At 45.0% G+C, this 72089-nt stretch overlaps 3 protein-coding genes across 3 annotated transcripts; all 3 read left to right on the forward strand.

Moving 5' to 3' along the window:
* Nucleotides 1–11370: 11370 nt before the first annotated feature.
* Nucleotides 11371–12742, forward strand: LOC119449004 (histone H1-gamma, late-like). The gene is made up of 2 exons (XM_037712204.1): nucleotides 11371–11525; nucleotides 12520–12742. The coding sequence occupies exons 1-2, from the start codon at nucleotides 11371–11373 to the stop codon at nucleotides 12740–12742; spliced, it is 378 nt and encodes a 125-aa protein (XP_037568132.1).
* Nucleotides 12743–30347: 17605 nt separating this feature from the next.
* LOC119449005 (histone H1-gamma, late-like) lies at nucleotides 30348–31718 on the forward strand. The gene is made up of 2 exons (XM_037712205.1): nucleotides 30348–30502; nucleotides 31496–31718. The coding sequence occupies exons 1-2, from the start codon at nucleotides 30348–30350 to the stop codon at nucleotides 31716–31718; spliced, it is 378 nt and encodes a 125-aa protein (XP_037568133.1).
* Nucleotides 31719–53216: 21498 nt separating this feature from the next.
* Nucleotides 53217–71779, forward strand: LOC119449006 (histone H1). The gene is made up of 2 exons (XM_037712206.1): nucleotides 53217–53276; nucleotides 71546–71779. The coding sequence occupies exons 1-2, from the start codon at nucleotides 53217–53219 to the stop codon at nucleotides 71777–71779; spliced, it is 294 nt and encodes a 97-aa protein (XP_037568134.1).
* Nucleotides 71780–72089: the final 310 nt, after the last annotated feature.

The raw sequence follows: 72089 nt of genomic DNA on the forward strand, positions 1-72089 counted from the left end.
CTTATGTGTCGTCTGATTCTCAGATACTCTTTAGGTTCTCCCCATATCTAGGCTGCGTCACTAACATCGGGTGGTTTTCGCAGACTGATATCCCGCGCTATAAATTCATTAAAGCTTCTCGTTCATTTACAATGTGTGCCAGATACTCTGTGCCCACCCAGTCCTTTCCAGGCGCTATATGCCTGGGCGGCCGAGCATATATGCGTACGTCATTAGTGTATTGATAGCCTTGACATATGACCGGAACAGACAAATGTGCCCTAACATGTGCGCAGGTATCCCATTTGGTGGTACGTTGGAAGCTATGCTAGAAATGCACTGCATTACTCATCGTCGTTGGCCATAATGCAAGCGCCTGACGTGCGTGCTAACGGTTTTTACAAACAGGGCGTTCATCCAAGTGTGCGCTCCTGCTCCATGCGATAGCCCACAGCGTTTGTAATACAGCGCGCCAAGGCATTTCCTTCTTCTACGGAAAGAACTGAAAAATGGAAGGCAAAAGCACCCGGTTTCGCGCGCATGGAACGCAGAGAGAGAGAGAGCGCGACAATAAAAAAAAAGAAAAAGAAAATGGCAAAGGCGCTCGGATTTCTCGGAGCACGCCCGCCTTCGTCGGGCTGGCGCCTGCGCATGCGCAGCGGCAACAACGGCGGCGCGCCATCTCTCCGCGTCGATTTGAATTCTCAACAGCTGCGCCAGGCAAGTCAACGCTTGTTGCTGCTGGTGAGCTGCCTGCACCTTGGCGTCTGTGTATTCATCTCGACTTTGTGGCATCGCACCTCAACTACACTGAACGGTAAGTTTTAGCAAAGATGTTTTCCGTCACTAGCTCATGACTAGGTGAGCGTATTTCGTAGCGCGAACCGGCTGCATGTAATGTAGGCGACCCGGGCGTAGTGCCGATTTGTCGTTTGGTTTGTAAACGAGCTCGGGTTCTCGATTCTTCTATAGGGAATGTTTAACCGCAAGCGATCGCTCGCGCTTGTTCATTTTACCGTCATAGTCAATGTCCGTGAAAAAGGAAAAACACCACGTTTAACGTGGATACTGAGCAGAAATAAGCGCGGATTGTGTTTGTTAAGCGGCGTACTGTGGGCAGGTCTCGATTTGTGACGCTTGACCGGCGGCCATGAACGCTGCGATGCCTGTCTAATAAAACTCATCTAAAGCGCTTTATGTATATACCTCGTAATTGTGCTAGAGTGACGAATTGTCTAAAAGTGACGTACAGTTGAATAAATGCTACCGTACTCAGATGAAAGGCCGTGTTTGCGGGGCATGCATCAGCAACGTGTGCTGCCGTTTTCGTAAGTCAAAAGTAAGAGTATTTATGGGTCTCCTGGCAACCAGTATAAATATATATAACCGCAAAAGCTTTCAGAGCACGAAACTCGCGATAAGCTCAGTCAATCGCAGCTTCGCAACTTAACCGAAAGAATTGGAGAACAATAAATTAGTGGCTCGGGGAAGCACCCTTTACACGTTTGAAACTGAAGCCATTGAGTTTGAGGAGAGTTTGAAGATTTTCTGTGCTTTGCTCGTGTTGCCATGAATTACGAACTTGGCCAAGCCCTTGTCAGCTTTATTAAACAAGTGCTTCAATTCAGCTGAATCTAATAGTGCATTTCAAGTTACTGACGTGTTATTAGTTATAATTACAATTATGTACTGGCAGTAATTTGGCAAGCAATAAACAACAATATTTTTTTGCCCCTAAACTGCGGTTGTCATAGACTGCCAGGGAATTTTCATGAAAACAGCCAGGGAAAGCTCGGAAAAACATCAGGGAAATTGAAAATGTCAACATAAGTATGCTGTCTTGTTATTACCATACAATGTTTCCAGAGAATCGCTGTCTTAAACATAGTTTGGAAGCATTTCACCTCCCCCCCCCCAAAAAAAATTACAAATTGCGACCATTTTCTGAGAAAGAAATGAAAGGGAAGCATGCTGACATGGCATTTTTTACTCAATCTTTTTGCATTACCTAAGTGTCCTGAACCTCGAAACTCTAGAAGAAATACTTATGTTATAGAGCGCCTTCAATTATTTACTATGATAGCATTCATTGTAATAACAGTTCCAGTTTTGTTTCCCAGAAGGTGCATATGTGTCGTGCCACAACACAGAAAGTGCTCACGGGATATTTCTGGTGCTCATGTGGTATACCTAACTTGCAACCGTGTCAGCATGCCCAAAAGATATGATTATCTATAGGAAACTAAGTGACCATATCAACACAATCAATCCATCTGCCTTCTATTGAAGTTATGGCCAATGATGTATCAGTTAAGAGTACGAGAAAGACATTTAAACGTGTATTAAGGAAAATAAGTTAAAGTCATTTGCATGATACGTTCAATACTCCAGTCACTCTTCTGAGCATATCACTCCGCGTGGGTATATTTATCACTCCGCGTGGGCACCAAGATCTACTCGATGCTGTCGAGAAAACAATGTTTGAAGATAAGCTAGGCATAAAAACCGCTGGCATCGAAAGAATCCACCGTCTTGGGCGAAAGCAAGCTGACAGTCCCAAACACAGGCCTGTCATTCAGAAGTTATTTGACTACCGGGATAAAGTCAACATACTTTGTAATTGCAAAAAGCTCAAGGGAACGGAATATTCAATTAGCGAGGATTTTTCGCCCGCAGTAAGAGAAATTAGAAAGAAGCTATGGGAAAGAACGAAAGTGCATCGAAACCGGAAAGATAGAGTTTTTCTGTCTTACGATAAAGTCAAAATAAATAATCGCCTCTACACCTGGGATGACCAAACCAATGACATAGTGGAAGTTACAAAAAACGAAAGCATGAACAACGGACCAGCCAAGCGAACTCGAAACCGCTGTCGGCCCTAGTTGTTGTCATTGTTAATGCACGCAGCCTTTTGAACAAAACCGAACAGTTGGAGGCGACTGCGATCGCTCTTGAACCTGACATTGTCTGCGTGACAGAGACATGGTTACATGCTGACATTGGAAACCATGAAGTGGCTCCACCGGGCTACTCCATCGTCCGAAAAGAGAGGGCCACTAGAGGTGGCGGTGTTGCTTTGCTCCTACGCCAATGCATAAATTACTCAGTGATGCCGGATGTCCCAGTTGTGGAGGCGGTCTGGTGTAGGATTCAGTTGGGCCAGAGCCACGTCTGTGTTGGCGCAGTGTACAGACCCCCCCCCCCCCCCAAGCTGACGTATCGTATCTTCCGCAGCTTTTAGAGTACATGCACGAACACATGGTGGGGAACGCCATAATAATGGGAGGGGACTTTAATCTCCCAGATATTAACTGGAGCTCTCTGAGTGCAACCAATGTAACAAACAATACCATGCTGAGTATTCTGTTTACCTTTAACCAGACCCAAATAGTTTCCAAGCCTACCCGTGTACAGGGCGCTTCAAGCTCTATCTTAGATCTTATCTTCATTAGCGATTTCTTTTTGAAAGGAAAAAAAACGTCGATATTCTTGAAGGATTATCTGATCATGACATGGTTCTTTGCACGCTAACTATTCCAAATCAAATGCGCCATAGTGGTACTAAAAAGCGCGTATACGCATTCAATAAAGCAGACGATGATGCTATTATGACCTACCTAGCCCACGAGTACTATGACTTCCACAAGCTAGTCACTGAAGGAGCGGCTGGCATTGATGAAATTTGGTTACTGTTCAAGGCACATGTTATGCACTGCTTGAGGCAATTTGTCCCACAAATACAAAAGAACACTAATAAGCAGAACCCATGGATAACACGCGAAATAATTCATTTAAAACGCAGAATAAAAAGGTTGAGGAAATCTAACAAATTAGGCCCAGTCTCAGACTTCTGCCATAAAATAAACTCGTTAAACAGACTGCTAAAGGAAAAAAAAAACGAAAGCAGGAAAACAGAGCTTCTGCAGTACAACGCTCAGCAATTTTATCAAGGAATCCCCCCAGAAATTCTGTCGTTACGTCAAGCACAAAGATAACCCTCCAAAACCTTTATCGCCGACCGAAGAAAAGCAACAAGCAGACGCGTATGACGCATTCTTCCATTCTGTATTTGTCCCGGACAATGGTATTACGCATGCTTACAGGCCAGATAATATGGAGCAAAACGAGGCGCTGAGCGCACCAGTCGTAAGCGAAGCAGGTGTTCTTTCACTATTACTAAATTTAGACGATAAAAAGTGTAACGGTCCAGATGGAATCCCGAACTGCTTCCTGAAACGCTATGCCGAGCCTGTAAGCAAATACTTGTGCCTTGTGTACAATAAATCTATCTCTGAACGATGCCTTCCGGCAGAATGGAAGATTGCAAAAATAGTGCCAGTCCATAAATCGGGTGATACCTCTTGTCAATCAAATTATAGGCCTATTTCTCTCTCATGTATTTGCTGCAAAATCTTGGAACATATTATTTTAAAATCCGTTACAGAGTTCGTTGAGGCAAATAATATTCTCCATCCCTACCAGCATGGCTTCAGGACTGGTCGGTCTACAGTTACCCAACTCGCTGAGATCCTACACGATTTCGCCAAAGCAATTAACGACCAAATACAAATAGATGTAATTTACCTTGACTTCTCAAACGCATTTGGCCGTGTTTGCCATGCTAAACTGCTTTTAAAGCTTAAACTTATACTAGGAGATGGGCCAATTTTTCGTTGGATTAACTGTTACTTATCTGATCGTCGCCAGTTTGTCCAGTTACGCGCCTACACTTCTGAAGTTATGCCAGTCGTTTCTCGTGTACCCTAGGGTGCCGTTCTGGCCCCTATGCTGTTCCTTCTGTTCATAAACGACATAACTAGTCAGGTGGAATCCAAGATTAGGTTATTTGCAGATGACTGCGTGTTGTATAGAAAAGTATTAAGCCGACAAGATCAAATTAGTCTTAACAAGGATTTTGCTTTGATAGACCAATGGTGTGAGAACTGGCAAATGGTCATCAACTTTGATAAAACAGTTTCAATGTCGGTAACAAAAAATAAATCCAAACTTAGTTTTCCGTACGGCTATGATAGTATCATCCTTAACACTGTCACTCAGTATAAATACTTGGGCGTCGTCATATCATCAGATCTAGGGTGGCCGGCTCATGTAGAGCACATGGTAAGCAAAGCGATGCGAAAGCTAATGTTTCTAAAGCGGGCTTTGCGATACTCTACGAAGGAAGCCAAGCTCTTGGCCTATGTGACGTTCATACGTCCTATCTTAGAATATGCGAGTGTGGCGTGGTTTCCGTTCGCGCAAAATCGAATAGCTACGCTTGAGGCTGTCCAGCGAAAAGCGGCGCGTTTTATCTGTAATAGATACAGATGCATCGACTCGCCTACGCAAATGCTGTCCGAGATCGGCCTTCATACACTAACCAGTCGTGCGATGCTGTACCGACTCAAATTTTTGTATCTCATCCTGCATAATAAGGTTAAAATGGATCCTGACACCTACCTTTCATACAATACGTCTAGAGAAACCCGTCATAAGCATCACCTTAGACTTCAAGAATATTTCTGCACTAACAATACATTTAGTTATTCGTTCTTCCCGCGAGCTATTCGTGATTGGAATGCTTTAGCACCGACGGTGGTCGCACAGCCTACCGTTGAAAAATTTGTTGAACTTGCTGGCCAAATTTTGCTGTCAGCAACGAGTACGTGATTCTATCATTACTGTATTTATCATTGTTTTACTTATCAATTAAATTGGAAATCTGGGATGTGATATTGTGGATGATATTAATTCTTATATCTCATGTGCTTTTCCTTTTCTTTTTTGCAGTACATAGTATGTAACTGAAATAAGTTATGTGTTGTCATTTTACCCTACTCACTGGTGTTATCATAGGTTCGTTACCTTTACCATATTCTGTGTAGTTACCCTATTGTATACTTATGTGACTGCCTGTTCCACAATGTATACAAACCCTTGTAACCCACTCCTGTAAAAATCCCTGATGGGATTGATAGTATCACGAAATAAATGAAATAAATAAAAATTTAATTACCAGCCAAAAATGTAAATAGTCCAACTGGGTAGCCTAGTTTCAGCAATTATATAGAGATCATTTGGGTTAATTAAGTACATTAATGCGTCATATGGCCTTGTCATAAAATGCAACATACTGTTGCTGTCGCCAGCAGCAATTGTAACAGTTTAATTGTTCATCATACGGTAGAGTGAAACATTACGCGATAGTATTGTTTTGTATTGACAAGCAGCCATTAGCCATAGTTAAACCGTATTAAGGATGGACTTAAGTGGTTTGAGCGAATATGTTAAGCTGCTTAATGAACGTACAAAGAATACACATTTGTTATTTTCCCCTCACATTGTTGTATCTACATATTTGCAGCATGCACCTGCAGCACCTTCGGAACGGCTGACACGAAGGTCAAGGCCAGCCTGGCAACCATGCTTGCCAAGGGGAAGCAGCTGTAACTATGTAAATATTCTCTTTTGATGATAGCATAAGACATGTATTTTATTAAAATAATGTATTATATCGTTCAATAAAAACAGTTATTTGAATATCAGTGCACTTGTTCTCTTTTTTGCACTGCATGAATCTGGACTAGTGGAATTGCTTGAAATATTTGTTTCTGCAACATATGAGAGTGCAGCGGGTTCAGGATCATTATTAATCCATTAACATGAATGCATAAATGGAGATGGGAAGCAACAGGTGCACATGCATAGTATACGTTCAAAATTTTGTTGCCGCCATATGTAAACAAAAATTTTAACTAACTTGTAGATAGCATATTTCATTCAAGCGAATGCATTGCATGCGACTAAACTTTCTTCAATGTGCAATTACAAAAATTCTCATGCTGCTTTACATAATGATTCACGGCTGCATACATTTTAGATTTTGACTGCTTCCATCTGCATGCATGCTTTTATGTACAGTTCCCTATGTATGTTCCCATATGCATACTGGATACAATAAATTTTTATGGACATTTGCAATAAAGTGCTTATTAGCAAACCCCAGCAGCGAGCGTTTATAGAATAACATTGCCTGCCGAAACATAGTTGGCAAAATGTGGTGTATTATCTAGTATATATGGTGTGACAGTAATTTTAGCCAAGCTGATCAATGAAAATGAAAGGTTACAAAACAACACGATGCAATATATATGATCATAAAAAGACCTACAGGTCAGACCTCTCAATTCAAGGCCGAATGCACGCCATAGGTGTTAAAATCGAATCTTATTGCACCGTCTTTTATTAATATAATTTTTCATTGAACAGCTTCACTAAATTTAAGTTAGCTGGGACACCCTGTAATATTGTAAGGCTGAAGTCTATAAATTAGCTATAGACTGATGTACAGTAACTCTCTGTAGGCAGACTGTACAACATTCTACAAAAAGTGTAAGGCCATAAGTCCATAGACATACTATAGACTGGTCTATAGGAATGGTTTATAGTCTATAGACATTTCATAGTGTGATGAAGAAGACGTGCAACATGTTGTGTAGATGATGCACACCACCAGCAGTAGCAGCATCGTGATCGCTCCGCAAAAGACGACGCCGAAGTTACCGCTAAGAGCGCTGCCCGACGTAACTGTTTAGCCACCCGTTCTGTGCCAGTCTATCCGAAGGACCTACATCTACGCCTGCGTCAATAAACCTCATTTCAATTGGTGGAGGTGCTGGGTACGACCTGCCAAGCTTCCATCCTGGAACTCCGCACCCGTACGCTTCGTCCCGCTATGCCCGAAGACGCAACCACGCCCCCACCGTCCACGGCCCTGCCATCCACGGCCCCGCCGTCCACGGCCCCTACGTTCACGGCCCCTCCGCCCGTCATCTGCTCCGGGGTGCCTTACCTGAGGGATCCGGTGGTCTTCAGCGGCACCGACGACAGTGATGTGGAGGACTGGTTATCGACTTATGATAGGGTAAGCGTCCCCAACCGATGGGATGACACCGCTAAACTGAACAATGTCATCTTCTATCTTTCAAATGTGGCTCATCTGTGGTTTAAAAACCACGAGAAAGATTTTACCACCTGGTCTGCATTCAAGGCCGCCCTCATAGATGTGTTCGGACGCCCCGCGGTGCGCCAGTTACGCGCTGAACAGCGTTTGCGCCAGCGCGCCCAGCAGCCGGGCGAGTCGTTCACAAGCTACATTGAGGACGTTCTTGACCTCTCGAAGCGCGTCAATGCCTCGATGCCCGAGTCTGACAGAATCAAGCACATCTTGAAAGGCATTGACGATGACGTCTTTCAGATGCTTCTTGCAAAAAACCCGACCAGCGTAGCGGAACTCATCAAACTGTGTCAGAGCTACGATGAACTCCGGAAACAGCGGGCCTTGACTCGTCGCCTGGTTACTAACGACGACAGCCTCGCAGGCCTGGCCGCCCACTCGGACCAGTCAACACTGCTGCCACAGCTCCAGGCGTTCATACGCGAGGAAGTTGCTCGGCAGCTCTCACTGGTGCAGTTTGCTCAGCAACAGCCCCAGCCCCGTCCTGCTCCTTACCTGTCACCCGCTATTCGGCAAGCGATCGAAGCAGAAATTGCCGACGCTGTGCCAGTGTCCCCTCAGTCGCATCCAGTAGCTGCTCCTCTAACGTACGCCGACGTCGTCGCACGGTCTCGAACGCACCCTGCTTTCACACCGCGTCAACCACTGCACGCGCCGACCCCACCCCGCGCCCCTGGCGCTGGCCCCATGGCCACAAACCCTTGGCGTACTCCTGACGACAAACCAATTTGCTTTGCCTGTGGCCGCCCCGGACATATCGCTCGCTACTGTCGCCGCCGCATGCCGTTGGCCGTCTCATATGGCTATGAACCAACGACTCGCTATGCCGACCAGCAACCGCTCTGCTACACTCCAGGATCACCTCCAAGAGCTCCTGATCGTCAAGCGTCCTTCGACCGACGCTCTCCGTCACCACGTCGGCGCTCTCTCTCCCCAATGCGTCGTCGTCCCATGCCTTCAGAAGAGGAAAACTAAACGCCGCAGTTCATGAGGCAAGAACTGCGTCGCCGTCACAGCGTCCAAGTCCTCACAATTCTCCGTCGAATGTACTTGCTGTTTCTGTTGAGGGAGTGTCAACTCTTGCCCTTGTGGACACTGGTGCCGCCGTTTCTGTAATAAATGAAAGACTCTGTCGCTCCATCCGGAAAGTTACGACGCCAGTTGCGGGTGTAGCCCTCCGTACCGCAACAGCGCAGCATGTTCAGCCGTTAGCAGCTTGTACGGCCCGAGTTGTAATTGAGGACATGATGTACATTATTGAGTTCATTGTGCTGCCATCCTGCTCTCACGACGTCATTCTTGGATGGGATTTTCTCTCGCGACACAAAGCCATCATCGACTGCGAGCGGGCCGAAGTCGAACTTTCTCCTTTGTGCGACCTCCATTCCGACGATTCTCCCGAACATCCCCCTAAATTAGTCGTCGCTGAGGAGACCGACATTCCTCCGCACGCCGCTGTTGTTTTACCTGTGTCTTGTGGAAGCATCTCTGACGCCACTGTTTTGTTCGCCCCTTCTGAGACCTTCATCGCAAAAAATACTGTACTGCTTCCCTTCGCGACCCTCGATTTTTCGGCTGGTTTCAGCCATATTTTCGTATGCAACCTTTTGTCTGCTCCGCTCACATTGCTCCGTGGCCAGTGTCTCGGCCATGTCCAAGCCATTCAGTCCCTGTACATCGTCGACGTGCCCGATGCTACTTCTCGCGATGACCTTACTGACATCTGCACTCTTTCTGCTTCCGACAAGTCCTGCACCGACATCTTTAGCCCATCCATCGCTGACGGCCTTACACCAGAGCAGCGTTCGGAGCTTATCGCCGTCCTGTACCATTTTCGTTCTTCTTTCGACGCTATTCAGCCTTCCCTTGGACGCACGTCAACTGTCACGCACCACATCGACACGGGCTCCCATTCACCACTGCGGCAACGCCCATACCGTGTGTCTCCTACGGAGCGCCGTGTCATTAGTGAGCATGTCGACGACATGCTTCGCCGCAACATCGTTCAGCCCTCTCACAGTCCGTGGGCCTCGCCGGTCGTTCTCGTTAAGAAGAAGGACGACTCTGTCCGCTTCTGTGTTGACTTTCGCCGCCTAAATAAGATCACCCGCAAGGACGTGTACCCTCTACCGAGAATAGATGATGCCCTTGACTGTTTACAGGGGTCTGAATTCTTCTCCTCACTCGACTTGCGCTCAGGGTATTGGCAGGTTCCCATGGCCGCCGCTGACAAGCCCAAAACTGCATTTGTTACCCCTGATGGACTTTATGAGTTCAACGTGATGCCCTTCGGCCTCTGTAATGCCCCCGCAACGTTCGAGCGAATGATGGACACTGTTTTGCGTGTCTTATGTCTACAAAAGTAAAACTATATAAGCCTATAGACTTTTGTCTATAGACACTCTGCAGACATTTGTCTAGGAAAGTGAACTTTCAGTGATCTATAGACTGCCTAAGTCAGTCTATAGAATCAGACATTTTGTAGACTAGTCTACAAAAAGTGTGCGGCCATAAGTCCATAGACTGTCTATGGACTGGTCTATAGGAATTGTCCATAGACAGTCTATAGCATTTCTAGATATTTTATAGACTTACGTATACAAAATTAGAACTAAATAAGCCTATAGAGTTTTGTCTATAGACATTCTGCAGACATTTGTCTACAAAAGTGAATTTTCATTGATGTCTAGACCGTCTATAGTCAGTCTATACACTCAGACATTTTGTAGACTAGTCTTGAAAAAGTGTAGGGGCATAAGTCCATAGACTATCTGAGACTAGTCTAAAGAAATGTCTACAAAAAATCTGTTGACTTCATAGACAAATGTCTATACACTTTATTAGACATTCTACAAAAATTTTTGTAAGGGTATCGCCAGACTTCCCCCTAGTGTTTATTGCATGAAACTCTATGGCTGCCCGGATTGCGGCAGACGGGATGAAATGGCCGCATTGCGGTGCGTGTTAACACGTTCTGTTTTAAGCACACAATACTTTTAGCTCCCGTTGTAGGTGACCTTCAAGTGACCTTGAGCCAAAAGTCAGAGCAGTTATCCGGGCATCGTTGCGAGAAGAAAACGAGATCATCCGGGTAACCAGCCTAAACTTTAGAAAATGCGGTATCTGTCCCTGAACCGTTTGTACAAGACTGCATTACATACTCTAGTTACTTCCCAAACAAGTTACAAAAAATATTGCTTCCAATTTCTTCCTAGTGTTTGTTCACATATCACTCAAACTGTAACTTCTAGTACTCTGAAGCTTTATTTGCAATTTGCAATAGCAATATTCACAAGGAATGCGACTAGCATTCTTCTAACTTTTTCTTACCAGTGACCCAAGTTATGTGCTAGCTCCAGCCACTGGCTGCTGTAATGCCGAGCAGGCAACAAGCTTCACACCGCGGCCAGCCACCCCAAGGTGTCGTGCCTGGTGAACGGGTCCATTGGCGAGCTGAGGGAGCGCAGAGGGTCGTCGCTGCTGGCATGCGGGAAGAAAAACAGAGGAGGGAGCATTACGTGACGCAGAGGCAAGCGAACGCATCGTGTATCCAACAGCGGTAGCCGAACACGTGACCTCTTGCGTCGCTATCACGGAATCTCACGATTTGCCGAGACGTGCGGTAACTCGTAGTTTTTATTCAGTACGCGATCGGCCAGCAGCTACTCACATGCAAGACGGAAAAAGATTGTTGCATGTTTTGTTTATTTTCTTGGTTTTGTTTTTGCTTATTTCAAGAGTTTCAAATTGTTTCGATTGGGCATTCAAAAAAAATAATCACCCGGGAGTATTAAAACCTACGGCACGCTCTGACGTGTCCTCCGTATTCGGGCGCTTTCATCACGTATTGTGCCTCCACAGCTGGCGACAATCGCGTTGCGGTATGCTCGCTCCTATATTTTTCTTACTCCACGTCTGCAGGCCATCAAGAAGGACATCAAGAATTTATCCAAAATACCAAGAGCAAGGTTGCGTTGGTTCGTTCAAGCTGGCTGCAGGCAACTCTGTGGTGAGAAGAAAAAAAATTCAGTGGCGATTACGATACTCCCTAATACGAAATTTGAGCGCTGCTCTGTACTTGTGTTCCTTTCGCGATATATTGGCCGGCATGGACAATCAATGTCGTGCGGCACGTTGCGAACGGATCCAAGTGTGGTGCGACTGTGTTGCTAACCTGAATATCGAGAGAGCTATCGTGTGGGTGACGCGTGGGTGCGATTCAAAGCAGCCGCCGCCGCTGACAGACCTCCCAGAAGATACGCGGTACTCCGGCGCCATCTCTTAGCCATCGTCGCCGCGCTACACTTTTGTTACCACGTCTTCACCATACCCTCCTCCGCTTTACGCCTCATGGTACCGCTGCACACTCCTCTGCGCTTTCCGCCTCGCGACTTTCATCTCCCGCTGAGGTTGCCGTTAGCTTTAATCTTTCGCTGTGCTTGGTCGCTCGGTTACGCAACCGACGCCAACGTTCACCGCAGGAACGTGCGTCTAATAGATGCTCGCTAAAAGCACAATGCTAGAGGTGTGAAGAAGGCCAACGGAGACAAGAATGCAGCCGAGAAGTCCGCAAGCACCAGGTATACTTACAAGAAGTCCACGACGAAGTCTCTCAAGAAGGGGGCGGCCAAGAAGGCCCAACCAGCAAAGAAGCCAATGGCCGAGGAGAAGGTGTCGCTGCCCAAGAAACCCAAGAAGCCGGCGGCCAAGAAACCGGTCACTCCCAAGAAGACACCCAAGAACTAAAGCTCGGCGTCCAGGAGTCGGCGTCAACACCCACAGACACAAGGGCTTGAGTCGCTGGGTATGTGCTACTCGGTAGTTGGCCGAACATGGGCACTGCGAATGGGCGCGTACCCATTTATACGAGCGATCCTCCAGAATGGATGTTTCAAGGGGGATAAACGCTACGTAGCCCCAAATAAAGGCTATAACGGATAATCTACGACACGCAAATCCTCATTGGACGTGGTGGCTTCATGGAGGGCCATTGCAACAAAGCTGCAACCAGAATTCTGTCCGATTACGGAGTTTCAAATGAGCTGCGGTGAGTACACGATGTAGTGGTATCATTTATCAGTGTGGTTGGCAGCCAGATTGCCACTTGGTGTGCCTTGTTTTACGGTGAAGCTTTTTAAGCCAGTCATAAAATGTGCGCCTTTCACGAAGTCATCATCATCAGCATTGGCTCGAACGTGGTTGTCTTCCGCAGCTGGCTCGCTGCCGCCCGTCGGTTAGAGCTCGTACTCGCGGTCGTTTGGTTTGGTTTGGTTCCTATAGAAATAGCACATTCCACTACGGGGGATTGGCCATGAATCAGGCTTGTGCCACTGTTCCCATGTTCGTCGTCATCTTCCACAACTGGCTGCGTGGCCTCTTATCATACCTGCGTGCAATTTCACTACTCTTCTGTCGTCGTAATGCGGAGGCAAAGCTTGCACTAGGCCGCGCAAAGCTTCTGACACAACGAAGCTGGCCGTTCTATTGTGTCTCCTGGTATTAGCTAGGCTGAACTTAGCTATGTCGAGCTTGAACTTGGATGTATCTACGTTGAACTTGGTAGCGACTACCCCTGTGTTGAGCTTCGTTATGCCAGGTATCTCATAGGTTGTGACGCAATCGATCAGCCAGCTTCGCTGTGTCTGAAGCTGTGCGCGGCCAAGCGCAAGTTTTTTTTTTTTGAAACAGTTCGTTTTTCACCACAGAATGTATTAATTGAGCCAACAATGGAAAACGCACACGTTGAATACTAGGACTAATAATTGCCAAATATACTCAAATATGTCTCCTGACTGAGCTCGTCCAGCAGCAGCCAAATATAACCGATAGCTTCACCGGCGACTGCCTACACAGTACAAGCGCCCAGGTTCCCTCTTCTCGTTCACTTGGCCGCGTATTTACAACCGCAATATCAATTTCACCGAGCCGCCATATGTGCGTTTTCTTTCATAACCTAAGACTGATGCCAGAAGTTATTTGTCTTGATTAGAAGACAAACGTAGCATTAAGATATATGAAAATTTGCATCAAAGCAGGTATCTTATGCCAATAATACTTCAATTACGTATACTTCTTTTAAAATAAATGTTTGCTGCAAACAATTATACCGACACCGCCCGAAAGTGAAGCGAGCGTTATATAAGCATGGAAATGGTGTCGTCCCAGGACGACAGCATAAAAGCGGCGACATACTAGCTTCTCAGACACCATAGGTATAATATGGCCCAGCGCTAATTGCTGCATAAGCCGTAGCTTGTCGCACCACAAACAATGTCGAGAATTTTCTACAACGGGCGCTAAATGAAGCGCTACACATCATTAAAATGACGCTGATGAAAGTGGCCTACTAGTGACATATTCACGGAATGTTTCAACAGCGATCAACTATCTAAGATTGGTGCAATCGTAGCACTCCACAAATGTACCAAATTTTCTTACTATATTGCACTGGTTCTTTTTTTAAGGCTCTAATACTGCATAAAGCTGCCAAGAACGAGAAAAACAGTTCACTTCGAAAAATTAGTCAGCGCCACATAACGGTACCTCATAATGAAAATAAGTAAAAGGAGCGCATTTTCAATAATTGCATTTCCCTGAAGAAACTCAGAATAAAAGTATCCTGCCAGCAGCCGATCAGATAGTGACATTTGCAGATAATGGCGGCCGTGCAGCTTCCATGCCTATCCAAAATAAAAACTCAGATCTGAGAATGCGTCTGTTTGCCGCACGCTTCGACTCACCCCACAGCGTTATCAGTGTGCAATGCCTGATATCTCATCTGGTGATGATAAAACAGTCAGGGTCTGGTTGCACCTTCGCTGCCATAGCATCGCTTATCAATTGTATTCACTGTAACCGAATGAAAAGATGATTTGAACTACAGAAATGAAATCACCAGAGAAATGTGGTAGGGGAAATAGTGCCTGCGACAACACGTTTCCACCGAAGCCGTGGCCTAGTGGTTTGAGCGTCCGCCACGGCTACGGGAGGTGGTTGGTTCGATTCCCACCGACGCATACCCAACGGGAACGTGCCAATTGCGCGTTGGGGAAGGTGCCCCCTGCCTGGCGCTCGGTGTTGTCAGGGGTGTGCTACGCCTGCGGGCATAGGCTTCCAGTGTCACATTATGTCCCAGGGAATTTCCCAGAATCGAACCGCAGCCCGTAAGGGTGGTTCACTCTCAATATTGCCAGATGTAAATAATTTCAAGAACACTAACTGATTGTACTTATACCACCAATTCTACACTCATTCAGGTGCATACGCAACTTTACGTGTAAATATGTTCAAGAACACTCGCTCATTGTAATTATCACATTCCTTAATCTTGTATATAATATATTGTTCCAGCTGCATGACTTTACCCACAGATGCGTCGGTGATGGCATGAGTGGCACTCCGATCACTGTGATTCCAGCCTTTTTTGCTGCAACCTCTAAAGGTGACCGAACTTTTGTTGAAACCTTCTGAAAGCTCCGAATAAAAATCCGTAAAATATGCTCACATTCCTCTACGGGGGATTGGCCATGAATCCGGCTTGTGCCACTGCTCCCGCGTTCGTTGTCATCTTCCACAACTGGTTGCGTGGCCGCTTATCATACCTGCGTGCAATTCCACATCTCTTCTGTCGTCGTAATGGGGAGGCAAAGCTTGCACTAGGCCGCGCAAAGCTTGTGACACAACGAAGCTGGCCGATCTACTGCGTCTCCTCGTACTAGCTAGGTTGAACTTAGCTATGTCGAGCTTGAACTTGGTTGTATGTACGTTGAACTTCGTAGCGACTATGCCTGAGTTGAGCTTCGTTATGCCACCACGAAAGAAGTATGCATCCGACTCGCCCACTATCAGCATACAACTGGAGGGACACACCATCGTTCCGTCTCAGAGCGTAAAGATATTGGGAATGGTTTTCCAGTCGGATCGCACCAACACAATATTAATTAACAAGCTTAAAAATACAACAGCCCAAGTTAACCACATGATCTGGCGAATAACAACCAAGACAAGAGGCATGGGGGAGGCGGACACGCTTCGGCTTGTCCAAGCCTTCGTCGTGTCTCGAATAACTTACGCTATTCCATACGCACTACTGAACGCAACGGAATTCACAAAAATCAACACAATGATCAGAAAGGCATATATGCCGGCGATGGGCCTGGCGATCAGTACGTCCACAGAACGCCTACTACGACTAGGCGTGCACAACACGGCCGAGGAGCTGATCGAGGCACATTTATCCAGCCAGCGAACAAGGTTGGCGGTTACGGAAGCGGGGATGTCCATACTCTTACGCCTGGGGCTATCTGCTCCTCTCAGCCATCCGCCGCCTCAGACTGTTAGCTTACCCCATGCCATCCGGAGCAACATCACCGTACCTCCTCTACCTCGCAACATGCACCCAGTGCACCACGCACAGCGAAGGGAGGCCCGGGCTCGGGCCATACACAAGCGATACGGGATTTTGCCCTCTACAGCCTACACGGATGCGGGGTCTTACCCAGACGCGCAGCCACAACAGCCACTTTAATCGTCAACAAAGAACATCGGAGCAGCATTTGGCTCACCCGATACAATCCCCTCCAAGCCGAGGAAGCGGCCATAGCCCTCGCGCTCTCCCAAACACAGGTTGAAGTCGTAGTTACCGACTCCCAACAGGCGTGCCGCAACTTCGCTAGCGGCAGAATTCATGCCACTACGCTCAAGATAATAAATCAAAAGCCTCCAACCAGATCAGTCATAATCAACTGGCCGCCAGCTCATCACGGCATTCCTGGCAACGAGAACGCGGTCGCCAACCACGTGGCTGGACATATGACCCACCGAGCCTACGCCGAGGAATCTGAACCCGAGCGCATGCACCCTCTAGTCTCATACTAAGACATCACACAACACTACAAGCTAACCCGCAGAACATATGCACCCCCACACAAGTCACTACATAGAAAGCAGGAGCGATTCCTCCGAGCTCTACATGTTAACACATTCCCCCACCCAACCAGAAACCACCTCATAGCCCCTACACAATTCTCTCCGCAATGCCGCTTCTGCGCAGAGCCCGGGTCCCTCAGGCACATAGTAGGGGGCTGCAGAAAGGCACCACTTAATCTTCCGAACCCTTACCACACCAACGAGCTTTGGGAGAGAGCCTTGGCCAGCTCCGACCTCGAAGATCAGCAACGGCTGATTGCGAGGGCCCAGGACGCGGCCCGAGCTCAAGGCATTCTGGAATGAGGACGCCTCTCCAAAGCTGCATTTACACATTAAAGATGTTTATTCTCTCTCTCTCTCTCGTTATGCCAGGTATCTTTTAAGTTGTGACGCAATCGATCGGCCAGTTTCGCTGTGTCTCGAGCTTTGCGCGGCCCAGCGTAAGCTTTGCCGTTTTTTTTTTTTTTGAAAAGTTCGTTTTTCACCTCAGAATGTATTAATTAATCCAACAATGGAAAACCGCACACGTTGAATACTAGGACTAATAATAGCCAAACATACTCAACTAAGTCTCCTGCCTGAGCTCGTCCAGCAGCAGCCAAATATCACCGATAGCTTCACCGCGACTGCCTACACAGTACAAGCGGCCAGGTTCCCTCTTCTCGTTCACTTGGCCGCGTAGGTACAACCGCAATATCAATTTCACCGAGCCGCCATACGTGCGTTTTCTTTCATAACTTAAGACTGATGCCAGAAGTTATTTGTCTTGATTAGAATACAAACGCAGCATTAAAATATATGAAAATTTGCATCAAAGCAGGTATCTTATGCCAATAATACTTCAACTACGTATACTTCTTTTAAAATAAATGTTTGCTTCAAACAATTATACCGACACCGCCCGAAAGTGATGGAGCATTATATAAGCATGGCAGTGGTGTCGTCCCAGGACGACAGCATAAAAGCGGCGACATACTAGCTTCTCAGACACCATTGGTATAATAAGGCCTAGCGCTAATTGCTGCATATGGCGTAGCTTCTCGCACCACAAACAATGTCGAGAATTTTCTACAACAGCCGCTGAATGAAGCGCTACACAACATTAAAATGACGCTGATAAAAGTGGCCTACCAGTGACATATTCACAAAATATTTCGACAGCCATCGACTAAGATTGGTACGATCGTAGCACTCCACAAATGTACCAAATTTTCTTACTTTATTGCACTGTTTCTTTTTTTAACGCTCTAATACAGCATAAAGCTGCCAAGAACGAGAAAAACAGTTGACTTCAAAAAATTAGTCAGCGCCACATAACGGTACCTCATAATGAAAATAATTAAGAGGAGCGCATTTTCAATAATTGCATTTCCCGGAAGAAACTCAGAATAAAAGTATCCTCCCAGCAGCCAATCAGATAGTGACATTTGCAGATAATGGCGGCCGTGCAGCTTCCATGCCTATCCAAAATAAAAACTCACATCTGAGAATGCGTCTGCTTGCCGCACGCTTCGACTCACCCCACAGCGTTATCAGTGTGCAATGCCTGATATCTCATCTGGTGATGATAAAAACAGTCAGGGTCTGGATGCACCTTCGCTGCCATAGCATCGCTTATCAATTGTATTCACTGTAACCGAATGAAAAGATGATTTGAACTACAGAAATGAAATCACCAGAGAAATGTGGTAGGGGAAATAGTGCCTGCGACAACACGTTTCCACCGAAGCCGTGGCCTAGTGGTTTGAGCGTCCGCCACGGCTACGGGAGGTGGTTGGTTCGATTCCCACCGACGCATACCCAACGGGAACGTGCCAATTGCGCGTTGGGGAAGGTGCCCCCTGCCTGGCGCTCGGTGTTGTCAGGGGTGTGCTACGCCTGCGGGCATAGGCTTCCAGTGTCACATTATGTCCCAGGGAATTTCCCAGAATCGAACCGCAGCCCGTAAGGGTGGTTCACTCTCAATATTGCCAGATGTAAATAATTTCAAGAACACTCACTCATTGTACTTATACCACTACTTCTACACTCATTCAGGTGCATACGCAACTTTACGTGTAAATATGTTCAAGAACACTCGCTCATTGTAATTATCACATTCCTTAATCTTGTATATAATATATTGTTCCAGCTGCATGACTTTACCCACAGATGCCTCGGTGATGGCATGAGTGGCACTCCGATCACTGTGATTCCAGCCTTTTTTGCTGCAACCTCTAAAGGTGACCGAACTTTTGTTGAAACCTTCTGAAAGCTCCGAATAAAAATCCGTAAAATATGCTCACATTTCCTCTACAATTTGGTGTATTATTTATTGCACTCGTATGCCTGAATTTTATGTTCGATAAAGCAAATTCTAACTGCATCTTCTAACACCACCTTACTAAAATATTTTGTCGCCCTGGCTTACACCTTCCGTTATGTTTGGCTAGCATACACTCCATCTTAAGAAGTGTTAGCTTTTCCCTCTTCGCAACTGGCTTGGCGGGAGCACGCACCATTCCCCTCAGCGCGTTTTGTCGCCTTCCGTCGCCCAAATCCGACCTACCACCGATGTACCAGTGACCCCGAAAACAGCCGAAAAAGGCCCAAAAAGCTATTGGGTTTAACATTCTGCTTCGAGTGCATTCAGAACCGTTTTTTACGTATGAAAGGAAAGTGATGATATTGTTCCGTATCGATTTGTTATATTACACATCTGAGTCATATTATTGACCTCCATTTTCCAATGATCATACGGACACAACTAAGGAGGCTGATTTTACATACCTTCAGTGTAGTGAATTTCAAAGCAATTTATACTTTCCGAAGAGCAGTATACGCCGCGAACACACGCAATCGCTACTAATTGCAACGATTCAGCTTGTCGATGTGGCCAAATCGAAACGCGCCAAGCGTCTCAAGGCACCGCAGTAAAACAATAAAGGCTTTTTATGTCGCCTGTCGATGCACGTGCCCGTGGTATAATGCATGATTTCAATGCCGGGCTTCTATGCTAGTGGTCCTGTGTTGGAATCCCGCCGTCGGGGAACATCAAAAGGGTTTATTTATATATTTTTACAGTGTACATCGACGAAAATGACCACTTTACAAAGTTCCGAAGCCGTTTGAAGCCAGAGGGACGAAGTTTAGGGAATTCTATGTACTGCCCACAATTCCCATGCTGCTTAACCGCCCCCATTGGAGCTCCCGTAGAGACTATCCCTTACAAAAATGAGTTTAGATTGTCTGTAGAATGTCTAAAGACTTCTTGTAGACAACTTTGCCTTTCTGTAGCTTTGTTCTTTCGTTGATAAATAATATATAGACTGTCTATAGACAAAAGTTGATAAGATTTCTATTTCTTTTTGTCTACTCACATCCTATAGACAGTCTATAGATAAAAGTCGATAAGATGTTTGTTTTTTCGTGTCTATTTCCTCTCTATAGACAATCTATAGAAAAAAGTCGATCCAGTCTCTATTCTTGTCCATTCATTCTCTATAGACTGTCTATAGACAAAAGTTAGTAAGATTTTATTTCTTTTTGTCTCCTCCAATTCTATAGTCGGTCTACAGGAAAGAGTCGATAAGATGTCTGTTTATTTTTGTCTACTTCCTCTCTATGGAAAACCAATAGAAAAGAAGTCGTTACGGTCTCTATTTATTCTTGTCCATTCATTGTCTATCGACTGTCTATCCACAAAAGTTAATAAGATTTTTATTTCTTTTTGTCTAATTGCATTCTATAGTCGGTCTACAGAAAGAAGTCGATAAGTTGTTTGTTTCTTGTGATATTCCGCTCTATAGACTACGTATAGACTAAAGTCGATACCGTACTATATATTCTTGTTCATTCTGTGTCTAAGGACAGTCTATAGGCGACAGTCGATAAGGTGTTGATTATTTTTGTACACGCCCGGTTTATAGATTTTCTATAAGCGAAAGTTGATAAGGTGTCTACTTCTTTTATCGATTCCCCGTCTATAAATTTAGTCTTGACAAAACTCGTTACATTGTGTTTTTATGTCTATATTAGCTGTCTATACGCCTTTTATATGCAAAAGTTTTTCTGTTTGCTATTTCTTTAGCCGATTGCCTGTTTATAGAATGTCTGCAGAGAAAAGCAATAAAGGTCACCATGGCATCTCTGTCATTAAATTACGCAGCCCTTAATTATTATTTTACCAGATAATTAGGTGTTTAAGAGCCTGCTCACCGAATTTCACCCAGTATTGCACTGGTTTTTAACATGTAACCTCTGGGCCCGGAACCCTAGTTAGTCGGGAATACATCCCCGACAAAAATTTTTTCTTGCGAACCACACGGCGGCGGAATATATACTTCTATGTGATTGAAATTATTTTTTAATGGTTTCCTATATCCCCCCCGCTGAAGGCTATAGGGTGGGAGATCACCAAAGATCATGTTAACTCGAGCGAACAGACCGTATACCGATTGCGGTAAGCTGTGAGATAACTAAAGGACAGCCGATATTGTAAAAGTCTTATTACTTCAGGTTTACTTGCCCTCTATAGACAAAAGTCGTTAAACTCGGCCCAACCCGTGTATCCTGCAACCAAGCGGAGGTACAGGCGGATAATACGGAGCTTCGTTTGATATAAGCCACTGGGATTGTATATACTGCTGACATTTCTTTAAAGCCTTTTTGTAGAGTTTATTATAGACATGGTGTATATACTTCCGCATTTGTTCGCCACATTATATGACCTCCGTAGTGGCTCTCGGCAATCCCAAGACAGTCTTTACAGTTGTTTTTCATAGCATTACTTTTGCAGCAGTAAAATAAAGAAAGCAAAATGCCGATCCAATCACGTAAATAGAGGTTATGAATGCCAGTTTTAGCGAGAAGCGGATTACAAACAGGCATCATGGTAACAGCACAGAGACTTGTAATATGTATAGCTGACAACGCAGAATTTGCTAGTGTGCGATGAACCGATGTCGCGTATGTGGTGTGCGCCTTATGTGTCGTCTGATTCTCAGATACTCTTTAGGTTCTCCCCATATCTAGGCTGCATCACTAACATCGGGTGGTTTTCGCAGACTGATATCCCGCGCTATAAATTCATTAAAGCTTCTCGTTCATTTACAATGTGTGCCAGATACTCTGAGCCCACCCAGTCCTTTCCAGGCGCTATATGCCTTGGCGGCCGAGCATATATGCGTACGTCATTAGTGTATTGATTGCTTTGACATATGACCAGAACAGACAAATGTGCCCGAACATGTGAGCAGGTATCCCATTTGGCGGTACGTTGGAAGCTATGCTAGAAATGCACTGCGTTACTCATCATCGTTGGCCAAAATGCTAGCGCCTGACGTGCGTGTTAACGGTTTTTACAAACACTGCGTTCATCCATCTGTGCGCTCCTGCTCCATGCCATAGCCCACAGCGTTTGTAATACAGCGCGCCAAGGCATTTCCTTCTTCCATGGAAAGAACTGAAAAATGGAAGGCAAAAGCAACCGGTTTCGCGCGCATGGAACGCAGAGAGAGAGAGAGAGCGACAATAAAAAAAAGAAAAAAAGGGCAAAGGCGTTCGGATTTCTCGGAGCACGCCCGCCTTCGTCGGCCTGGCACCTGCGCATGCGCAGCGGCAACAACGGCGGCGCGCCATCTCTCCGCGTCGATTTGAATTCTCAACGGCTGCGCCAGGCAAGTCAACGCTTGTTGCTGCTGGTGAGCTGCCTGCACCTCGGTGTCTGTGTATTCGTCTCGACTTTGTGGCATCACACCTCAACTACACTGAACGATAAGTTTTAGCGAAGATGTTTTCCGTCACTAGCTCATGACTAGGTGAGCATATTTCGTAGCGCGAACCGGCTGCATGTAATGTAGGCGACCCGGGCGTAGTGCCGATTTCTCGTTTGGTTTGTAAACGAGCTCGGGTTCTCGATTCTACTATAGGGAATGTTTGCCCGCAAGCGATCGCTCGCGCTTGTTCATTTTACCGTCATTGTCAATGTCCGTGAAAAAGGAAATACACCACGTTTAACGTGGATACTGAGCTGAAATAAGCGCGGATTGTGTTTGTTAAGCGGCGTACTGTGGGCAGGTCTCGTATTGTGACGCTTGACGGGCGGCCATAAACGCTGCGGTGCCTGTCTAATAAAACTCATCTAAAGCGCTTTATGTATATACCTCGAAATTGTGCTAGAGTGACGAATTGTCTAAAAGAGACGTACAGTTGAATAAATGCTAGCGTACTCAGATGAAAGGCTGTGTTTGCGGGGCATGCATCAGCAGCGTGTGCTGCCGTTTTCGTAAGTCAAAAGTAATAGTATTAATGGGTCTCCTGGCAACCAGTATAAATATATATAACCGCAAAAGCTTTCAGAGCACGAAACTCGCGATAAGCTCAGTCAATCGCAGCTTCGCAACTTAACCGAAAGAATTGGAGAACAATAAATTAGTGGCTCCGGGAAGCACCCTTTACACGTTTGAAACTGAAGCCATTGGGTTTGAGGAGAGTTTGAAGATTTTCTGTGCTTTGCTCGTGATGCCATGAATTACGAACTTGGCCAAGCCCTTGTCAGCTTTATTAAACAAGTGCTTCAATTCAGCTGAATCTAATAGTGCATTTCAAGTTACTGACGTGTTATTAGTTATAATTACAATTATGTACTGGCAGTAATTTGGCAAGCATTAAACAACAATATTTTTTGTTGCCCCTAAACTGCGGGTGTCATAGACTGCCAGGGAATTTTCATGAAAACAGCCAGGGAAAGCTTGGAAAAACATCAGGGAAATAGAAAATGTCAACATAAGTATGCTGTTTTGTTATTTCCATACAATGTTTCCAGAGAATCGCTGTCTTAAACATAATTTTGAAGCATTTCACCTCCCCTCCAAAAAATAACAAATTTCGACTATTTTCTGAAAAAGAAATGAAAAGTGAAGCATGCTGACATGGCATTTTTTACTCAATCTTTTTGCATTACCTAAGTGTCCTGAACCTCGAAACTCTAGAAGAAATACTTATGTTATAGAGCGCCTTCAATTATTTACTATGATAGCATTCATTGTAATGACAGTTTCAGTTTTGTTTCCAAGAAGGTGCATATGTGTCGTGCCACAACACAGAAAGTGCTCACGGGGTATTTCTGGTGCTCATGTGGTATACCTAACAGGCAACCGTGTCAGCATGCCCAAAAGATATGATTATCTATAGGAAACTAAGTGACCATATCAACACAATCAATCCATCTGCCTTCTATTGAAGTTATGGCCAATGATGTATCAGTTAAGAGTACGAGAAAGACATTTAAACGTGTATTAAGGAAAATAAGTTAAAATCATTTGCATGATACGTTCAATACTCCAGCCACTCTTCTGAGCATATCACTCCGCGTGGGTATATTTATCACTCCGCGTGGGCACCAAGATCTACTCGATGCTGTTGAGAAAACAATCTTTGAAGATAAGCGAGGAATAAAAACCGCTGGGCATCGAAAGAATCCACCGTCTTGGGCGAAAGCAAGCTGACAGTCCCAGTCACAGGCCTGTCATTCTGAAGTTATTTGACTACCGGGATTAAGTCAACATACTTAGTAATTGCAAAAAGCTCAAGGGTACGGAATATTCAATTAGCGAGGATTTTTCGCCCGCAGTAAGAGAAATTAGAAAGAAGCTATGGAAAAGAAAGAAAGTGCATCGAAACCAGAAGGATAGAGTTTTTCTGTCTTACGATAAAGTCAAAATAAATAATCGCCTCTACACCTGGGATGACCAAACCAATGACATAGTGGAAGTTACAAAAAACGAAAGCATGGACAACGGACCAGCCAAGCGAACTCGAAACCGCTGTCGGCCCTAGTTGTTGTCATTGTTAATGCACGCAGCCTTTTGAACAAAACTGAACAGTTGGAGGCGACTGCGATCGCTCTTGAACCTGACATTGTCTGCGTGACAGAGACATGGTTACATGCTGACATTGGAAACCATGAAGTGGCTCCACCGGGCTACTCCATCGTCCGAAAAGAGAGGGCAACTAGAGGTGGCGGTGTTGCTTTGCTCCTACGCCAATGCATAAATTACTCAGTGATGCCGGATGTCCCAGGTGTGAAGGCGGTCTGGTGTAGGATTCAGTTGGGCCAGAGCCACGTCTGTGTTGGTGCAGTGTACAGACCCCCCCCAAGCTGACGTATCGTATCTTCAGCAGCTTCTATAGTACATGCACGAACACATGGTGGGGAACGCCATAATAATGGGAGGGGATTTTAATTTCCCAGATATTAACTGGAGCTCTCTGAGTGCAACCAATGTAACAAACAATACCATGCTGAGTATTCTGTTTACCTTTAACTTGACCCAAATAGTTTCCAAGCCTACCCGTGTACAGGGCGCTTCAAGCTCTATCTTAGATCTTATCTTCATTAGTGATTTCTTTTTGAAAGGAAAAATAACGTCGATATTCTTGAAGGATTATCTGATCATGACATGGTTCTTTGCACGCTAACTATTCCAAATCAAATGCGCCATAGTGGTACTAAAAAGCGCGTATACGCATTCAATAAAGCAGACGATGATGCTATTATGACCTACCTAGCCCACGAGTACTATGACTTCCACAAGCTAGTCACTGAAGGAGCGGCTGGCATTGATGAAATTTGGTTACTGTTCAAGGCACATGTTATGCACTGCTTGAGGCAATTTGTCCCACAAATACAAAAGAACACTAATAAGCAGAACCCATGGATAACACGCGAAATAATTCATTTAAAACGCAGAATAAAAAGGTTGAGGAAATCTAACAAATTAGGCCCAGTCTCAGACTTCTGCCATAAAATAAACTCGTTAAACAGACTGCTAAAGGAAAAAAAAACAAAAGCAGGAAAACAGAGCTTCTGCAGTACAACGCTCAGCAATTTTATCAAGGAATCCCCCCAGAAATTCTGTCGTTACGTCAGGCACAAAGATAACCCTCCAAAAGCTTTATCGCCGACCGAAGAAAAGCAACAAGCAGACGCGTATGACGCATTCTTCCATTCTGTATTTGTCCCGGACAATGGTATTACGCATGTTTACAGGCCAGATAATATGGAGCAAAACGAGGCGCTGAGCGCACCAGTCGTAAGCGAAGCAGGTGTTCTTTCACTATTACTAAATTTAGACGATAAAAAGTGTAACGGTCCAGATGGAATCCCGAACTGCTTCCTGAAACGCTATGCCGAGCCTGTAAGCAAATACTTGTGCCTTGTGTACAATAAATCTATCTCTGAACGATGCCTTCCGGCAGAATGGAAGATTGCAAAAATAGTGCCAGTCCATAAATCGGGTGATACCTCTTGTCAATCAAATTATAGGCCTATTTCTCTCTCATGTACTTGCTGCAAAATCTTGGAACATATTATTTTAAAATCCGTTACAGAGTTCGTTGAGGCAAATAATATTCTCCATCCCTACCAGCATGGCTTCAGGACTGGTCGGTCTACAGTTACCCAACTTGTTGAGATCCTACACGATTTCCCCAAAGCAATTAACGACCAAATACAAATAGATGTAATTTACCTTGACTTCTCAAACGCATTTGGCCGTGTTTGCCATGCTAAACTGCTTTTAAAGCTTAAACTTATACTAGGAGATGGGCCAATTTTTTGTTGGATTAACTGTTACTTATCTGATCGTCGCCAGTTTGTCCAGTTACGCGCCTACACTTCTGAAGTTATGCCAGTCGTTTCTCGTGTACCCTAGGGTGCCGTTCTGGCCCCTATGCTGTTCCTTCTGTTCATAAACGACATAACTAGTCAGGTGGAATCCAAGATTAGGTTATTTGCAGATGACTGCGTGTTGTATAGAAAAGTATTAAGCCGACAAGATCAAATTAGTCTTAACAAGGATTTTGCTTTGATAGACCAATGGTGTGAGAACTAGCAAATGGTCATCAACTTTGATAAAACAGTTTCAATGTCGGTAACAAAAAATAAATCCAAACTTAGTTTTCCGTACGGCTATGATAGTATCATCCTTAACACTGTCACTCAGTATAAATACTTGGGCGTCGTCATATCATCAGATCTAGGGTGGCCGGCTCATGTAGAGCACATGGTAAGCAAAGCGATGCGAAAGCTAATGTTTCTAAAGCGGGCTTTGCGATACTCTACGAAGGAAGCCAAGCTCTTGGCCTATGTGACGTTCATACGTCCTATCTTAGAATATGCGAGTGTGGCGTGGTTTCCGTTCGCGCAAAATCGAATAGCTACGCTTGAGGCTGTCCAGCGAAAAGCGGCGCGTTTTATCTGTAATAGATACAGATGCATCGACTCGCCTACGCAAATGCTGTCCGAGATCGGCCTTCATACACTAACCAGTCGTGCGATGCTGTACCGACTCAAATTTTTGTATCTCATCCTGCATAATAAGGTTAAAATGGATCCTGACACCTACCTTTCATACAATACGTCTAGAGAAACCCGTCATAAGCATCACCTTAGACTCAAGAATATTTCTGCACTAACAATACATTTAGTTATTCGTTCTTCCCGCGAGCTATTCGTGATTGGAATGCTTTAGCACCGACGGTGGTCGCACAGCCTACCGTTGAAAAATTTGTTGAACTTGCTGGCCAAATTTTGCTGTCAGCAACGAGTACGTGATTCTATCATTACTGTATTTATCATTGTTTTACTTATCAATTAAATTGGAAATCTGGGATGTGATATTGTGGATGATATTAATTCTTATATCTCATGTGCTTTTCCTTTTCTTTTTTGCAGTACATAGTATGTAACTGAAATAAGTTATGTGTTGTCATTTTACCCTACTCACTGGTGTTATCATAGGTTCGTTACCTTTACCATATTCTGTGTAGTTACCCTATTGTATACTTATGTGACTGCCTGTTCCACAATGTATACAAACCCTTGTAACCCACTCCTGTAAAAATCCCTGATGGGATTGATAGTATCACGAAATAAATGAAATAAATAAAAATTTAATTACCAGCCAAAAATGTAAATAGTCCAACTGGGTAGCCTAGTTTCAGCAATTATATAGAGATCATTTGGGTTAATTAAGTACAATAATGCGTCATATGGCTTTGTCATAAAATGCAACATACTGTTGCTGTCGCCAGCAGCAATTGTAATAGTTTAATTGTTCATCATACGGTAGAGTGAAACATTACGCGATAGTATTGTTTTGTATTGACAAGCAGCCATTAGCCATAGTTAAACCGTATTAAGGATGGACTTAAGTGGTTTGAGCGAATATGTTAAGCTGCTTAATGAACGTACAAAGAATACACATTTGTTATTTTCCCCTCACATTGTTGTATCTACATATTTGCAGCATGCACCTGCAGCACCTTCGGAACGGCTGACACGAAGGTCAAGGCCAGCCTGGCAACCATGCTTGCCAAGGGGAAGCAGCTGTAACTATGTAAATATTCTCTTTTGATGATAGCATAAGACATGTATTTTATTAAAATAATGTATTATATCGTTCAATAAAAACAGTTATTTGAATATCGGTGCACTTGTTCTCTTTTTTGCACTGCATGAATCTGGACTAGTGGAATTGCTTGAAATATTTGTTTCTGCAACATATGAGAGTGCAGCGGGTTCTGGATCATTATTAATCCATTACCATGAATGCATAAATGCAGATGGGAAGCAACAGGTGCACATGCATAGTATACGTTCAAAATTTTGTTGCCGCCATATGTAAACAAAAATTTTAACTAACTTGTAGATAGCATATTTCATTCAAGCGAATGCATTGCATGCGACTAAACTTTCTTCAATGTGCAATTACAAAAATTCCCATGCTGCTTTACATAATGATTCACGGCTGCATACATTTTAGATTTTTGACTGCTTCCATCTGCATGCATGCTTTTATGTACAGTTCCCTATGTATGTTCCCATATGCATACTGGATACAATAAATTTTTATGGACATTTCCAATAAACTGCTTATTAGCAAACCCCAGCGGCGAGCGTTTATAGAATAACATTGCCTGCCGAAACATAGTTGGCAAAATGTGGTGTATTATCTAGTATATATGGTGTGACAGTAATTTTAGCCAAGCTGATCAATGAAAATGAAAGGTTACAAAACAACACGATGCAATATATATGATCATAAAAAGACCTACAGGTCAGACCTCTGAATTCAAGGCCGAATGCACGCCATAGGTGTTAAAATCGAATCTTATTGCACCGTCTTTTATTAATATAATTTTTCATTGAACAGCTTCACTAAATTTAAGTTAGCTGGGATACCCTGTAATATTGTAAGGCTGAAGTCTATAAATTAGCTATAGACTGATGTACAGTAACTCTCTGTAGGCAGACTGTACAACATTCTACAAAAAGTGTAAGGCCATAAGTCCATAGACATACTATAGACTGGTCTATAGGAATGGTTTATAGTCTATAGACATTTCATAGACTTATGTCTACAAAAGTAAAACTATATAAGCCTATAGACTTTTGTCTATAGACACTCTGCAGACATTCGTCTAGGAAAGTGAACTTTCAGTGATCTATAGACTGCCTAAGTCAGTCTATAGAATCAGACATGTTGTAGACTAGTCTACAAAAAGTGTGCGGCCATAAGTCCATAGACTGTCTATGGACTGGTCTATAGGAATTGTCCATAGACAGTCTATAGCATTTCTAGATATTTTATAGACTTACGTATACAAAATTAGAACTAAATAAGCCTATAGAGTTTTGTCTATAGACATTCTGCAGACATTTGTCTATAAAAGTGAATTTTCATTGATGTCTAGACCGTCTATAGTCAGTCTATAGACTCAGACATTTTGTAGACTAGTCTTGAAAAAGTGTAGGGGCATAAGTCCATAGACTATCTGAGACTAGTCTAAAGAAATGTCTACAAAAAGTCTGTTGACTTCATAGACAAATGTCTATGCACTTTATTAGACATTCTACAAAAATTTTTGTAAGGGTATCGCCAGACTTACCCCCTAGTGTTTATTGCATGAAACTCTATGGCTGCCCGGATTGCGGCAGACGGGATGAAATGGCCGCATTGCGGTGCGTGTTAACACGTTCTGTTTTAAGCATACAATACTTTTAGCTCCCGTTGTAGGTGACCTTCAAGTGACCTTGAGCCAAAAGTCAGAGCAGTTATCCGGGCATCGTTGCGAGAAGAAAACGAGATCATCCGGGTAACCAGCCTAAACTTAAGAAAATGCGGTATCTGTCCCTGAACCGTTTGTACAAGACTGCATTACATACTCTAGTTACTTCCCAAACAAGTTACAAAAAATATTGCTTCCAATTTCTTCCTATTGTTTGTTCACATATCACTCAAACTGTAACTTCTAGTACTCTGAAGCTTTATTTGCAATTTGAAATAGCAATATTCACAAGGAATGCGACTAGCATTCTTCTAACTTTTTCTTACTAGTGACCCAAGTTATGTGCTAGCTCCAGCCACTGGCCGCTGTAATGCCGAGCAGGCAACAAGCTTCACACCACGGCCAGCCACCCCAAGGTGTCGTGCATGGTGAACGGGTCCATTGGCGAGCTGAGGGAGCGCAGAGGGTCGTCGCTGCTGGCATGCGGGAAGAAAAACAGAGGAGGGAGCATTACGTCACGCAGAGGCAAGCGAACGCATCGTGTATCCAACAGTGGTAGCCCAACACGTGACCTCTTGCGTCGCTATCACGGAATCTCACGAGTTGCCGAGACGTGCGGTTACTCGTAGTTTTTATTCAGTACGCGATCGGCCAGCAGCTACTCACATGTAAGACGGAAAAAGATTGTTGCATGTTTTGTTTCTTTTCTTGGTTTTGTTTTTGCTTATTTCAAGAGTTTCAAATTGTTTCGATTGGGCATTCAAAAAAAATAATCACCCGGGAGTATTAAAACCTACGGCACGTTCTGACGTGTCCTCCGTATTCGGGCGCTTTCATCACGTATTGTGCCTCCACAGCTGGCGACAATCGCGTTGCGGTATGCTCTCTCCTATATTTTTCTTACTCCACGTCTGCAGGCCATCAAGAAGGACATCAAGAATTTATCCAAAATACCAAGAGCAAGGTTGCGTTGGTTCGTTCAAGCTGGCTGCAGGCAACTCTGTGGTGAGAAGAAAAAAAATTCAGTGGCGATTACGATACTCCCTAATACGAAATTTGAGCGCTGCTCTGTACTTGTGTTCCTTTCGCGATATATTGGCCGGCATGGACAATCAATGTCGTGCGGCACGTTGCGAACGGATCCAAGTGTGGTGCGACTGTGTTGCTAACCTGAATATCGCGAGAGCTAGCGTGTGGGTGACGCGTGGGTGCGATTCAAAGCAGCCGCCGCCGCTGACAGACCTCCCAGAAGATACGCGGTACTCCGGCGCCATCTCTTAGCCATCGTCGCCGCGCTACACTTTTGTTACCACGTCTTCACCATACCCTCCTCCGCTTTACGCCTCATGGTACCGCTGCACACTCCTCTGCGCTTTCCGCCTCGCGACTTTCATCTCCCGCTGAGGTTGCCGTTAGCTTTAATCTTTCGCTGTGCTTGGTCGCTCGGTTACGCACCGACGCCAACGTTCACCGCAGGAACGTGCGTCTAATAGATGCTCGCTAAAAGCACAATGCTAGAGGTGTGAAGAAGGCCAACGGAGACAAGAATGCAGCCGAGAAGTCCGCAAGCACCAGGTATACTTACAAGAAGTCCACGACGAAGTCTCTCAAGAAGGGGGCGGCCAAGAAGGCCCAACCAGCAAAGAAGCCAATGGCCGAGGAGAAGGTGTCGCTGCCCAAGAAACCCAAGAAGCCGGCGGCCAAGAAACCGGTCACTCCCAAGAAGACACCCAAGAACTAAAGCTCGGCGTCCAGGAGTCGGCGTCAACACCCACAGACACAAGGGCTTGAGTCGCTGGGTATGTGCTACTCGGTAGTTGGCCGAACACCCAACATGGGCACTGCGAATGGGCGCGTACCCATTTATACGAGCGATCCTCCAGAATGGATGTTTCAAGGGGGATAAACGCTACGTAGCCCCAAATAAAGGCTATAACGGATAATCTACGACACGCAAATCCTCATTGGACGTGGTGGCTTCATGGAGGGCCATTGCAACAAAGCTGCAACCAGAATTCTGTCCGATTACGGAGTTTCAAATGAGCTGCGGTGAGTACACGATGTAGTGGTATCATTTATCAGTGTGGTTGGCAGCCAGATTGCCACTTGGTGTGTCTTGTTTTACGGTGAAGCTTTTTAAGCCAGTCGTAAAATGTGCGCCTTTCACGAAGTCATCATCATCAGCATTGGCTCGAACGTGGTTGTCTTCCGCAGCTGGCTCGCTGCCGCCCGTCGGTTAGAGCTCGTACTCGCGGTCGTTTGGTTTGGTTTGGTTCCTATAGAAATAGCACATTCCACTACGGGGGATTGGCCATGAATCAGGCTTGTGCCACTGTTCCCATGTTCGTCGTCATCTTCCACAACTGGCTGCGTGGCCTCTTATCATACCTGCGTGCAATTTCACTACTCTTCTGTCGTCGTAATGCGGAGGCAAAGCTTGCACTAGGCCGCGCAAAGCTTCTGACACAACGAAGCTGGCCGTTCTATTGTGTCTCCTGGTATTAGCTAGGCTGAACTTAGCTATGTCGAGCTTGAACTTGGATGTATCTACGTTGAACTTGGTAGCGACTACCCCTGTGTTGAGCTTCGTTATGCCAGGTATCTCATAGGTTGTGACGCAATCAATCAGCCAGCTTCGCTGTGTCTGAAGCTGTGCGCGGCCAAGCGCAAGTTTTTTTTTTGGAACAGTTCGTTTTTCACCACAGAATCTATTAATTGAGCCAACAATGGGAAACGCACACGTTGAATACTAGGACTAATAATAGCCAAATATACTCAAATATGTGTCCTGACTGAGCTCGTCCAGCAGCAGCCAAATATAACCGATAGCTTCACCGGCGACTGCCTACACAGTACAAGCGCCCAGGTTCCCCCTTCTCGTTCACTTGGCCGCGTATTTACAACCGCAATATCAATTTCACCGAGCCGCCATATGTGCGTTTTCTTTCATAACTTAAGACTGATGCCAGAAGGTATTTGTCTTGATTAGAAGACAAACGTAGCATTAAGATATATGAAAATTTGCATCAAGGCAGGTATCTTATGCCAATAATACTTCAATTACGTATACTTCTTTTAAAATAAATGTTTGCTGCAAACAATTATACCGACACCGCCCGAAAGTGAAGCGAGCGTTATATAAGCATGGAAATGGTGTCGTCCCAGGACGACAGCATAAAAGCGGCGACATACTAGCTTCTCAGACACCATAGGTATAATATGGCCCAGCGCTAATTGCTGCATAAGCCGTAGCTTGTCGCACCACAAACAATGTCGAGAATTTTCTACAACGGGCGCTAAATGAAGCGCTACACATCATTAAAATGACGCTGATGAAAGTGGCCTACTTAGTGACATATTCACGGAATGTTTCAACAGCGATCAACTATCTAAGATTGGTGCAATCGTAGCACTCCACAAATGTACCAAATTTTCTTACTATATTGCACTGGTTCTTTTTTTAAGGCTCTAATACTGCATAAAGCTGCCAAGAACGAGAAAAACAGTTCACTTCGAAAAATTAGTCAGCGCCACATAACGGTACCTCATAATGAAAATAAGTAAAAGGAGCGCATTTTCAATAATTGCATTTCCCTGAAGAAACTCAGAATAAAAGTATCCTGCCAGCAGCCGATCAGATAGTGACATTTGCAGATAATGGCGGCCGTGCAGCTTCCATGCCTATCCAAAATAAAAACTCACATCTGAGAATGCGTCTGTTTGCCGCACGCTTCGACTCACCCCACAGCGTTATCAGTGTGCAATGCCTGATATCTCATCTGGTGATGATAAAACAGTCAGGGTCTGGATGCACCTTCGCTGCCATAGCATCGCTTATCAATTGTATTCACTGTAACCGAATGAAAAGATGATTTGAACTACAGAAATGAAATCACCAGAGAAATGTGGTAGGGGAAATAGTGCCTGCGACAACACGTTTCCACCGAAGCCGTGGCCTAGTGGTTTGAGCGTCCGCCACGGCTACGGGAGGTGGTTGGTTCGATTCCCACCGACGCATACCCAACGGGAACGTGCCAATTGCGCGTTGGGGAAGGTGCCCCCTGCCTGGCGCTCGGTGTTGTCAGGGGTGTGCTACGCCTGCGGGCATAGGCTTCCAGTGTCACATTATGTCCCAGGGAATTTCCCAGAATCGAACCGCAGCCCGTAAGGGTGGTTCACTCTCAATATTGCCAGATGTAAATAATTTCAAGAACACTCACTCATTGTACTTATACCACTACTTCTACACTCATTCAGGTGCATACGCAACTTTACGTGTAAATATGTTCAAGAACACTCGCTCATTGTAATTATCACATTCCTTAATCTTGTATATAATATATTGTTCCAGCTGCATGACTTTACCCACAGATGCCTCGGTGATGGCATGAGTGGCACTCCGATCACTGTGATTCCAGCCTTTTTTGATGCAACCTCTAAAGGTGACCGAACTTATGTTGAAACCTTCTGAAAGCTCCGAATAAAAATCCGTAAAACATGCTCACATTTCCTCTACAATTTGGTGTATTATTTATTGCACTCGTATGCCTGAATTTTATGTTCGATAAAGCAAATTCTAACTGCATCTTCTAACACCACCTTACTAAAATATTTTGTCGCCCTGGCTTACACCTTCCGTTATGTTTGGCTAGCATACACTCCATCTTAAGAAGTGTTAGCTTTTCCCTCTTCGCAACTGGCTTGGCGGGAGCACGCACCATTCCCCTCAGCGCGTTTCGTCGCCTTCCGTCGCCCAAATCCGACCTACCACCGATGTACCAGTGACCCCGAAAATAGCCGAAAAAGGCCCAAAAAATCTATTGGGTTTAACATTCTGCTTCGAGTGCATTCAGAACCCTTTTTTACGTATGAAAGGAAAGTGATAATATTGTTCCGTATCGATTTGTTATATTACACATCTGAGTCATATTACTGACCTCCATTTTCCAATGATCATACGGACACAACTAAGGAGGCTGATTTTACATACCTTCATTGTAGTGAATTTCAAAGCAATTTATACTTTCCGAAGAGCAGTATACGCCGCGAACACACGCAATCGCTACTAATTGCAACGATTCAGCTTGTCGATGTGGCCAAATCGAAACGCGCCAAGCGTCTCAAGGCACCGCAGTAAAACAATAAAGGCTTTTTATGTCGCCTGTCGATGCACGTGCCCGTGGTATAATGCATGATTTCAATGCCGGGCTTCTATGCTAGTGGTCCTGTGTTGGAATCCCGCCGTCGGGGAACATCAAAAGGGTTTATTTATATATTTTTACAGTGTACTTCGACGAAAATGATCACTTTACAAAGTTCCGAAGCCGTTTGAAGCCAGAGGGACGAAGTTTAGGGAATTCTATGTACTGCCCACAATTCCCATGCTGCTGAACCGCCCCATTGGAGCTCCCGTAGAGACTATCCCTTACAAAAATGAGTTTAGATTGTCTGTAGAATGTCTAAAGACTTCTTGTAGACAACTTTGCCTTTCTGTAGCTTTGTTCTTTCGCTGATAAATAATCTATAGACTGTCTATAGACAAAAGTTGATAACATTTCCAGTTCTTTTTGTCTACTAACTTTCTATAGACTAACTATAGAAAAAAGTCGATCCAGTCTTTATTCTTGTACATTCATTCTCTATAGACGGTCTATAGACAAAAGTTAGTAAGATTTCATTTCTTTTTGTCTACTCCCATGCTATTGTCGGTCTACAGGAAAGAGTCGATAAGATGTCTGTTTATTTTTCTCTACTTCCTCTATATAGACTATCTATAGAAAAAAGTCGATACAGTCTCTATTTATTCTTGTCTATTCATTTTCTATAGACTGTCTATAGGAAAATGGTAATAAGATTCTTATTTGTTTTTGTCTACTCCCATTCTACAGTCGGTCTACAGAAAAAAGTCGATAAGATGTTTGTTTGTCTACTTCCTCTCTATAGAAAACCTATAGAAAAAAAGTCGGTACTGTCTCTATTTATTCTTGTCCATTCATTGTCTATGGACTGTCTATAGACAAAAATAATAAGATTCTTATTTCTTTTTGTCTACTCCCATTCTACAGTCGGTCTACAGAAAAAAGTCGATAAGATGTTTGTTTGTCTACTTCCTCTCTATAGAAAACCTATAGAAAAAAAGTCGGTACGGTCTCTATTTCTTCTTGTCCATTCATTGTCTATGGACTGTCTATAGACGAAAGTTAATAAGATTTTTATTTCTTTTTGTCTATTTCCATTCTATAGTCGGTCTACAGAAAGAAGTCGATAAGTTGTTTGTTTCTTGTGATATTCCGCTCTATAGACTACATATAGACCAAAGTCGATACCGTGTCTATTTATTCTTGTTCATTCTGTGTCTAAGGACAGTCTATAGGCGACAGTCGATAAGGTGTTGATTATTTTTGTACACGCCCGGTTTATAGACTTTCTATAGGCGAAAGTTGATAAGGTGTCTACTTCTTTATCGATTCCCCGTCTATAAATTTAGTCTTGACAAAAGTCGTTATGTTGTGTTTTTTTTGTCTATATTAGCTGTCTATACACCGTTTATATGCAAAAGTTTTTCTGTTTGCTATTTCTTTAGCCGATTGCCTGTTTATAGAATGTCTGCAGAGAAAAGCAATAAAGGTCACCATGGCATCTCTGTCATTAAATTACGCAGCCCTTAATTATTATTTTACCAGATAATTAGGTGTTTAAGAGTCTGCTCGCCGAGTTTCACCCAGTATTGCACTGGTTTTTAACATGTAACCTCTGGGCCCGGCACCCCAGTTAGTCGGGAATGCATCCCCGACAATAATTTTTTCCTTGCGAACCACACGGCGGCGGAATATATACTTATATGTGATTGAAATTATTTTTTTAATGGTTTCCTATATCCCCCCCCCCCGTTGAAGGCTATAGGGTGGGACATCACCAAAGATTATGTTAACTCGAGCGAACAGACCGTATACCGATTGCGGTAAGCTGTGAGATGAACTAAAGGACAGCCGATATTGTAAAAGTCTTATTACTTCAGGTTTACTTGCCCTCTATAGACAAAAGTCGTTAAACTCGGCCCAACCCGTGTATGCTGCAACCAAGCGGAGGTACAGGCGGATAATACGGAGCTTCGTTTGATATAAGCCACTTGGATTGTATATACTGCTGACATTTCTTTAAAGCCTTTTTGTAGAGTTTATTATAGACATGGTGTATATACTTCCGCATTTGGTCGCCACATTATATGACCTCCGTAGTCGCTCTCGGCAATCCCAAGACAGTCTTTACAGTTGTTTTTCATAGCATTACTTTTGCGGCAGTAAAATAAAGAAAACAAAATACCGATCCCATCACGTAAATAGAGGTTATGAATGGCAGTTTTAGCGAGAAGCGGATTACAAACAGGCATCATGCTAACAGCACAGAGACTTGTAATGTGTATAGCTGACAACGCAGAATTTGCTAGTGTGCGATGAACCGATGTCGCGTATGTGGTGTGCGCCTTACGTGTCGTCTGATTCTCAGATACTCTTTAGGTTCTCCTCATATCTAGGCTGCATCACTAACATCGGGTGGTTTTCGCAGACTGATATCCCGCGCTATAAATTCATTAAAGCTTCTCGTTCATTTACAATGTGCGCCAAATACTCTGAGCCCACCCAGTCCTTCCAGGCGCTATATGCCTGTGCGGCCGAGCATATGCGTACGTAATTAGTGTATTGATAGCTTTGACATATGACCGGAACAGACAAATGTGCCCTAACATGTGCGCAGGTATCCCATTTGGCGGTACGTTGGAAGCTATGCTAGAAATGCACTGCATTACTCATCGTCGTTGGCCATAATGCAAGCGCCTGACGTGCGTGCTAACGGTTTTTACAAACAGGGCGTTCATCCAAGTGTGCGCTCCTGCTCCATGCGATAGCCCACAGCGTTTGTAATACAGCGCGCCAAGGCATTTCCTTCTTCTACGGAAAGAACTGAAAAATGGAAGGCAAAAGCAACCGGTTTCGCGCGCATGGAACGCAGAGAGAGAGAGCGCGACAATAAAAAAAAGAAAAAGAAAATGGCAAAGGCGCTCGGATTTCTCGGAGCACGCCCGCCTTCGTCGGGCTGGCGCCTGCGCATGCGCAGCGGCAACAACGGCGGCGCGCCATCTCTCCGCGTCGATTTGAATTCTCAACAGCTGCGCCAGGCAAGTCAACGCTTGTTGCTGCTGGTGAGCTGCCTGCACCTTGGCGTCTGTGTATTCATCTCGACTTTGTGGCATCGCACCTCAACTACACTGAACGGTAAGTTTTAGCAAAGATGTTTTCCGTCACTAGCTCATGACTAGGTGAGCGTATTTCATAGCGCGAACCGGCTGCATGTAATGTAGGCGACCCGGGCGTAGTGCCGATTTGTCGTTTGGTTTGTAAACGAGCTCGGGTTCTCGATTCTTCTATAGGGAAGGTTTAACCGCAAGCGATCGCTCGCGCTTGTTCATTTTACCGTCATAGTCAATGTCCGTGAAAAAGGAAATACACCACGTTTAACGTGGATACTGAGCAGAAATAAGCGCGGATTGTGTTTGTTAAGCGGCGTACTGTGGGCAGGTCTCGTTTTGTGACGCTTGACCGGCGGCCATAAACGCTGCGATGCCTGTCTAATAAAACTCATCTAAAGCGCTTTATGTATATACCTCGAAATTGTGCTAGAGTGACGAATTGTCTAAAAGAGACGTACAGTTGAATAAATGCTAGCGTACTCAGATGAAAGGCCGTGTTTGCGGGGCATGCATCAGCAGCGTGTGCTGCCGTTTTCGTAAGTCAAAAGTAAGAGTATTATGGGTCTCCTGGCAACCAGTATAAATATATATATAACCGCAAAAGCTTTCAGAGCACGAAACTCGCGATAAGCTCAGTCAATCGCAGCTTCGCAACTTAACCGAAAGAATTGGAGAACAATAAATTAGTGGCTCGGGGAAGCACCCTTTACACGTTTGAAACTGAAGCCATTGGGTTTGAGGAGAGTTTGAAGATTTTCTGTGCTTTGCTCGTGTTGCCATGAATTACGAACTTGGCCAAGCCCTTGTCAGCTTTATTAAACAAGTGCTTCAATTCAGCTGAATCTAATAGTGCATTTCAAGTTACTGACGTGTTATTAGTTATAATTACAATTATGTACTGGCAGTAATTTGGCAAGCAATAAACAACAATATTTTTTTGCCCCTAAACTGCGGTTGTCATAGACTGCCAGGGAATTTTCATGAAAACAGCCAGGGAAAGCTTGGAAAAACATCAGGGAAATTGAAAATGTCAACATAAGTATGCTGTCTTGTTATTACCATACAATGTTTCCAGAGAATCGCTGTCTTAAACATAATTTTGAAGCATTTCACCTCCCCCCCCAAAAAAAAAATTACAAATTGCGACCATTTTCTGAGAAAGAAATGAAAGTGAAGCATGCTGACATGGCATTTTTTACTCAATCTTTTTGCATTACCTAAGTGTCCTGAACCTCGAAACTCTAGAAGAAATACTTATGTTATAGAGCGCCTTCAATTATTTACTATGATAGCATTCATTGTAATAACAGTTCCAGTTTTGTTTCCCAGAAGGTGCATATGTGTCGTGCCACAACACAGAAAGTGCTCACGGGATATTTCTGGTGCTCATGTGGTATACCTAACTTGCAACCGTGTCAGCATGCCCAAAAGATATGATTATCTATAGGAAACTAAGTGACCATATCAACACAATCAATGCATCTGCCTTCTATTGAAGTTATGGCCAATGATGTATCAGTTAAGAGTACGAGAAAGACATTTAAACGTGTATTAAGGAAAATTAATTAAAATCTTTGGCATGATACGTTCAATACTCCAGTCACTCTTCTGAGCATATTATTCCGCGTGGGTATATTTATCACTCCGCGTGGGCACCAAGATCTACTCGATGCTGTCGAGAAAACAATCTTTGAAGATAAGCTAGGAATAAAAACCGCTGGGCATCGAAAGAATCCACCGTCTTGGGCGAAAGCAAGCTGACAGTCCCAAACACAGGCCTGTCATTCTGAAGTTATTTGACTACCGGGATAAAGTCAACATACTTAGTAATTGCAAAAAGCTCAAGGGAACGGAATATTCAATTAGCGAGGATTTTTCGCCCGCAGTAAGAGAAATTAGAAAGAAGCTATGGGAAAGAACGAAAGTGCCATCGAAACCAGAAAGATAGAGTTTTTCTGTCTTACGATAAAGTCAAAATAAATAATCGCCTCTACACCTGGGATGACCAAACCAATGACATAGTGGAAGTTACAAAAAACGAAAGCATGAACAACGGACCAGCCAAGCGAACTCGAAACCGCTGTCGGCCCTAGTTGTTGTCATTGTTAATGCACGCAGCCTATTGAACAAAACCGAACAGTTGGAGGCGACTGCGATCGCTCTTGAACCTGACATTGTCTGCGTGACAGAGACATGGTTACATGCTGACATTGGAAACCATGAAGTGGCTCCACCGGGCTACTCCATCGTCCGAAAAGAGAGGGCAACTAGAGGTGGCGGTGTTGCTTTGCTCCTACGCCAATGCATAAATTACTCAGTGATGCCGGATGTCCCAGGTGTGGAGGCGGTCTGCTCTAGGATTCAGTTGGGCCAGAGCCACGTCTGTGTTGGCGCAGTGTACAGACCCCCCCAAGCTGACGTATCGTATCTTCAGCAGCTTCTAGAGTACATGCACGAACACATGGTGGGGAACGCCATAATAATGGGAGGGGACTTTAATCTCCCAGATATTAACTGGAGCTCTCTGAGTGCAACCAATGTAACAAACAATACCATGCTGAGTATTCTGTTTACCTTTAACCTGACCCAAATAGTTTCCAAGCCTACCCGTGTACAGGGCGCTTCAAGCTCTATCTTAGATCTTATCTTCATTAGCGATTTCTTTTTGAAAGGAAAAATAACGTCGATATTCTTGAAGGATTATCTGATCATGACATGGTTCTTTGCACGCTAACCATTCCAAATCAAATGCGCCATAGTGGTACTAAAAAGCGCGTATACGCATTCAATAAAGCAGACGATGATGCTATTATGACCTACCTAGCCCACGAGTACTATGACTTCCACGAGCTAGTCACTGAAGGAGCGGCTGGCATTGATGAAATTTGGTTACTGTTCAAGGCACATGTTATGCACTGCTTGAGGCAATTTGTCCCACAAATACAAAAGAACACTAATAAGCAGAACCCATGGATAACACGCGAAATAATTCATTTAAAACGCAGAATAAAAAGGTTGAGGAAATCTAACAAATTAGGCCCAGTCTCAGACTTCTGCCATAAAATAAACTCGTTGAACAGACTGCTAAAGGAAAAAAAAACAAAAGCAGGAAAACAGAGCTTCTGCAGTACAACGCTCAACAATTTTATCAAGGAATCCCCCCAGAAATTCTGTCGTTACGTCAGGCACAAAGTTAACCCTCCAAAACCTTTATCGCCGACCGAAGAAAAGCAACAAGCAGACGCGTATGACGCATTCTTCCATTCGGTATTTGCCCCGCACAATAGTATTACGCATGCTTACAGGCCAGATAATATGGAGCAAAACGAGGCGCTGAGCGCACCAGTCGTAAGCGAAGCAGGTGTTCTCTCACTATTACTAAATTTAGACGATGAAAAAAAGTGTAACGGTCCAGATGGAATCCCGAACTGCTTCCTGAAACGCTATGCCGAGCCTGTAAGCAAATACTTGTGCCTTGTGTACAATAAATCTATCTCTGAACGATGCCTTCCGGCAGAATGGAAGATTGCAAAAATAGTGCCAGTCCATAAATCGGGTGATACCTCTTGTCAATCAAATTATAGGCCTATTTCTCTCACATGTACTTGCTGCAAAATCTTGGAACATATTATTTTAAAATCCGTTACAGAGTTCGTTGAGGCAAATAATATTCTCCATCCCTACCAGCATGGCTTCAGGACTGGTCGGTCTACAGTTACCCAACTTGTTGAGATCCTACACGATTTCGCCAAAGCAATTAACGACCAAATACAAATAGATGTAATTTACCTTGACTTCTCTAAGGCCTTTGGCCGTGTTTGCCATGCTAAACTGCTTTTAAAGCTTAAACTTATACTAGGAGATGGGCCAATTTTTCGTTGGATTAACTGTTACTTATCTGATCGTCGCCAGTTTGTCCAGTTACGCGCCTACACTTCTGAAGTTATGCCAGTCGTTTCTCGTGTACCCTAGGGTGCCGTTCTGGCCCCTATGCTGTTCCTTCTGTTCATAAACGACATAACTAGTCAGGTGGAATCCAAGATTAGGTTATTTGCAGATGACTGCGTGTTGTATAGAAAAGTATTAAGCCGACAAGATCAAATTAGTCTTAACAAGGATTTTGCTTTGATAGACCAATGGTGTGAGAACTGGCAAATGGTCATCAACTTTGATAAAACAGTTTCAATGTCGGTAACAAAAAATAAATCCAAACTTAATTTTCCGTACGGCTATGATAGTATCATCCTTAACACTGTCACTCAGTATAAATACTTGGGCGTCGTCATATCATCAGATCTAGGGTGGCCGGCTCATGTAGAGCACATGGTAAGCAAAGCGATGCGAAAGCTAATGTTTCTAAAGCGGGCTTTGCGATACTCTACGAAGGAAGCCAAGCTCTTGGCCTATGTGACGTTCATACGTCCTATCTTAGAATATGCGAGTGTGGCGTGGTTTCCGTTCGCGCAAAATCGAATAGCTACAGCTTGAGGCTGTCCAGCGAAAAGCGGCGCGTTTTATCTGTAATAGATACAGATGCATCGACTCGCCTACGCAAATGCTGTCCGAGATCGGCCTTCATACACTAACCAGTCGTGCGATGCTGTACCGACTCAAATTTTTGTATCTCATCCTGCATAATAAGGTTAAAGTGGATCCTGACACCTACCTTTCATACAATACGTCTAGAGAAACCCGTCATAAGCATCACCTTAGACTCCAAGAATATTTCTGCACTAACAATACATTTAGTTATTCGTTCTTCCCGCGAGCTATTCGTGACTGGAATGCTTTAGCACCGACGGTGGTCGCACAGCCTACCGTTGAAAAATTTGTTGAACTTGCTGGCCAAATTTTGCTGTCAGCAACGAGTACGTGATTCTATCATTACTGTATTTATCATTGTTTTACTTACCAATTAAATTGGAAATCTGGGATGTGATATTGTGGATGATATTAATTCTTATATCTCATGTGCTTTTCCTTTTCTTTTTTTGCAGTACATAGTATGTAACTGAAATAAGTTATGTGTTGTCATTTTACCCTACTCACTGGTGTTATCATAGTTCGTTACCTTTACCATATTCTGTGTAGTTACCCTATTGTATACTTATGTGAATGCCTGTTCCACAATGTATACAAACCCTTGTAACCCACTCCTGTAAAAATCCCTGATGGGATTGACAGTATCACGAAATAAATGAAATAAATAAAATTTAATTACCAGCCAAAAATGTAAACAGTCCAACTGGGTAGCCTAGTTTCAGCAATTATATAGAGATCATTTGGGTTAATTAAGTACATTAATGCGTCATATGGCCTTGTCATAAAATGCAACATACTGTTGCTGGCGCCAGCAGCAATTGTAACAGTTTAATTGTTCATCATACGGTAGAGTGAAACATTATGCGATAGTATTGTTTTGTATTGACAAGCAGCCATTAGCCATAGTTAAACCGTATTAAGGATGGACTTAAGTGGTTTGAGCGAATATGTTAAGCTGCTTAATGAACGTACAAAGAATACACATTTGTTATTTTCCCCTCACATTGTTGTATCTACATATTTGCAGCATGCACCTGCAGCACCTTCGGAACGGCTGACACGAAGGTCAAGGCCAGCCTGGCAACCATTCTTGCAAAGGAGAAGCAGCTGTAACTATGTAAATATTCTCTTTTGATGATAGCATAAGACATGTATTTCATTAAAATAATGTATTATATCGTTCAATAAAAACAGTTATTTGAATATCGGTGCACTTGTTCTCTTTTTTGCACTGCATGAATCTGGACTAGTGGAATTGCTTGAAATATTTGTTTCTGCAACATATGATAGTGCAGCTGGTTCAGGATCATTATTAATCCAATAACATGAATGCATAAATGCAGATGGGAAGCAACAGGTGCACATGCATAGTATACGTTCAAAATTTTGTTGCCGCCATATGTAAACAAAAATTTTAACTAATTTGTAGATAGCATAATTCATTCAAGCGAATGCATTGCATGCGACTAAACTTTCTTCAATGTGCAATTACAAAAATTCTCATGCTGCTTTACGTAATGATTCACGGCTACATACATTTTAGATTTTTGACTGCTTCCATCTGCATGCATGCTTTTATGTACAGTTCCCTATGTATTGACACGTATACATGTTTATCTTTCGCCGATGGCGGCTTTCCACCGGCTAACAAATGTTAAACGTTATCGCTCGGCGCAGGACGCGCCTGTATCGGAAGTTTCTAGAACGTTATCGATGCTTCTTTTCGTTGCCTGTTTTCACCGACGTTTATGTTATCTGATTGTATGAGCGACGCGAATTGTCTAGAACTTTCTGGAAGACACGCGCGTACCAGGGATTATTCTGGAACCTTCGATGACTCAGCTATAAAAGCCGACGCGTTTTGCCGCTGATCAGATTTTCGACGATCGCCGACTGTGTTCGCCGCTATCGTTGTGCTTTGAGTGTAGCTTGCTTTTGTGGGCACAGGTTCGCCCAATAAACAACCAGTTTCGTCATACACAGTTTTGTGACTATTTTTTTTTCTACCGTCACTACTACGTGACATCTGGTGGAGGTGCTAGTTCGTCCATGCACCGAACGCCCCCGCAAAGCCGCGACCCAAGCCCAAAACCGGTGGACGAGACCAACGTCGCCAAGGACCAGCGAGCTAGCCGTAGGCAGCAAGGACTTGGGCCGCAGTTCGGACTTCTCCCCGAAAAGACCACCGCAATCAAGGCCAAGTCAAAGACAAGAATGGCAGCACCAGCGTCCCCCATCCTGCTGCAACAACCTCGGGAACCACCGACCTTCCGTGGATCATCGGCTGAAGACCCTGAAAGCCTGGCTGGAGACATACGAGCGGACCGCGACGTTCAACAAATGGAGTGACGATGACAAGCTGCGCCATGTCTATTTTTCGTTGGATGACGCTGCTCGGACCTGGTTTGAGAACAGAGAGACCACCCTGGTTACGTGGGACCTTTTTCGTGAAAACTTCGTGAGGACCTTCACGAGTGTCGTACTAAAGGAGAGGGCAGAGGTTCTCTTAGAAACCAGAGTGCAATTGCCGAACGAGAACATCGCTATCTTCACGGAGGAGATGACTCGCCTCTTCCGCCACGCCGACCCCGACATGTCTGAAGAAAAGAAAGTTCGGTTCTTGATCCGGGGTGTCAAAGACCAACTATTCGCCGGATTGATGCGGAACCCGCCCAAGACTGTCACCGAATTTCTTTCCGAGGCTACAACGATCGAGAAGACGCTTGAAATGCGCGTCAGGCAATACAACCGCCGTGCCCTGACCAACTACGCCGACGCTCAAGCGCTAGGCGCCGACGACCTGCGCGAGACCATCAGAGCGGTCGTTCGCGAGGAGCTGCATAAGCTCTTTCCCAGGTCGCCGCCTCACGTGGCATCTATCGCCGACGTCGTCAAAGACGAAGTTCAGCGCTCACTTGGAGTTCCCGATGTGCAGCCACAATCTCCGCAACCCCAGCCGGAAGCGCTGACCTACGCTGCCGTCGCCCGTCGTCAAGGCCCCCCTCCGCGCTCGCGCCAGGGCCCCGTAACGCCGCAGTTCCGTCGTCCACCGCTGCCGCCGCCAGCACGCCCGCCCGTCGCCCAGCGCAGCTACCAGAGGAAGACGGACATTTGGCGCGCCCCCGACCACCGCCCGCTCTGCTATCACTGCGGGGAAGCCGGCCATGTCTACCGCCCATGCCCATACCGCGAAATGGGCATACGAGGGTTCCCTGTCAACGCGCCGCGTCCCGATCGAGGTGAACGACCGCGCGACATCGCCGACTACCTCAACGGAGCCCAGTGGCAACCACGACGATCCTCACGCTCGCCGTCACCAGGCCGCTACATCTCGCCGCATCGCCGTCAGTACAACGGTCCCACTCGGGGCCGATCTCCGAGCCCTTACCCGGGAAACTAAAGGCAGCAACCGATGGAGGTGCGGTTGCTGTACGACGCAATGCCGAAGATCCTCCGCCGCCGCCGCCGACGACGACGATTCGCGAATCATCACGACGAGATATCAGCACGCCGCCTAGCAACAGCCTTGACAGCACTTCGCCGCCGCAAGAAGACCGGCCGACGCGACGTAGCAGCAGCGGAGCAAGCCGACGCAGCCGTGATCCGACGCCACGACTTAACCGTAATGCTAGACGACGGTCTACCGACTTAGACGTGCTCATCGATGGTCATAACGTCACCGCTCTCGTCGACACTGGCGCCGACTATTCCGTCTTCAGTGGCGCGTTCGCCGCCAAGTTAAAGAAGGTGAAGACTGCCTGGCAAGGACCCGATATCCGGACAGCGGGAGGCCACCTAATAACGCCGGCTGGAATCTGCACAGCCCGAGTCACGGTAAACAACCGCACTTACCCGGCGAGCTTCGTAATCCTGCAGCACTGCTCCAGGGATGTCATCCTAGGCATGGACTTTCTAAACCAATACGGTGCAGTCATCGACTTAGGATCCAAGTCGATAACGCTTTCAACGCACAACGCGCTACCACCGGATACAAGCATAAGTTACCATGCCTTGAATGTGCTTGAAGAACAAGTCACCGTTCCGCCTCGCTCCAGCGTAATGATTTCCGTCGGTACCGAAGTGCCTGCAGACATGGAGGGCATCATCGAGGGCGATCATCACTTACTGCTCGACCGTGAAATTTGCGTCGCTAGAGGCATAGCTGAGCTACGTGCAGGGAAAGCAAGGGTGATGCTCACGAACTTCAGCCCCGAATACAAGCACATTAACAAAGGCACCACGGTCGCCTACATCGACGAAATAGTACAAGCCAGCAGTGCTTTCGCCTTCACGGATTCCAGTGCACCTGCAACGACGACTATAATACCTGATCCAACTTTCGACGTCAATCAGAACCTTCCCAGGCACAAGAAAACACATTTAAACGCTCTGCTCCTGCAATACAAGGACTGCTTCTCGTCGTCGTCAAAAGTTCGACAAACCCCTGTCGCCAAGCACCGCATCATCACCGACGAAAATGTCCGCCCACTGCGTCAGAGCCCGTACCGAGTTTCGGCGCGCGAACGTGAAGCCATAAGGCACCAAGTCGACGAAATGCTACGCTACGACATCATCCAGCCGTCCAAGAGTCCGTGGGCGTCCCCCGTGGTGTTAGTGAAGAAGAAGGATGGAACCCTACGTTTCTGCGTCGATTATCGTCGCCTCAACAAGATCACGAAGAAGGACGTATACCCCCTCCCACGGATTGACGACGCCTTGGATCAACTCTACAACGCAAAGTATTTTTCGTCGATGGACCTCAAAACCGGCTACTGGCAAATCGAAGTCGACGAGAGGGACCGGGAGAAGACTGCCTTTATAACACCAGACGGACTGTTCGAGTTCAAGGTCATGCCGTTTGGTCTTTGCTCGGCACCTGCGACTTTCCAACGCGTCATGGATACAGTACTGGCAGGCTTGAAGTGGCAGACTTGCCTCGTGTATTTGGACGACGTCGTTGTGTTTGCCTCAAGCTTCGAAGAACACCTGCGGCGCCTTGAAACAGTTCTTCAAGCAATCAAAACCTCCGGACTCACGTTAAAGCCAGAAAAGTGCCGCTTCGCATATGAGGAGCTCTTGTTTTTGGGCCACGTCATCAACAAGTCTGGAGTGCGCCCCGACCCTCAGAAAACTGCGGCCATCTCCAACTTTCCTCTGCCCGCTGACAAGAAGGCAGTGCGTAGATTTCTTGGACTGTGCGCCTATTACAGGCGCTTCGTCAAGGATTTTTCACGGATCGCAGAGCCACTGACGTATCTCACGAAGGCTGACGTCGAGTTCAAGTGGGAGACGCCGCAACTCGAAGCATTTGAAGAACTGAAGCGACGCCTGCAATCGCCGCCAATACTTGCGCATTTCGACGAAAACGCCGATACCGAAGTCCACACCGACGCAAGCAGCGTAGGACTCGGCGCCGTGCTTGTGCAGAGGACTGATGGACTAGAAAGGGTTGTAAGTTACGCTAGCCGGTCGCTATCGAAGGCGGAAGCAAATTATTCCACAACAGAAAAGGAGTGCCTCGCCATCATCTGGGCTACATCAAAGTTTCGCCCCTACCTCTATGGCAGGCCCTTTAAAGTTGTGAGCGACCACCACGCCTTGTGTTGGCTAGCTAACTTGAAGGATCCTTCACGTCGCCTCGCACGATGGAGTCTGAGACTTCAAGAATTCGACATCACCGTCGTTTACAAGTCCGGGCGAAAGCACTCCGACGCCGACTGCTTGTCTCGCGCCCCCGTCGAACCGCCGCCACAGGACGACCAGGATGACGATACTTTCTTGGGACCAATCAGTGCCGACGAATTCGCCGAACAACAGCGAGCCGACCCGGAACTAAGGAGCCTTGTAGACAGCCTGGAAGGCAAGACCGTCATTGTGCCGAAGGTGTTCAGGCGAGGATTGGCGTCGTTTTTCTTGCAAAACGACATTCCCCTAAAGAAGAACTTCTCGCCTCTCCGAGCCAACTACCTCCTCGTGGTACCCTCAGCATTGCGTCCAGAGGTTCTGCAAGCACTCCATGACGACCCAACGGCTGGACATCTCGGTTTTTCACGCACTCTCGCGAGGATACAAGAAAAATACTACTGGCCTCACCTCTCTGCCGACGTCGCCCATTACGTAAGGACATGCCGAGACTGTCAGCGACGCAAAACACCGCCGACAAGGCCAGCCGGACTTCTACAGCCAATCGAGCCACCTCGCCGACCGTTCCAGCAGATCGGGATGGACTTACTGGGGCCTTTTCCGACGTCGACGTCTGGGAATAAATGGATCGTCGTCGCTACGGACTACCTCACCCGCTACGCCGAAACAAAAGCCTTGCCCAAAGGCAGTGCCGCCGAGGTAGCCCGATTCTTCGTTGAGAACATCCTCCTGCGTCACGGTGCCCCAGAAGTCCTCATCACCGACAGAGGCACGGCCTTTACGGCAGAACTAACTCAAGCCATCCTGCGGTACAGCCAGACAAGCCATCGCCGCACCACCGCCTACCACCCGCAGACGAATGGCCTCACCGAGCGCCTAAATAAGACCATCGCCGACATGCTGGCAATGTACGTCGACGTCGAACACAAGACGTGGGATGCCATCCTTCCGTACGTGACCTTCGCATACAACACGGCCGTGCAAGAAACGACGCACATGGCGCCGTTCAACCTGGTCTACGGAAGGAACCCGGCAACGACGCTTGACGCCATGCTACCAGACGTCGCTGACGAAGAAAATCTCGACGTTGCCACTTATTTGCAGCGTGCCGAAGAAGGTCGACAGCTCGCCCGCCTGCGCATCAAGAACCAGCAGAGGACCGACAGCCGACACTACAATCTACGACGACGCTACGTCGAGTACCAGCCCGGCGACCGTGTTTGGGTCTGGACTCCGATACGACGACGAGGACTTAGCGAGAAACTGTTGCGTCGCTATTTCGGACCATATAAGATAATCCGACGTATTGGCGCACTGGACTATGAGGTCGTGCCAGACGGCATTTCGCAATCACAGCGGCGCCGGGCACGACCTGAAGTCATCCACGTGGTGCGTCTTAAGCCTTTCTACGCCCGCTGACGAGCTTATAGGTACTTTGTTACTTTGTTATTTTCTTTCTTTAATACGCGTCGTTTTGTTTTCGCTTTCGCGTTTGTTTATAGCATCGGGACGATGCTTTTTAAGGGGAGGGTATTGACACGTATACATGTTTATCTTTCGCCGATGGCGGCTTTCCACCGGCTAACAAATGTTAAACGTTATCGCTCGGCGCAGGACGCGCCTGTATCGGAAGTTTCTAGAACGTTATCGATGCTTCTTTTCGTTGCCTGTTTTCACCGACGTTTATGTTATCTGATTGTATGAGCGACGCGAATTGTCTAGAACTTTCTGGAAGACACGCGCGTACCAGGGATTATTCTGGAACCTTCGATGACTCAGCTATAAAAGCCGACGCGTTTTGCCGCTGATCAGATTTTCGACGATCGCCGACTGTGTTCGCCGCTATCGTTGTGCTTTGAGTGTAGCTTGCTTTTGTGGGCACAGGTTCGCCCAATAAACAACCAGTTTCGTCATGCACAGTTTTGTGACTGTTTTTTTTCTACCGTCACTACTACGTGACAGTATGTTCCCATATGCATACTGGATACAATAAATTTTTATGGACATTTACAATAAACTGCTTATTAGCAAACCCCAGCAGCGAGCGTTTATAGAATAACATTGCCTGCCGAAACATAGTTGGCAAAATGTGGTGTATTATCTAGTATATATGGTGTGACAGTAATTTTAGCCAAGCTGATCAATGAAAATGAAAGGTTACAAAACAACACGATGCAATATATATGATCATAAAAAGACCTACAGGTCAGACCTCTGAATTCAAGGCCGAATGCACGCCATAGGTGTTAAAATCGAATCGTATTGCACCGTCTTTTATTAATATAATTTTTCATTGAACATCTTCACTAAATTTAAGTTAGCTGGGACACCCTGTAAAATTGTAAGGCTGAAGTCTATAAATTAGCTATAGACTGATCTACAGTAACTCTCTGTAGGCAGACTGTACAACATTCTACAAAAAGTGTAAGGCCATAATTCCATAGACATACTATAGACTGGTCTATAGGAATAGTTTATAGTCTATAGACATTTCATAGACTTATGTCTACAAAAGTAAAACTATATAAGCCTATAGACTTTTGTCTATAGACACTCTGCAGACATTTGTCTACGAAAGTGAATTTTCATTGATCTATAGACTGCCTATAGTCAGTCTATAGAATCAGACATTTTGTAGACTAGTCTACAAAAAGTGTGCGGCCATAATTCCGCAGACTGTCTATGGACTGGTCTATAGGAATTGTCCATACACAGTCTATAGCATTTCTAGATATTTTATAGACTTACGTATACAAAAGTAGAACTAAATAAGCCTATAGAGTTTTGTCTATAGACATTCTGCAGACATTTGTCTACAAAAGTGAATTTTCATTGATGTCTAGACCGTCTATAGTCAGTCTATAGACTCAGACATTTTGTAGACTAGTCTTGAAAAAGTGTAGGGGCATAAGTTCATAGACTATCTGAGACTAGTCTAAAGAAATGTCTACAAAAAGTCTGTTGACTTCATAGACAAATGTCTATACACTTTATTAGACATTCTACAAAAATGTTTGTAAGGGTATTGCCAGACTTCCCCCTAGTGTTTATTGCATGAAACTCTATGGCTGCCCGGATTGCGGCAGACGGGATGAAATGGCCGCATTGCGGTGCGTGTTAACACGTTCTGTTTTAAGCATACAATACTTTTAGCTCCCGTTGTAGGTGACCTTCAAGTGACCTTGAGCCAAAAGTCAGAGCAGTTATCCGGGCATCGTTGCGAGAAGAAAACGAGATCATCCGGGTAACCAGCCTAACTTAAGAAAGTGCGGTTTCTGTCCCTGAACCGTTTGTACAAGACTGCATTAGATACTCTAGTTACTTCCCAAACAAGTTACAAAAAATATTGCTTCCAATTTCTTCCTAGTGTTTGTTCACATATCACTCAAACTGTAACTTCTAGTACTCTGAAGCTTTATTTCCAATTTGCAATAGCAATATTCAAGAGCAATGCGGCTAGCATTCTTCTAACTTTTTCTTACCAGTGACCCAAGTTATGTGCTAGCTCCAGCCACTGGCTGCTGTAATGCCGAGCAGGCAACAAGCCTCACACCACGGCCAGCCACCCCAAGGTGTCGTGCATGGTGAACGCGTCCATTGGCGAGCTGAGGGAGCGCAGAGGGTCGTCGCTGCTGGCATGCGGGAAGAAAAACAGAGGAGGGAGCATTACGTCACGCAGAGGCAAGCGAACGCATCGTGTATCCAACAGTGGTAGCCCAACACGTGACTTCTTGCGTCGCTATCACGGAATCTCACGATTTGCCGAGACGTGCGGTTACTCGTAGTTTTTATTCAGTACGCGATCGGCCAGCAGCTACTCACACGCAAGACGGAAAAAGATTGTTGCATGTTTTGTGTCTTTTCTTGGTTTTGCTTTTGCTTATTTCAAGAGTTTCAAATTGTTTCGATTGGGCATTCAAAAAAATAATCACCCGGGAGTATTAAAACCTACCGCACGCTCTGACGTGTCCTCCGTATTCGGGCGCTTTCATCACGTATTGTGCCTCCACAGCTGGCGACAATCGCGTTGCGGTATGCTCTCTCCTATATTTTTCTTACTCCACGTCTGCAGGCCATCAAGAAGGACATCAAGAATTTATCCAAAAGACCAAGAGCAAGGTTGCGTTGGTTCGTTCAAGCTGGCTGTAGGCAACTCTGTGGTGAGAAGAAAAAAAATTCAGTGGCGATTACGATACTCCCTAATACGAAATTTGAGCGCTGCTCTGTACTTGTGTTCCTTTCGCGATATATTGGCCGGCATGGACAATCAATGTCATGCGGCACGTTGCGAACGGATCCAAGTGTGGTGCGACTGCGTTGCTAACCTGAATATCGCGAGAGCTTGCGTGTGGGTGACGGGTGGGTGCGATTCAAAGCAGCCGCCGCCGCTGACAGACCTCCCAGAAGATACGCGGTACTCCGGCGCCATCTCTTAGCCATCGTCACCGCGCTACATTTTTGTTACCACGTCTTCACCATACCCTCCTCCGCTTTACACCACATGGTACCGCTGCACACTCCTCTGCGCTTTCCGCCTCGCGACTTTCATCTCCCGCTGAGGTTGCCGTTAGCTTTCATCTTTCGCTGTGCTTGGTCGCTCGGTTACGCCGCCGGCGCCAACGTTCACCGCTGGAATGTGCGGCTAATAGATGCTCGCTAAAAGGACAATGCTAGAGGTGGGAAGAAGGCCAACGGAGACAAGAATGCAGCCGAGAAGTCCGCAAGCACCAGGTATACTTACAAGAAGTCCACGACGAAGTCTCTCAAGAAGGGGGCGGCCAAGAAGGCCCAACCAGCAAGAAGCCAATGGCCGAGGAGAAGGTGTCGCTGCCCAAGAAACCCAAGAAGCCGGCGGCCAAGAAACCGGTCACTCCCAAGAAGACACCCAAGAACTAAAGCTCGGCGTCCAGGAGTCGGCGTCAACACCCACAGACACAAGGGCTTGAATCGCTGTGTATGTGCTACTCGGTAGTTGACCGAACACCCAACATGGGCACTGCGAATGGGCGCGTACCCATTTATACGAGCGATCCTCCAGAATGGATGTTTTAAGGGGGCATAAACGCTACGTAGCCCCAAATAAAGGCTATAACGGATAATCTACGACACGCAAATCCTCATTGGACGGGGTGGCTTCATGGAGGGCCATTGCAACAAAGCTGCAACCAGAATTCTGTCCGATTACGGAGTTTCAAATGAGCTGCGGTGAGTACACGATGTAGTGGTATCATTTATCAGTGTGGTTGGCAGCCAGATTGCCACTTGGTGTGTCTTGTTTTACGGTGAAGCTTTTTAAGCCAGTCGTAAAATGTGCGCCTTTCACGAAGTCATCATCATCAGCATTGGCTCGAACGTGGTTGTCTTCCGCAGCTGGCTCGCTGCCGCCCGTCGGTTAGAGCTCGTACTCGCGCTCGTTTGGTTTGGTTCCTATAGAAATACCACATTCCACTACGGGGGATTGGCCATGAATCAGGCTTGTGCCACTGTTCCCATGTTCGTCGTCATCTTCCACAACTGGCTGCGTGGCCTCTTATCATACCTGCGTGCAATTTCACTACTCTTCTGTCGTCGTAATGCGGAGGCAAAGCTTGCACTAGGCCGCGCAAAGCTTCTGACACAACGAAGCTGGCCGTTCTATTGTGTCTCCTGGTATTAGCTAGGCTGAACTTAGCTATGTCGAGCTTGAACTTGGATATATCTACGTTGAACTTGGTAGCGACTACCCCTGTGTTGAGCTTCGTTATGCCAGGTATCTCTTAGGTTGTGACGCAATCGATCAGCCAGCTTTGCTGTGTCTCAAGCTGTGCGCGGCCAAGCGCAAGTTTTTTTTTTTTTTTTTGGAACAGTTCGTTTTTCACCACAGAATGTATTAATTGAGCCAACAATGGAAAACGGCACACGTTGAATACTAGGAATAATAATAGCCAAATATACTCAAATATGTCTCCTGACTGAGCTCGTCCAGAAGCAGCCAAATATAACCGATAGCTTCACCGGCGACTGCCTACACAGTACAAGCGCCCACGTTCCCTCTTCTCGTTCACTTGGCCGCGTATTTACAACCGCAATATCAATTTCACCGAGCCGCCATATGTGCGTTTTCTTTCATAACTTAAGACTGATGCCAGAAGTTATTTGTCTTGATTAGAAGACAAACGTAGCATTAAGATATATGAAAATTTGCATCAAAGCAGGTATCTTATGCCAATAATACTTCAATTACGTATACTTCTTTTAAAATAAATGTTTGCTGCAAACAATTATACCGACACCGCCCGAAAGTGAAGCGAGCGTTATATAAGCATGGAAAGGGTGTCATCCCAGGACGACAGCATAAAAGCGGCGACATACTAGCTTCTCAGACACCATAGGTATAATATGGCCTAGCGCTAATTGCTGCATAAGCCGTAGCTTGTCGCACCACAAACAATGTCGAGAATTTTCTACAACGGGCGCTAAATGAGGCGCTACACAACATTAAAATGACGCTGATGAAAGTGGCCTACTAGTGACATAATCACGGAATATTTCAACAGCGATCAACTATCTAAGATTGGTGCAATCGTAGCACTCCACAAATGTATCAAATTTTCTTACTATATTGCACTGGTTCTTTTTTAAGGCTCTAATACTGCATAAAGCTGCCAAGAACGAGAAAAACAGTTCCCTTCGAAAAATTAGTCAGCGCCACATAACGGTACCTCATAATGAAAATAAGTAAAAGGAGCGCATTTTCAATAATTGCATTTCCCTGAAGAAACTCAGAATAAAAGTATCCTGCCAGCAGCCGATCAGATAGTGACATTTGCAGATAATGGCGGCCGTGCAGCTTCCATGCCTATCCAAAATAAAAGCTCACATCTGAGAATGCGTCTGCTTGCCGCACGCTTCGACTCACCCCACAGCATTATCAGTGTGCAATGCCTGATATCTCATCTGGTGATGATAAAAACAGTCTGGGTCTGGATGCACCTTCGCTGCCATAGCATCGCTTATCAATTGTATTTACTGTAACCGAATGAAAAGATGATTTGAATTACAGAAATGAAATCACCAGAGAAATGTGGTAGGGGAAATAGTGCCTGCGACAACACGTTTCCACCGAAGCCGTGGCCTAGTGGTTTGAGCGTCCGCCACGGCTACGGGAGGTGGTTGGTTCGATTCCCACCGACGCATACCCAACGGGAACGTGCCAATTGCGCGTTGGGGAAGGTGCCCCCTGCCTGGCGCTCGGTGTTGTCAGGGGTGTGCTACGCCTGCGGGCATAGGCTTCCAGTGTCACATTATGTCCCAGGGAATTTCCCAGAATCGAACCGCAGCCCGTAAGGGTGGTTCACTCTCAATATTGCCAGATGTAAATAATTTCAAGAACACTCACTGATTGTACTTTTCCCACTACTTCTACACTCATTCAGGTGCATACGCAACATTATATGTAAATATGTTCAAGAACACTCGCTCATTGTAATTATCACATTCCTTAATCTTGTATATAATATACTGTTCCAGCTGCATGACTTTACCCACAGATGCCTCGGTGATGGCATGAGTGGCACTCCGATCAGTGTGATTCCAGCCTTTTTTGCTGCAACCTCTAAAGGTGACCGAACTTTTGTTGAAACCTTCTGAAAGCTCCGAATAAAAATCCGTAAAATATGCTCACATTTCCTCTACAATTTGGTGTATTATTTATTGCACTCGTATGCCTGAATTTTATGTTCGATAAAGCAAATTCTAACTGCATCTTCTAACACCACCTTACTAAAATATTTTGTCGCCCTGGCTTACACCTTCCGTTATGTTTGGCTAGCATACACTCCATCTTAAGAAGTGTTAGCTTTTCCCTCTTCGCAACTGGCTTGGCGGGAGCACGCACCATTCCCCTCAGCGCGTTTCGTCGCCTTCCGTCGCCCAAATCCGACCTACCACCGATGTACCAGTGACCCCGACAACAGCCGAAAAAGGCCCAAAAAGCTATTGGGTTTAACATTCTGCTTCGAGTGCATTTAGAACCCTTTTTTACGTATGAAAGGAAAGTGATAATATTGTTCCGTATCGATTTGTTATATTACACATCTGAGTCATATTATTGACCTCCATTTTCCAATGATCATACGGACACAACTATGGAGGCTGATTTTACATACCTTCATTGTAGTGAATTTCAAAGCAATTTATACTTTCCGAAGAGCAGTATACGCCGAGAACACACGCAATCGCTACTAATTGCAACGATTCAGCTTGTCGATGTGGCCAAATCGAAACGCGCCAAGCGTCTCAAGGCACCGCAGTAAAACAATAAAGGCTTTTTATGTCGCCTGTCGATGCACGTGCCCGTGGTATAATGCATGATTTCAATGCCGGGCTTCTGTGCTAGTGGTCCTGTGTTGGAATCCCGCCGTCGGGGAACTTCAAAAGGGTTTATTTATATATTTTTACAGTGTACTTCGACGAAAATGATCACTTTACAAAGTTCCGAAGCCGTTTGAAGCCAGAGGGACGAAGTTTAGGGAATTCCATGTACTGCCCATAATTCCCATGCTGCTGAACCGCTCCCGTAGAGACTATCCCTTACAAAAATGAGTTTAGATTGTCTGTAGAATGTCTAAAGACTTCTTGTAGACAACTTTGCCTTTCTGTGGCTTTGTTCTTTCGCTGATAAATAATCTATAGACTGTCTATAGACAAAAGTTGATAACATTTCTATTTCTTTTTGTCTACTCACATTCTATAGACTAACTATAGAAAAAAGTCGATCCAGTCTCTATTCTTGTACATTCATTCTCTATAGACGGTCTATAGACAAAAGTTAGTAAGATTTCATTTCTTTTTGTCTACTCCCATTCTATTGTCGGTCTACAGGAAAGAGTCGATAAGATGTCTGTTTATTTTTCTCTACTTCCTCTATATAGACTATCTATAGAAAAAAGTCGATACAGTCTCTATTTATTCTTGTCTATTCATTTTCTATAGACTGTCTATAGGAAAATGTTAATAAGATTCTTATTTGTTTTTGTCTACTCCCATTCTACAGTCGGTCTACAGAAAAAAGTCGATAAGATGTTTGTTTGTCTACTTCCTCTCTATAGAAAACCTATAGAAAAAAAGTCGGTACGGTCTGTTTCTTCTCGTCCATTCATTGTCTATGGACTGTCTATAGAAAAAAGTTAATAAGATTTTTATTTCTTTTTCTCTATTTCCATTCTATAGTCGGTCTACAGAAAGAAGGCGATAAGTTGTTTGTTTCTTGTGATATTCCGCTCTATAGACTACGTATAGACCAAAGTCGATACCGTGTCTATTTATTCTTGTTCATTCTGTGTCTAAGGACAGTCTATAGGCGACAGTCGATAAGGTGTTGATTATTTTTGTACACGCCCGGTTTATAGATTTTCTATAGGCGAAAGTTGATAAGGTGTCTACTTCTTTTATCGATTCCCCGTCTATAAATTTAGTCTTGACAAAAGTCGTTAGGTTGTGTTTTTTTGTCTATATTAGCTGTCTATACACCGTTTTATGCAAAAGTTTTTCTGTTTGCTATTTCTTTAGCCGATTGCCTGTTTATAGAATGTCTGCAGAGAAAAGCAATAAAGGTCACCATGGCATCTCTATGATTAAATTACGCAGCCCTTAATTATTATTTTACCAGATAATTAGGTGTTTAAGAGTCTGCTCGCCGAGTTTCACCCAGTATTGCACTGGTTTTTAACATGTAACCTCCGGGCCCGGCACCCCAGTTAGTCGGGAATGCATCCCCGACAATAATTTTTTCCTTGCGAACCACACGGCGGCGCAATATATACTTCTATGTGATTGAAATTATTTTTTAATGGTTTCCTATATCCCCCCCGTTGAAGGCTATAGGGTGGGACATCACCAAAGATTATGTTAACTCGAGCGAACAGACCGTATACCGATTGCGGTAAGCTGTGAGATGAACTAAAGGACAGCCGATATTGTAAAAGTCTTATTACTTCAGGTTTACTTGCCCTCTATAGACAAAAGTCGTTAAACTCGGCCCAACCCGTGTATTCTGCAACCAAGCGGAGGTACAGGCGGATAATACGGAGCTTCGTTTGATATAAGCCACTTGGATTGTATATACTGCTGACATTTCTTTAAAGCCTTTTTTTAGAGTTTATTATAGACATGGTGCATATACTTCCGCATTTGGTCGCCACATTATATGACTCGGAGTCATGAGGGAGGTAGTGGCCGAATACTGCACCAGGGAGGCCAATTCCTGTTCTGGTGAGGGAGTGACTTTGATGAAGCTTAGTGGGCCTGCCTAGTTTGGTTGCACCTGAACTAGTATAGCCCCACTAGTTCTCGGCAATATGTACTTTTTTTTTTTTCTTTGCCGGTGTCAGGCACCACTCCATGCCTGAAAATGTAGTGGAATGGAGCAGGATTCGAACTTACGACCTTCAGATTTGAAGTCGGGTGTTCTACCTCTACTCCACGCCACCACCGAGAAATCTGCGGAGTACAATCAACCTCTCTATATGGCTTTCATAGATTATGAAAAGGCATTCGATTCAGTAGAGATATCAGCAGTCATAGAGGCATTGCGTAATCAAGGAGTGGAGGACGCATACGTGAATATCTTGGCAAATATCTACAAGGATTCCACAGCTACCTTGGTTCTCCACAAGAAAAGTAGAAAGATACCTATCAAGAAAGGGGTCAGGCAAGGAGACACAATCTCTCCAATGCTATTCACTGCATGCTTAGAAGAAGTATTCAAGCTCTTAGACTGGGAAGGATTAGGAGTGAGGATCGATGGCGAATATCTCAGCAACCTTCGGTTTGCAGATGACATTGTCCTATTGAGCAACAATGGAGAGGAATTACAACAAATGATTGAGGACCTTCATCGAGAAAGTGCAAGAATTGGGTTGAAGATGAATATGCAGAAGACAAAGATAATGTTCAATAGCCTGGCAAGGGAACAAGAATTCAGGATCGCCCGTCAGCCTCTAGAATCTGTAAAGGAATATGTTTATCTAGGTCAATTACTCACAGGGGACCCTGATCATGAGAAAGAAATTTACAGAAGAATAAAATTGGGTTGGAGTGCATACGGCAGGCATTGCCAAATCCTGACTGGGAGCTTACCACTGTCGTTGAAAAGAAAAGTGTACAATCATTGCATTCTACCGGTGCTAACATACGGGGCAGAAACTTGGAGGTTAACAAAGAAGCTCGAGAACAAGTTAAGGACCGCACAAAGAGCAATGGAACGAAAAATCTTAGGAGTAACGTTAAGAGACAGGAAGAGAGCGGTGTGGATCAGAGAACAAACGGGGGTAGACGATATTCTAGTTGACATTAAGCGAAAGAAATGGAGCTGGGCAGGCCATGTAATACGTAGGATGGATAACCGGTGGACCATTAGGGTTACAGAATGGATACCAAGAGAAGGGAAGCGCAGTCGAGGACGGCAGAAAGTCAGGTGGGATGATGAGGTTAGGAAATTCGCAGGCGCAAGTTGGAATACGCTAGCGCAAGACAGGGGTAATTGGAGATCGCAGGGAGAGGCCTTCGTCCTGCAGTGGACATAAATATAGGCTGATGATGATGATGATGATGATGATTATATGACTTCGTAGTCGCTCTCGGCAATCCCAAGACAGTCTTTACAGTTGTTTTTCATAGCAATACTTTTGCGGCAGTAAAATAAAGAAAACAAAATACCGATCCCATCACGTAAATAGAGGTTACGAATGCCAGTTTTAGCGAGAAGCGGATTACAAACAGGCATCATGCTAACAGCACAGAGACTTGTAATGTGTATAGCTGACAACGCAGAATTTGCTAGTGTGCGATGAACCGATGTCGCCTATGTGGTGTGCGCCTTACGTGTCGTCTGATTCTCAGATACTCTTTAGGTTCTCCCCATATCTAGGCTGCATCACTAACATCGGGTGGTTTTCGCAGACTGATATCCCGCGCTATAAATTCATTAAAGCTTCTCGTTCATTTACAATGTGCGCCAACTACTCTGAGCCTACCCAGTCCTTCCAGGCGCTATATGCCTGTGTGGCCGAGCATATGCGTACGTAATTAGTGTATTTATAGCTTTGACATATGACCGGAACAGACAAATGTGCCCTAACATGTGCGCAGGTATCCCATTTGGCGGTACGTTGGAAGTATATGCTAGAAATGCACTGCATTACTCATCGTCGTTGGTCATAATGCAAGCGCCTGAGGTGCGTGCTAACGGTTTTTACAAACAGGGCGTTGATCCAAGTGTGCGCTCCTGCTCCATGCGATAGCCCACAGCGTTTGTAATACAGCGCGCCAAGGCATTTCCTCCTTCTACGGAAAGAACTGAAAAATGGAAGGCAAAAGCAACCGGTTTCGCGCGCATGGAACGCAGAGAGAGAGAGTGCGACAATAAAAAAAAGAAAAAGAAAATGGCAAAGGCGCTCGGATTTCTCGGAGCACGCCCGCCTTCGTCGGGCTGGCGCCTGCGCATGCGCAGCGGCAACAACGGCGGCGCGCCATCTCTCCGCGTCGATTTGAATTCTCAACAGCTGCGCCAGCCAAGTCAACGCTTGTCTGCTGGTGAGCTGCCTGCACCTTGGCGTCTGTGTATTCATCTCAACTTTGTGGCATCGCACCTCAACTACACTGAACGGTAAGTTTTAGCAAAGATGTTTTCTGTCACTAGCTCATGAATAGGTGAGCGTATTTCGTAGCGCGAACCGGCTGCATGTAATGTAGGCGACCCGGGCGTAGTGCCGATTTGTCGTTTGGTTTGTAAACGAGCTCGGGTTCTCGATTCTTCTATAGGGAATGTTTAACCGCAAGCGATCGCTCGCGCTTGTTCATTTTACCGTCATAGTCAATGTCCGTGAAAAAGGAAATACACCACGTTTAACGTGGATACTGAGCAGAAATAAGCGCGGATTGTGTTTGTTAAGCGGCGTACTGTGGGTAGGTCTCGTTTTGTGACGCTTGACCGGCGGCCATAAACGCTGCGATGCCTGTCTAATAAAACTCATCTAAAGCGCTTTATGTATATACCTCGAAATTGTGCTAGAGCGTCGAATTGTCTAAAAGAGACGTACAGTTGAATAAATGCTAGCGTACTCGGATGAAAGGCCGTGTTTGCGGGGCATGCATCAGCAGCGTGTGCTGCCGTTTTCGTAAGTCAAAAGTAAGAGTATTTATGGGTCTCCTGGCAACCAGTATAAATATATATAACCGCAAAAGCTTTCAGAGCACGAAACTCGCGATAAGCTCAGTCAATCGCAGCTTCGCAACTTAACCGAAAGAATTGGAGAACAATAAATTAGTGGCTCGGGGAAGCACCCCTTACACGTTTGAAACTGAAGCCATTGGGTTTGAGGAGAGTTTGAAGATTTTCTGTGCTTTGCTCGTGTTGCCATGAATTACGAACTTGGCCAAGCCCTTGTCAGCTTTATTAAACAAGTGCTTCAATTCAGCTGAATCTAATAGTGCATTTCAAGTTACTGACGTGTTATTAGTTATAATTACAATTATGTACTGGCAGTAATTTGGCAAGCAATAAACAACAATGATTTTTGACCCTAAACTGCGGTTGTCATAGACTGCCAGGGAATTTTCATGAAAACAGCCAGGGAAAGCTTGGAAAAACATCAGGTAAATTGAAAATGTCAACATAAGTATGCTGTCTTGTTATTACCATACAATGTTTCCAGAGAATCGCTGTTTTAAACATAATTTTGAAGCATTTCACCTCCCCCCCCTAAAAAAATTACAAATTGCGACCATTTTCTGAGAAAGAAATGAAAGTGAAGCATGCTGACATGGTATTTTTTACTCAATCTTTTTGCATTACCTAAGGGTCCTGAACCTCGAAACTCTAGAAGAAATACTTAAGTTATAGAGCGCCTTCAATTATTTACTATGATAGCATTCATTGTAATAACAGTTCCAGTTTTGTTTCCCAGAAGGTGCATATGTGTCGTGCCACAACACAGAAAGTGCTCACGGGATATTTCTGGTGCTCATGTGGTATACCTAACTTGCAACCGTGTCAGCATGCCCAAAAGATATGATTATCTATAGGAAACTAAGTGACCATATCAACACAATCAATCCATCTGCCTTCTATTGAAGTTATGGCCAATGATGTATCAGTTAAGAGTACGCGAAAGACATTTAAACGTGTATTAAGGAAAATAAGTTAAAATCATTGGCATGATACGTTCAATACTCCAGCCACTCTTCTGCGCATATCACTCCGCGTGGGTATATTTATCACTCCGCGTGGGCACCAAGATCTACTCGATGCTGTTGAGAAAACAATCTTTGAAGATAAGCTAGGAATAAAAACCGCTGGCATCGAAAGAATCCACCGTCTTGGGCGAAAGCAAGCTGACAGTCCCAAACACAGGCCTGTCATTCTGAAGTTATTTGACTACCGGGATAAAGTCAACATACTTAGTAATTGCAAAAAGCTCAAGGGAACGGAATATTCAATTAGCGAGGATTTTTCGCCCGCAGTAAGAGAAATTAGAAAGAAGCTATGGGAAAGAACGAAAGTCCATCGAAACCAGAAAGATAGTTTTTCTGTCTTACGATAAAGTCAAAATAAATAATCGCCTCTACACCTGGGATGACCAAACCAATGACATAGTGGAAGTTACAAAAAACGAAAGCATGAACAACGGACCAGCCAAGCGAACTCGAAACCGCTGTCGGCCCTAGTTGTTGTCATTGTTAATGCACGGAGACTTTTGAACAAAACCGAACAGTTGGAGGCGACTGCGATCGCTCTTGAACCTGACATTGTCTGCGTGACAGAGACATGGTTACATGCTGACATTGGAAACCATGAAGTGGCTCCACCGGGCTACTCCATCGTCCGAAAAGAGAGGGCAACTAGAGGTGGCGGTGTTGCTTTGCTCCTACGCCAATGCATAAATTACTCAGTGATGCCGGATGTCCCAGGTGTGGAGGCGGTCTGGTGTAGGATTCAGTTGGGCCAGAGCCACGTCTGTGTTGGCGCAGTGTACAGACCCCCCCAAGCTGACGTATCGTATCTTCAGCAGCTTCTAGAGTACATGCACGAACACATGGTGGGGAACGCCATAATAATGGGAGGGGACTTTAATCTCCCAGATATTAACTGGAGCTCTCTGAGTGCAACCAATCTAACAAACAATACCATGCTGAGTATTCTGTTTACCTTTAACCTGACCCAAATAGTTTCCAAGCCTACCCGTGTACAGGGCGCTTCAAGCTCTATCTTGGATCTTATCTTCATTAGCGATTTCTTTTTGAAAGGAAAAATAACGTCGATATTCTTGAAGGATTATCTGATCATGACATGGTTCTTTGCACGCTAACTATTCCAAATCAAATGCGCCATAGTGGTACTAAAAAGCGCGTATACGCATTCAATAAAGCAGACGATGATGCTATTATGACCTACATAGCCCACGAGTAATATGACTTCCACGAGCTAGTCACTGAAGGAGCGGCTGGCATTGATGAAATTTGGTTACTGTTCAAGGCACATGTTATGCACTGCTTGAGGCAATTTGTCCCACAAATACAAAAGAACACTAATAAGCAGAACCCATGGATAACACGCGAAATAATTCATTTAAAACGCAGAATAAAAAGGTTAAGGAAATCTAACAAATTAGGCCCAGTCTCAGACTTCTGCCATAAAATAAACTCGTTGAACAGACTGCTAAAGGAAAAAAAACAAAAGCAGGAAAACAGAGCTTCTGCAGTACAACGCTCAGCAATTTTATCAAGGAATCCCCCCAGAAATTCTGTCGTTACGTCAGGCACAAAGATAACCCTCCAAAACCTTTATCGCCGACCGAAGAAAAGCAACAAGCAGACGCGTATGACGCATTCTTCCATTCTGTATTTGCCCCGGACAATGGTATTACGCATGCTTACAGGCCAGATAATATGGAGCAAAACGAGGCGCTGAGCGCACCAGTCGTATGCGAAGCAGGTGTTCTCTCACTATTACTAAATTTAGACGATAAAAAGTGTAACGGTCCAGATAGAATCCCGAACTGCTTCCTGAAACGCTATGCCGAGCCTGTAAGCAAATACTTGTGCCTTGTGTACAATAAATCTATCTCTGAACGATGCCTTCCGGCAGAATGGAAGATTGCTAAAATAGTGCCAGTCCATAAATCGGGTGATACCTCTTGTCAATCAAATTATAGGCCTATTTCTCTCTCATGTACTTGCTGCAAAATCTTGGAACATAAAATTTAAAATCCGTTACAGAGTTCGTTGAGGCAAATAATATTCTCCATCCCTACAAGCATGGCTTCAGGACTGGTCGGTCTACAGTTACCCATCTTGTTGAGATCCTACACGATTTCGCCAAAGCAATTAACGACCAAATACAAATAGATGTAATTTACCTTGACTTCTCTAAAGCCTTTGGCCGTGTTTGCCATGCTAAACTGCTTTTAAAGCTTAAAGTTATACTAGGAGATGGGCCAATTTTTCGTTGGATTAACTGTTACTTATCTGATCGTCGCCAGTTTGTCCAGTTACGCGCCTACACTTCTGCAGTTATGCCAGTCGTTTCTCGTGTACCCTAGGGTGCCGTTCTGGCCCCTATGCTGTTCCTTCTGTTCATAAACGGCATAACTTGTCAGGTGGAATCCAAGATTAGGTTATTTGCAGATGACTGCATGTTGTATAGAAAAGTATTAAGCCGACAAGATCAAATTAGTCTTAACAAGGATTTTGCTTTGATAGACCAATGGTGTGAGAACTGGCAAATGGTCATCAACTTTGATAAAACAGTTTCAATGTCGGTAACAAAAAATAAATCCAAACTTAGTTTTCCGTACGGCTATGATAGTATCATCCTTAACACTGTCACTCAGTATAAATACTTGGGCGTCGTCATATCATCAGATCTAGGGTGGCCGGCTCATGTAGAGCACATGGTAAGCAAAGCGATGCGAAAGCTAATGTTTCTAAAGCGGGCTTTGCGATACTCTACGAAGGAAGCCAAGCTCTTGGCCTATGTGACGTTCATACGTCCTATCTTAAAATATGCGAGTGTGGCGTGGTTTCCGTTCGCGCAAAATCGAATAGCTACGCTTGAGGCTGTCCAGCGAAAAGCGGCGCATTTTATCTGTAATAGATACAGATGCATCGACTCGCCTACGCAAATGCTGTCCGAGATCGGCCTTCATACACTAACCAGTCGTGCGATGCTGTACCGACTCAAATTTTTGTATCTCATCCTGCATAATAAGGTTAAAGTGGATCCTGACACCTACCTTTCATACAATACGTCTAGAGAAACCCGTCATAAGCATCACCTTAGACTCCAAGAATATTTCTGCACTAACAATACATTTAGTTATTCGTTCTTCCCGCGAGCTATTCGTGACTGGAATGCTTTAGCACCGACGGTGGTCGCACAGCCTACCGTTGAAAAATTTGTTGAACTTGCTGGCCAAATTTTGCTGTCAGCAACGAGTACGTGATTCTATCATTACTGTATTTATCATTGTTTTACTTACCAATTAAATAGGAAATCTGGGATGTGATATTGTGGATGATATTAATTCTTATATCTCATGTGCTTTTCCTTTTCTTTTTTTGCAGTACATAGTATGCAACTGAAATAAGTTATGTGTTGTCATTTTACCCTACTCACTGGTGTTATCATAGGTTCGTTACCTTTACCATATTCTGTGTAGTTACACTATTGTACACTTATGTGAATGCCTGTTCCACAATGTATACAAACCCTTGTAACCCACTCCTGTAAAAATCCCTCATGGGATTGACAGTATCACGAAATAAATGAAATAAATAAAAATTTAATTACCAGCCAAAAATGTAAACAGTCCAACTGGGTAGCCTAGTTTCAACAATTATATAGAGATCATTTGGGTTAATTAAGTACATTAATGCGTCATATGGCCTTGTCATAAAATGCAACATACTGTTGCTGGCGCCAGCAGCAATTGCAACAGTTTAATTGTTCATCATACGGTAGAGTGAAACATTATGCGATAGTATTGCTTTGTATTGACAAGCAGCCATTAGCCATAGTTAAACCGCATTAAGGATGGACTTAAGTGGTTTGAGCGAATATGTTAAGCTGCTTAATGAACGTACAAAGAATACACATTTGTTATTTTCCCCTCACATTGTTGTATCTACATATTTGCAGCATGCACCTGCAGCACCTTCGGAACGGCTGACCCGAAGGTCAAGGCCAGCCTGGCAACCATGCTTGCAAAGGAGAAGCAGCTGTAACTATGTAAATATTCTCTTTTGATGATAGCATAAGACATGTATTTTATTAAAATAATGTATTATATCGTTCAATAAAAACAGTTATTTGAATATCGGTGCACTTGTTCTCTTTTTTGCACTGCATGAATCTGGACTAGTGGAATTGCTTGAAATATTTGTTTCTGCAACATATGAGAGTGCAGTTGGTTCAGGATCATTATTAATCCATTAACATGAATGCATAAATGCAGATGGGAAGCAACAGGTGCACATGCGTAGTATACGTTCAAAATTTTGTTGCCGCCATATGTAAACAAAAATTTTAACTAACTTGTAGATAGCATATTTCATTCAAGCGAATGCATTGCATGCGACTAAACTTTCTTCAATGTGCAATTACAAAAATTCTCATGCTGCTTTACATAATGATTCACGGCTGCATACATTTTAGATTTTTGACTGCTTCCATCTGCATGCATGCTTTTATGTACAGTTCCCTATGTATGTTCCCATATGCATACTGGATACAATAAATTTTTATGGACATTTCCAATAAACTGCTTATTAGCAAACCCCAGCAGCGAGCGTTTATAGAATAACATCGCCTGCCGAAACATAGTTGGCAAAATGTGGTGTATTATCTAGTATATATGGTGTGACAGTAATTTTAGCCAAGCTGATCAATGAAAATGAAAGGTTACAAAACAACACGATGCAATATATATGATCATAAAAAGACCTACAGGTCAGACCTCTGAATTCAAGGCCGAATGCACGCCATAGGTGTTAAAATCGAATCTTATTGCACCGTCGTTAATTAATATAATTTTTCATTGAACAGCTTCACTAAATTTAAGTTAGCTGGGACACCCTGTAAAATTGTAAGGCTGAAGTCTATAAATTAGCTATACACTGATCTACAGTAACTCTCTGTAGGCAGACTGTACAACATTCTACAAAAAGTGTAAGGCCATAAGTCCATAGACATACTATAGGCTGGTCTATAGGAATAGTTTATAGTCTATAGACATTTCATAGACTTATGTCTACAAAAGTAAAACTATATAAGCCTATAGACTTTTGTCTATAGACACTCTGCAGACATTTGTCTACGAAAGTGAATTTTCATTGATCTATAGACTGCCTATAGTCAGTCTATAGAATCAGACATTTTGTAGACTAGTCTACAAAAAGTGTGCGGCCATAAGTCCATAGAATGTGTGTTGACTGGTCTATAGGAATTGTCCATAGACAGTCTATAGCATTTCTAGATATTTTATAGACTTACGTATACAAAAGTAGAACTAAATAAGCCTATAGAGTTTTGTCTATAGACATTCTGCAGACATTTGTCTAAAAAAGTGAATTTTCATTACGTCTAGACCGTCTATAGTCAGTCTATAGACTCAGACATTTTGTAGACTAGTCTTGAAAAAGTGTAGGGGCATAAGTCCATAGACTATCTGAGACTACTCTAAAGAAATGTCTACAAAAAGTCTGTTGACTTCATAGAGAAATGTCTATACACTTTATTAGACATTCTACAAGCATTTTTGTAAGGGTATCGCCAGACTTCCCCCTAGTGTTTATTGCATGAAACTCTATGGCTGCCCGGATTGCGGCAGACGGGATGAAATGGACGCATTGCAGTGCGTGTTAACACGTTCTGTTTTAAGCATACAATACTTTTAGCTCCCGTTGTAGGTGACCTTCAAGTGACCTTGAGCCAAAAGTCAGAGCAGTTATCCGGGCATCGTTGCGAGAAGAAAACGAGATCATCCGGGTAACCAGCCTAAACTTAAGAAAATGCGGTATCTGTCCCTGAACCGTTTGTACAAGACTGCATTACATACTCTAGTTACTTCCCATACAAGTTACAAAAAATATTGCTTCCAATTTCTTCCTAGTGTTTGTTCACATATCACTCAAACTGTAACTTCTAGTACTCTGAAGCTTTATTTGCAATTTGCAATAGCAATATTCACAAGGAATCCGCCTAGCATTCTTCTAACTTTTTCTTACCAGTGACCCAAGTTATGTGCTAGCTCCAGCCACTGGCTGCTGTAATGCCGAGCAGGCAACAAGCCTCACACCACGGCCAGCCACCCCAAGGTGTCGTGCATGGTGAACGCGTCCATTGGCGAGCTGAGGGAGAGCAGAGGGTCGTCGCTGCTGGCATGTGGGAAGAAAAACAGAGGAGGGAGCATTACGTCACGCAGAGGCAAGCGAACGCATCGTGTATCCAACAGTGGTAGCCCAACACGTGACCTCTTGCGTCGCTATCACGGAATCTCACGATTTGCCGAGACGTGCGGTTACTCGTAGTTTTTATTCAGTACGCGATCGGCCAGCAGCTACTCACATGCAAGACGCAAAAAGATTGTTGCATGTTTTGTTTCTTTTCTTGGTTTTGTTTTTGCTTATTTCAAGAGTTTCAAATTGTTTCGATTGGGCATTCAAAAAAAATAATCACCCGGGAGTACTAAAACCTACTGCACGCTCTGACGTGTCCTCCGTATTCGGGCGCTTTCATCACGTATTGTGCCTCCACAGCTGGCGACAATCGCGTTGCGGTAGGCTCTCTCCTATATTTTAACACGAAAGTGTTTTATTCCGGGGTCCACCAAGACTTCACTGACGTATTTCCGTCACGGAAATACGTCATAGAATATAATACAAAGAAAGAAACCAGAAGAAAAAGTTCCACAAACATGCAAAATTTGGAAATCGAACCCACGACCTCTCGGTCCGCGACGATAGATCGCCGAGCGTTTAACCCATTGCGCCACAAACGCATTTGTAGAGAGCTACACAGACGCGCCTTATATATCTAACACTCCTCCGTGTACCCGCGCTCTTGCTCGGGGCGGTGCCGCCGCCTACGAGCAGAAAAGAGAAGTACTGCATTATGACACTAAAGCCCGGGATACATGGAGCGAACTTTCTCGACGAACTTCACGCGTCAAGTAACGACGCGGCGACACGACGCAGGATGTTTGCTGTGTTGCAATACATGCGGCGAACGCCGCCGCGCGTTGGCCGCCGTGTTGGCGGCGGTCCCGGCCGCCCGCTTCGAACTGAATTTGTCGTTGTCCTTGTAGAATTCACTTAGTTGGAAGCAAATGACTGCGTAAACGGCTTTCGCTTAGTCTCAGGCCGCTTCGACGACAGAGTATTATGGATAACCTTGAGTAGTTTTCGAGATCGCTTCTCGTTTCGAACGCGTCTAAGCCTAGCGAAAGAAATATCCGATGCCAGCGCCATCTATCGGGGAAGTCGGGAGATAGGCATGACGACAGCATGTGGCCTCTGAGATCAGAAGATTTCTGTTGAAGGTTGTTGTAGAGAGCTTGCACTGCTTGTCTGTTTCCTCGCAGATCAGCGGATATGGGATGTAGAAATACAACGCGATTCCTGAGAGATCATACTAGGAACTTCTCAATCGGTGCAGAGACATGCAGACACGGCAACACCAACGCGATTGCAGACGACGCGAAAAGGCGCGCGCGCGCGAAACACCAGCATGCATTGCGACCGGAACTAGTGCCTCCTGATTGGCTGTCGTCCACCGCTGCGCGCTAGACGCTTCCGGCGGCGGCGTTCGCCCGACGAAAATGTTTGGACAGGCAGATCGGCTGCGGACGGCAAATTTCTTGACGCCGGCCGTCGGACGTTCGCCGCCCGAGGAAGTTCTTCGCTCGGACGCCGGTTATTCGCTCCATGTATTCCGGCCTTAACGCGCACCGACAGTGAACGCTTCGGTGGTCTCAGCACTACGACGCCTCGATGCCAGCATTCGAAGGGACGCTGGCATCAAGAAGCACTACCAAGGTGGCGTTCACCGTACTTAGCACAGTGGAGCGTGGCCTCCGCAATTAGCTCTGAAAATGTTTCTGAAGTTGATCCCGGAGGCTGCAATTACGACGCGCTGTACGCGCTGATTTGACTCGGTGACGATTCAGTTACGTGCTTTGTCTTGCGCGTTGTATTAGTGTGTCAGTTACGTGCTTCGTCTTTCGCGTTGTGCTAGCGTGTGCAGCGTAGTGCAGCTTCCATATGCACGACGGTTGCTCATGGTCATCGACGTTGGTAGTCGTGATGGAGGAGACGTGCCACCAGGCGTCAGCGTGGGTGCATCAACGCCTAAGGGCGCTTTAGCCACAAAACACCAATAGACATTATATATCAATGTGCAATAAACATTACACTACTTCTGTGAAGACACGTTTCACTTTCGTGTTCTATACCGATTCCTATATAAGAGGGATCAACCACATTTTTTTCTTACTCCACGTCTGCAGGCCATCAAGAAGGACATCAAGAATTTATCCAAAAGACCAAGAGCAAGGTTGCGTTGGTTCGTTCAAGCTGGCTGCAGGCAACTCTGTGGTGAGAAGAAAAAAAATTCAGTGGCGATTACCATACTCCCTAATACGAAATTTGAGCGCTGCTCTGTACTTGTGTTCCTTTCGCGATATATTGGCCGGCACGGACAATCAATGTCGTGCGGCACGTTGCGAACGGATCCAAGTGTGGTGCGACTGCGTTGCTAACCTGAATATCGCGAGAGCTAGCGTGTGGGTGACGCGTGGGTGCGATTCAAAGCAGCCGCCGCCGCTGACAGATCTCCCAGACGATACGCGGTACTCCGGCGCCATCTCTTAGCCATCGTCGCCGCGCTACACTTTTGTTACCACGTCTTCACCATACCCTCCTCCGCTTTACGCCTCATGGTACCGCTGCACACTCCTCTGCGCTTTCCGCCTCGCGACTTTCATCTCCCGCTGAGGTTGCCGTTAGCTTTCATCTTTCGCTGTGCTTGGTCGCTCGGTTACGCCGCCGGCGCCAACGTTCACCGCTGGAACGTGCGGCTAATAGCTGCTCGCTAAAAGGACAATGCTAGAGGTGGGAAGAAGGCCAACGGAGACAAGAATGCAGCCGAGAAGTCCGCAAGTACCAGGTATACTTACAAGAAGTCCACGACGAAGTCTCTCAAGAAGGGGGCGGCCAAGAAGGCCCAACCAGCAAAGAAGCCAATGGCCGAGGAGAAGGTGTCGCTGCCCAAGAAACCCAAGAAGCCGGCGGCCAAGAAAGCGGTCACTCCCAAGAAGACACCCAAGAACTAAAGCTCGGCGTCCAGGAGTCGGCGTCAACACCCACAGACACAAGGGCTTGAATCGCTGTGTATGTGCTACTCGGTAGTTGGCCGAACACCCAACATGGGCACTGCGAATGGGCGCGTACCCATTTATACGAGCGATCCTCCAGAATGGATGTTTCAAGGGGGATAAACGCTACGTAGCCCCAAATAAAGGCTATAACGGATAATCTACGACACGCAAATCCTCATTGGACGGGGTGGCTTCATGGAGGGCCATTGTAACAAAGCTGCAACCAGAATTCTGTCCGATTACGGAGTTTCAAATGAGCTGCGGT

This window comes from Dermacentor silvarum, chromosome 4, assembly GCF_013339745.2.
Source record: "Dermacentor silvarum isolate Dsil-2018 chromosome 4, BIME_Dsil_1.4, whole genome shotgun sequence".
Taxonomy (NCBI): domain Eukaryota; kingdom Metazoa; phylum Arthropoda; class Arachnida; order Ixodida; family Ixodidae; genus Dermacentor; species Dermacentor silvarum.

Excerpts from the sequence above, each read along its gene's own strand:
- LOC119449004 (XM_037712204.1), top strand. The coding sequence starts at position 11,371 with ATGCCGAGCAGGCAACAAGCTTCACACCGCGGCCAGCCACCCCAAGGT. Across the intron at positions 11,526-12,519 it reads GAGCATTACGTGACGCAGAG|AGGTGTGAAGAAGGCCAACG; the intron begins GCAAGCGAACGC and ends GCACAATGCTAG.
- LOC119449006 (XM_037712206.1), top strand. The coding sequence starts at position 53,217 with ATGGCCGAGGAGAAGGTGTCGCTGCCCAAGAAACCCAAGAAGCCGGCG. Across the intron at positions 53,277-71,545 it reads AGCCGGCGGCCAAGAAACCG|GACAATGCTAGAGGTGGGAA; the intron begins GTCACTCCCAAG and ends GCTCGCTAAAAG.
- LOC119449005 (XM_037712205.1), top strand. The coding sequence starts at position 30,348 with ATGCCGAGCAGGCAACAAGCTTCACACCACGGCCAGCCACCCCAAGGT. Across the intron at positions 30,503-31,495 it reads GAGCATTACGTCACGCAGAG|AGGTGTGAAGAAGGCCAACG; the intron begins GCAAGCGAACGC and ends GCACAATGCTAG.